Raw genomic sequence first — 72,089 nt, 5'->3', positions numbered from 1 at the left:
CTTGTGTTAGTGTTGAAAAACCACTTTTCGCACTTGTGTTGGTGAAGGATACCACCTTTGCACTTGTATTAGTGTGGAAAAAACACTTTTTGCACTTGTGATAGTGTTGAAAAACCACTTTTCGCACTTGTGTTAGTGTTGAAAAACCACTTTTCGCACTTGTGTTAGTGTTGAAAAACCACTTTTTGCACTTGTGATAGTGTTGAAAAACCACTTTTCGCACTTGTGTTAGTGTTGAAAAACCACTTTTCGCACTTGTGTTGGTGCAGGAAACCACTTTTGCACTTGTATTAGTGTGGAAAAAACACTTTTTGCACTTGTGATAGTGTTGAAAAACCACTTTTCGCACTTGTGTTAGTGTTGAAAAACCACTTTTCGCACTTGTGTTGGTGCATGAAACCACTTTTGCACTTGTATTAGTGTGGAAAAACCACTTTTCGCACTTGTGTTAGTGTTGAAAAACCACTTTGCGCACTTGTGTTAGTGTTGAAAAACCACTTTTCGCACTTGTGTTGGTGCATGAAACCACTTTTGCACTTGTATTAGTGTGGAAAAACCAATTTTCGCACTTGTGTTAGTGTTGAAAAACCACTTTTCGCACTTGTGTTGGTGAAGGATACCACCTTTGCACTTGTATTAGTGTGGAAAAAACACTTTTTGCACTTGTGATAGTGTTGAAAAACCACTTTTCGCACTTGTGTTAGTGTTGAAAAACCACTTTTCGCACTTGTGTTAGTGTTGAAAAACCACTTTTCGCACTTGTGTTGGTGCAGGAAACCACTTTTGCACTTGTATTAGTGTGGAAAAACACTTTTTGCACTTATGATAGTGTTGAAAAACCACTTTTCGCACTTGTGTTAGTGTTGAAAAACCACTTTTCGCATTTGTGTTGGTGCAGGAAACCACTTTTGCACTTGTATTAGTGTGGAAAAACCACTTTTCGCACTTGTGTTAGTGTTGAAAAACCACTTTTTGCACTTGTTTTGGTGCAGGAAACCACTTTTGCACTTGTGATAGTGTTGAAAAACCACTTTTCACACTTGTGTTAGTGTTGAAAAACCACTTTTTGCACTTGTGTTAGTGTTGAAAAACCACTTTTCGCACTTGTGTTGGTGCAGGAAACCACTTTTGCACTTGTATTAGTGTGGAAAAAACACTTTTTGCACTTGCATTAGTGTGGAAAAAACACTTTTTGCACTTGTGTTAGTGTTGAAAAACCACTTTTGGCACTTGTGTTAGTGTTGAAAAACCACTTTTCGCACTTGTGTTGGTGCAGGAAACCACTTTTGCATTTGTATTAGTGTGGAAAAAACACTTTTCGCGCTCGTGTTAGTGTTGAAAAACCACTTTTCGCACTTGTGTTAGTGTGGATAAAACACTTTTCGCACTTGTATTAGTGTGGAAAAACCACTTTTCGCACTTGTGTTAGTGTTGAAAAACCACTTTTCGCACTTGTGTTAGTGTTGAAAAACCACTTTTCGCACTTGTGTTAGTGTTGAAAAACCACTTTTCGCACTTGTGTTGGTGCAGGAAACCACTTTTGCACTTGTATTAGTGTGGAAAAACCACTTTTCGCACTTGTGTTAGTGTTGAAAAACCACTTTTCGCACTTGTGTTAGTGTTGAAAAACCACTTTTCGCACTTGTGTTGGTGCAGGAAACCACTTTTGCACTTGTATTAGTGTGGAAAAACCACTTTTCGCACTTGTGTTAGTGTTGAAAAACCACTTTTCGCACTTGTGTTGGTGAAGGATACCACCTTTGCACTTGTATTAGTGTGGAAAAAACACTTTTTGCACTTGTGATAGTGTTGAAAAACCACTTTTCGCACTTGTGTTAGTGTTGAAAAACCACTTTTCGCACTTGTGTTAGTGTTGAAAAACCACTTTTCGCACTTGTGTTGGTGCAGGAAACCACTTTTGCACTTGTATTAGTGTGGAAAAACACTTTTTGCACTTATGATAGTGTTGAAAAACCACTTTTCGCACTTGTGTTAGTGTTGAAAAACCACTTTTCGCATTTGTGTTGGTGCAGGAAACCACTTTTGCACTTGTATTAGTGTGGAAAAACCACTTTTCGCACTTGTGTTAGTGTTGAAAAACCACTTTTCGCACTTGTTTTGGTGCAGGAAACCACTTTTGCACTTGTGATAGTGTTGAAAAACCACTTTTCACACTTGTGTTAGTGTTGAAAAACCACTTTTTGCACTTGTGTTAGTGTTGAAAAACCACTTTTCGCACTTGTGTTGGTGCAGGAAACCACTTTTGCACTTGTATTAGTGTGGAAAAAACACTTTTTGCACTTGCATTAGTGTGGAAAAAACACTTTTTGCACTTGTGTTAGTGTTGAAAAACCACTTTTGGCACTTGTGTTAGTGTTGAAAAACCACTTTTCGCACTTGTGTTGGTGCAGGAAACCACTTTTGCATTTGTATTAGTGTGGAAAAAACACTTTTCGCGCTCGTGTTAGTGTTGAAAAACCACTTTTCGCACTTGTGTTAGTGTGGATAAAACACTTTTCGCACTTGTATTAGTGTGGAAAAACCACTTTTCGCACTTGTGTTAGTGTTGAAAAACCACTTTTCGCACTTGTGTTAGTGTTGAAAAACCACTTTTCGCACTTGTGTTGGTGCAGGAAACCACTTTTGCACTTGTATTAGTGTGGAAAAACCACTTTTCACACTTGTGTTAGTGTTGAAAAACCACTTTTCGCACTTGTGTTAGTGTTGAAAAACCACTTTTCGCACTTGTATTCGTGTTGAAAACCACTTTTCGCACTTGTGTTGGTGCAGGAAACCACTTTTGCACTTGTAATAGTGTGGAAAAAACACTTTTTGCACTTGTGATAGTGTTGAAAAACCACTTTTCACACTTGTGTTAGTGTTGAAAAACCACTTTTCGCACTTGTGTTGGTGCAGGAAACCACTTTTGTACTTGTATTAGTGTGGAAAAAACACTTTTTGCACTTGTGATAGTGTTGAAAAACCACTTTTCGCACTTGTGTTAGTGTTGAAAAACCACATTTCGCACTTGTGTTGGTGCAGGAAACCACTTTTGCGCTTGTATTAGTGTGGAAAAACCACTTTTTGCACTTGTGTTAGTGTTGAAAAACCACTTTTCGCACTTGTGTTAGTGTTGAAAAACCACTTTTCGCACTTGTGTTGGTGCAGGAAACCACTTTTGCACTTGTATTAGTGTGGAAAAACACTTTTTGCACTTATGATAGTGTTGAAAAACCACTTTTCGCACTTGTGTTAGTGTTGAAAAACCACTTTTCGCACATGTGTTGGTGCAGGAAACCACTTTTGCACTTGTATTAGTGTGGAAAAAACACTTTTCGCACTTGTGTTAGTGTTGAAAAACCACTTTTCGCACTTGTGTTGGTGCAGGAAACCACTTTTGCACTTGTATTAGTGTGGAAAAACACTTTTTGCACTTGCATTAATGTGGAAAAAACACTTTTCGCACTTGTGTTGGTGCAGGAAAACCACTTTTGCACTTGTATTAGTGTGGAAAAACACTTTTTGCACTTGCATTAGTGTGGAAAAAACACTTTTTGCACTTGTGTTAGTGTTGAAAAAACACTTTTTGCACTTGTGTTAGTGTTGAAAAACCACTTTTCGCACTTGTGTTGGTGAAGGATACCACCTTTGCACTTGTATTAGTGTGGAAAAAACACTTTTTGCACTTGTGATAGTGTTGAAAAACCACTTTTCGCACTTGTGTTAGTGTTGAAAAACCACTTTTCGCACTTGTGTTAGTGTTGAAAAACCACTTTTCGCACTTGTGTTGGTGCAGGAAACCACTTTTGCACTTGTATTAGTGTGGAAAAACACTTTTTGCACTTATGATAGTGTTGAAAAACCACTTTTCGCACTTGTGTTAGTGTTGAAAAACCACTTTTCGCATTTGTGTTGGTGCAGGAAACCACTTTTGCACTTGTATTAGTGTGGAAAAACCACTTTTCGCACTTGTGTTAGTGTTGAAAAACCACTTTTCGCACTTGTTTTGGTGCAGGAAACCACTTTTGCACTTGTGATAGTGTTGAAAAACCACTTTTCACACTTGTGTTAGTGTTGAAAAACCACTTTTTGCACTTGTGTTAGTGTTGAAAAACCACTTTTCGCACTTGTGTTGGTGCAGGAAACCACTTTTGCACTTGTATTAGTGTGGAAAAAACACTTTTTGCACTTGCATTAGTGTGGAAAAAACACTTTTTGCACTTGTGTTAGTGTTGAAAAACCACTTTTGGCACTTGTGTTAGTGTTGAAAAACCACTTTTCGCACTTGTGTTGGTGCAGGAAACCACTTTTGCATTTGTATTAGTGTGGAAAAACCACTTTTCGCACTTGTGTTAGTGTTGAAAAACCACTTTTTGCACTTGTGTTAGTGCTGAAAAACCACTTTTCGCACTTGTGTTGGTGCAGGAAACCACTTTTGCACTTGTATTAGTGTGGAAAAAACACTTTTTGCACTTGCATTAGTGTGGAAAAAACACTTTTTGCACTTGTGTTAGTGTTGAAAAACCACTTTTCGCACTTGTGTTAGTGTTGAAAAACCACTTTTCGCACTTGTGTTGGTGCAGGAAACCACTTTTGCACTTGTATTAGTGTGGAAAAAACACTTTTCGCACTTGTGATAGTGTTGAAAAACCATTTTTCGCACTTGTGTTAGTGTGGATAAAACACTTTTTGCACTTGTAGTAGTGTGGAAAAACCACTTTTCGCACTTGTGTTAGTGTTGAAAAACCACTTTTCGCACTTGTGTTAGTGTTGAAAAACCACTTTTCGCACTTGTGTTAGTGTTGAAAAAACACTTTTTTCATGTTCTGTATCTGATCTCGCGAGATCTTGGAGACGGCGGCAGGGATTTTCGAAGCTCCACACGGTCTCCACGTTTTTCGAAGTTAAGTCTGTTCACAATTGTATTTTGTCGAAACTGTATTTATCTTTCGGTGTGTGAAGTTATTGTGTGCAACTTTGGTTGTTTCTCGGTGTTTATCTTTCATAAATTGATCGTCTGTTTGCCGTGTCGTGTCTTGAGGCCTTGTACAGTGTGCACTGTACAACCTTGAGGCTTTGTTTTTCTCTCAGCGGTCCGTCGTTTGTGATCCAATAACTTTCGTTCTCTGTATTCCCAGTCTTTTCACCCATAGCCTACTTCCTTGTGTAAATCTCAACTCAAAAAAAAAAAAAAAAAAAAAAAAAAAAAACATTTTCCTTCTCTGTTCTCATTCGTTTATTCATTCTTATTCGTTCGTTCGTTCTTCGACCACGTGTTTCTCCCCCATTTCCCCAGATAGTTTTCACTCATTAACCTTCAATGTTTACACTTTCCCCTCAAGTTATGTATTCCGTCATATTTTATAACACCTTTTTCTTCTTCTTCTTTAAAAGGCTGCTTTCGACCTGCTCACCAAATCAATTCATCCCAAAAAAAATATCCATCTCCTATAGTGCCTTTTTTCTACATTCCCTAAACTCTCCTGCACTCCATCCTCCATCCAGCATCCTTAAACGTATTTTTAACTCGAAGGTCACAAGAAACTCATTTTGCAATAAATGTTCGTTTCCCATAAATCGTACACTTTCAAAAATCCAATCTCACCCCTCCCCTCCAAATCTTCCCCATAACCCCTCCCCTCCAAATCTTCCCCATCACCCCTCCCCTCCAAATCTTCCCCATCACCCATCCCTTTCAAATCTCCCCCCTTGCCCCCTCCCTCCTAAACTACCCCCTCACCCCTCCCCGCCAAGACGCCCCCTCGCCCCTCCCCTCCTAGACTCCTGCCTCACCCCTCCCCTCCAAATCTCCCCCATATCCCATCCCTTTCAAATCCCTCCCCTTGCCCCTTCCCTCCCAAACTCCCCCCTCACCCCTCCCCTTCAAATCTCCCCACCCTCATTGCTTCTCAATTTCCCCCCTCTCACTCCCCCTCCTCAAAGCGTCCTCCCCGCTTCTTCCCCCTTCAAACTCTCACCTCCATCTCCCCCAACCTTCTGCCTCGCTCTTCCCCCTCCTCAAATAACACCTCATTGTGGCTCACCCAATCACCATCAAACCTTTTGTCCGCCCCATCCTTCCCTTTCTCCGAGCTATTCTGAAATCTCTGACACACCTTCAACAGCTCTCCCTACCTCTTCCACCTCTTCCACATCTTACCCTACCCCTCCTCCCCCCTGTTCTGTATCTGATGCTCCCCCTTCCTCTTCATTAACGGTATGGACCTCAAACATCCGGGGCCTTCGTTCAAACTTAACTGATCTCTCCATACAGGTTGCTTCTGTCAAACCAGACGTGATCTGCTTAACAGAAACTTTCCTCCTTTATGATGTCTCTGATTCCATAGTATCTCTCCCGGGCTACTCCCTCCTCCGGTATGATAGACCTGAGCCTCGTCCTGGAGGCGGGGTTGCTATCTTTATCAAAAACTATCTTCCTCACTCGCCCTGCACTGCACTCTCTCCACCTCACCCCCAGGAATACCTCTGGCTACGGCTTCCCCTTCGCTCCCACCTCTTGTTCATATGTGTGTTGTACCGTCCACCAAACAGTGATGACTCAATCTACATCTCGCTGTCTGATGATATGGACCAACTTCTATCTACTCATCCCAACTCTCTCTTCCTCATATGTGGTGATTTCAACTGTCATCATGCCAGTTGGCTGGGTGTGGGTACCTCTCTCACCAGCCATGGCTCCTCAGCAAAGGACTTCTGCGACTCACTGGGACTGACACAATCTGTCAATTTCCCGACCCGGATCTCAATCAACGGAACATCTTCTCTTCTGGACTTGGTTATGACTAACTTCCCTGAAAATGTCTGCTGCTCTTCTTCTGCTCCGATCGGATCATCTGATCATGTCCTTGTTAAAGTGGACATCACTCTGACCATCCTCAGGGAGCCTGCTCAGCGTCGACGAGTCTGGCATTTCACTCAGGCCAACTGGCACGGTCTTCAAGCAGCCATCAATCATCTGGACTGGTCTCCCATCTCTACCACCTCTGACATCAACTCATCCTGGGAATTCTTCCAAAGTAAATTGCTCTCTCTCATGCACAGATTTATCCCATCTCGTCTTCAGTTGTCATACCCTTCCTCCCGTCCATGGTACACGGAATCTTGTGGTGAGGCTGTTGCCCAGAAACAACTTGCCTTCGTCTCCTGGAAAGCAAATCCAACGGAAGGAAATCTCATTTCCTTTCACAAAGCCCGAAACAAGTGTGTGTCCACCCTCAGGAGAGCCAGGAAACAATATCTCTCCGTTCTCAAGACCGAACTCTCTTATCTGTCTCCCTCTTCCAAATCCTGGTGGCGTCTGGTCAAATCCGTTTCTGGTGTTTGTTCCCCCTCCATCCCCTCCCTTACCTCAAACGGCTACACAGCTGACTCCGCACGTGAAAAAGCTGAATGCCTCAACTCTGTGTTTGCCTCTAAATCTTGTGTCCCAAACCCATCCCTCTCTGTACCCACCATACCCAGTCGTACCCTGCTGCTCCTGGACTCCGTGTCCTTTCCTCCTGACAAGGTGGAAAAGTTTCTGTCAACCCTCGACTCTGATTCTGCAACTGGACCCGACGGCATCAGCCCACGGGTCCTAAAATCCTGCTCTGCTGCTCTATCTCACCCTCTCTCTGTTCTCTTCACCCTCTCTTTTGCTCAAGGTCAACTGCCATCTGCTTGGAAATCAGCCAACATCACCGCTTTGCACAAAAAAGGTGCAAAAACAGATCCTAGCAACTACAGACCAATCAGCCTTCTCCCAATTATCAGCAAAGTCATGGAATCCATCATTGCTTCGGATATGAAATCTTTCCTCTTCTCCAATGGCTTGATCTCTGATCATCAATTTGGTTTCAGACCAGGTCACTCTACTCTGGACATGCTGCTTCTGCTGTCTCAACAATGGATGGAGGTCCTCAATGCCAAACAGGAAATTAGAGCTGTCTCCCTCGACATATCACGTGCCTTCGACACGGTCTGGCACCCCGCTCTGCTCACCAAACTCTCCTCCTTTGGTATCCATGGAAATCTCCACGCATGGCTGGCGGACTTCCTCTCTAGTCGTCGTCAACGTGTGGCCCTGAATGGGTTTCTCTCATCTCCTCTTCCTGTTCAGGCTGGAGTTCCCCAAGGCAGTGTTCTGGGCCCCGTGCTTTTTCTGGTCTTCATCAATGATCTCTCTGACTCTCTCGAAAATCCTCTCTATCTCTTTGCTGATGACTCCACTCTCTGCCGCTCCATTCCTCTTCCCTCAGATCGGCAGTCTGCTGCCTCCTCACTCTCTGAAGACCTGGACAAAATCACAGACTGGTCAAACAAGTGGAACATGTCTTTCAATCCTGACAAATCTCACACTCTTACTATGTCTCTCCGAAAAGATCGACTGGACAACCCTCCCATCTACTTTCTCAACAATCCTCTCCAAGAAGTTCTGTCGCTCAAGATTTTGGGTCTCACTATCTGCCATGATCTTTCTTGGGAAAACCACATTTCCAAGCTGGCCTCCAAAGCCAGTCGCCGACTGGGCATCCTCCGTCGTGCGAAGTCCTTCCTCGGCACACCTGAGCTCCTCACCACATACAAGGCTTTCATCCGCAGCTCAATGGAATACTGTTCTCCCCTATGGGCCGGTGCTCCTGCCTCACACCTAGCTCGGCTTCACGCTGTTGAAACCAAAGCTTTCAGAATTATTGGAATCTCCCGCGATGAAGCTATCTCTGAGGGCCTTTCACTCACTCACCGCAGGCAGGTAGGTGGTCTTTCTGTCTTCTACCGACTCCTCTCCGGCCTTGCACCCCCAGCTCTCTCTGTGCTCTGTCCCCCAAATATTCCTACAGGTCGCACAAGATCTGCCAGCAACCCTCTGATGGTTAAACTGCCGAAATCTCGGCTCTCTGCTCACCTTCACTCTTTCATTCCTCTTTTCTCCCGCCTCTGGAACAAACTCCCTCACTCCCTTCAATCCCACTCCTCCCTCCAGGTCTTTAAAACAGCTGTTCACCACCATCTCTTATCTTCCCCCATCCAAAACCTTGATCTTTTCTACCCCCGCTAATTCACCCCAGATCCACCTTGTTTGAAATTCCAACTTCTTTCCTGGAAGTCCTGGCAGTGTCCATATGTTTTATACCTCTCCCACCGCCCCCTTCCCACGCCCCCCCCCCCCAAGCCCTCGCCCTCTCTCAGATCTCTCGATGTCTCCATGTCTCTCGGTCCCTGCTCTCAAATGTTGTGTTTGTGTCCTTCCCCCTCTCTCCCCATCTTGTCTACCGCTCCCTATGTTATATGTTTTATGTGTCGGTTTGTCTTTCTGTGTGATTAATGTTCGCTCTTTCACGAGCCTCGACCTTGTATACAAAAAAAAAAAAAAAAAAAAAAAAAAAAAAAACACTTTTCGCACTTGTGTTGGTGCAAGAAACCACTTTTGCACTTGTATTAGTGTGGAAAAACCACTTTTCGCACTTGTGTTAGTGTTGTAAAACCACTTTTCGCACTTGTGTTAGTGTTGAAAAACCACTTTTTGCACTTGTGTTAGTGTTGAAAAACCACTTTTCGCACTTGTGTTGGTGCAGGAAACCACTTTTACACTTGTATTAGTGTGGAAAAAACACTTTTTGCACTTGTGATAGTGTTGAAAAACCACTTTTCGCACTTGTGTTAGTGTTGAAAAACCACTTTTCGCACTTGTGTTGGTGCAGGAAACCACTTTTGCACTTGTGTTAGTGTGGAAAAAACACTTTTTGCACTTGTGATAGTGTTGAAAAACCACTTTTCGCACTGTGTTAGTGTTGAAAAACCACATTTCACACTTGTGTTGGTGCAGGAAACCACTTTTGCACTTATATTAGTGTGGAAAAACCACTTTTCGCACTTGTGTTAGTGTTGAAAAACCACTTTTCGCACTTGTGTTAGTGTTGAAAAACCACTTTTCGCACTTGTGTTAGTGTTGAAAAACCAATTTTTGCACTTGTGTTAGTGTTGAAAAACCACTTTTCGCACTTGTGTTAGTGTTGAAAAACCACTTTTCGCACTTGTGTTGGTGCAGGAAACCACTTTTGCACTTGTATTAGTGTGGAAAAACACTTTTTGCACTTGTGATATTGTTGAAAAACCACTTTTCGCACTTGTGTTAGTGTTAAAAAACCACTTTTCGCACTTGTATTGGTGCAGGAAACCACTTTTGCACTTGTATTAGTGTGGAAAAACCACTTTTTGCACTTGTGTTAGTGTTGAAAAACCACTTTTCGCTCTTGTGTTAGTGTTGAAAAACCACTTTTCGCACTTGTGTTGGTGCAGGAAACCACTTTTGCACTTGTATTAGTGTGGAAAAAACACTTTTTGCACTTGTGATAGTGTTGAAAAACCACTTTTCGAACTTGTGTTCGTGTTGAAAAACCACTTTTCGCACTTGTGTTGGTGCAGGAAACCACTTTTGCACTTGTATTAGTGTGGAAAAACCACTTTTCGCACTTGTGTTAGTGTTGAAAAACCACTTTTCGCACTTGTGTTAGTGTTGAAAAACCACGTTTCGCACTTGTGTTAGTGTTGAAAAACCACTTTTCGCACTTGTGTTGGTGCAGGAAACCACTTTTGCACTTGTATTAGTGTGGAAAAAACACTTTTTGCACTTGTGATAGTGTTGAAAAACCACTTATCGCACTTGTGTTAGTGTTGAAAAACCACTTTTCGCACTTGTGTTGGTGCAGGAAACCACTTTTGCACTTGTATTAGTGTGGAAAAACCACTTTTTGCACTTGTGTTAGTGTTGAAAAACCACTTTTCGCACTTGTGTTAGTGTTGAAAAGCCACTTTTCGCACTTGTGTTGGTGCAGGAAAGCACTTTTGCACTTGTATTAGTGTGGAAAAAACACTTTTTGCACTTGTGATAGTGTTGAAAAACCACTCCTCGCACTTGTGTTGGTGCAGGAAACCACTTTTGCACTTGTATTAGTGTGGAAAAAACACTTTTTGCACTTGTGATAGTGTTGAAAAACCACTTTTCGCACTTGTGTTAGTGTTGAAAAACCACTTTTCGCACTTGTGTTGGTGCAGGAAACCACTTTTGCACTTGTATTAGTGTGGAAAAACCACTTTTCGCACTTGTATTAGTGTTGAAAAACCACTTTTCGCACTTGTGTTGGTGCAGGAAACCACTTTTGCACTTGCATTAGTGTGGAAAAAACACTTTTTGCACTTGTGATAGTGTTGAAAAACCACTTTTCGCACTTGTGTTAGTGTTGAAAAACCACTTTTCGCACTTGTGTTGGTGCAGGAAACCACTTTTGCACTTGTATTAGTGTGGAAAAACCACTTTTCGCACTTGTATTAGTGTTGAAAAACCACTTTTCGCACTTGTGTTAGTGTTGAAAAACCACTTTTCGCACTTGTGTTGGTGCAGGAAACCATTTTTGCACTTGTATTAGTGTGGAAAAAACACTTTTTGCACTTGTGATAGTGTTGAAAAACCACTTTTCGCACTTGTGTTAGTGTTGAAAAACCACTTTTCGCACTTGTGTTGGTGCAGGAAACCACTTTTGCACTTGTATTAGTGTGGAAAAAACACTTTTTGCACTTGTGATAGTGTTGAAAAACCACTTTTCGCACTTGTGTTAGTGTTGAAAAACCAATTTTCGCACTTGTATTGGTGCATGAAACCACTTTTGCACTTGTATTAGTGTGGAAAAACCACTTTTCGCACTTGTGTTAGTGTTGAAAAACCACTTTTTGCACTTGTGTTAGTGTTGAAAAACCACTTTTCGCACTTGTGTTGGTGAAGGATACCACTTTTGCACTTGTATTAGTGTGGAAAAAACACTTTTTGCACTTGTGATAGTGTTGAAAAACCACTTTTCGCACTTGTGTTAGTGTTGAAAAACCACTTTTCGCACTTGTGTTAGTGTTGAAAAACCACTTTTCGCACTTGTGTTGGTTCAGGAAACCACTTTTGCACTTGTATTAGTGTGGAAAAACACTTTTTGCACTTATGATAGTGTTGAGAAACCACTTTTCGCACTTGTGTTAGTGTTGAAAAACCACGTTTCGCACTTGTGTTAGTGTTGAAAAACCACGTTTCGCATTTGTGTTGGTGCAGGAAACCACTTTTGCACTTGTATTAGTGTGGAAAAACCACTTTTCGCACTTGTGTTAGTGTTGAAAAACCACTTTTCGCACTTGTGTTAGTGTTGAAAAACCACTTTTCGCACTTGTGTTGGTGCAGGAAACCACTTTTGCACTTGTATTAGTGTGGAAAAACACTTTTTGCACTTATGATAGTGTTGAAAAACCACTTTTCGCACTTGTGTTAGTGTTGAAAAACCACTTTTCGCATTTGTGTTGGTGCAGGAAACCACTTTTGCACTTGTATAAGTGTGGAAAAACCACTTTTCGCACTTGTGTTAGTGTTGAAAAACCACTTTTCGCACTTGTTTTGGTGCAGGAAACCACTTTTGCACTTGTGATAGTGCTGAAAAACCACTTTACACACTTGTGTTAGTGTTGAAAAACCACTTTTTGCACTTGTGTTAGTGTTGAAAAACCACTTTTCGCACTTGTGTTGGTGCAGGAAACCACTTTTGCACTTGTATTAGTGTGGAAAAAACACTTTTTGCACTTGCATTAGTGTGGAAAAAACACTTTTTGCACTTGTGTTAGTGTTGAAAAACCACTTTTGGCACTTGTGTTAGTGTTGAAAAACCACTTTTCGCACTTGTGTTGGTGCAGGATACCACTTTTGCATTTGTATTAGTGTGGAAAAAACACTTTTCGCGCTTGTGTTAGTGTTGAAAAACCACTTTTCGCACTTGTGTTAGTGTGGATAAAACACTTTTCGCACTTGTATTAGTGTGGAAAAACCACTTTTCGCACTTGTGTTAGTGTTGAAAAACCACTTTTCGCACTTGTGTTAGTGTTGAAAAACCACTTTTCGCACTTGTGTTAGTGTTGAAAAACCACTTTTCGCACTTGTGTTGGTGCAGGAAACCACTTTTGCACTTGTATTAGTGTGGAAAAACCACTTTTCGCACTTGTGTTCGTGTTGAAAACCACTTTTCGCACTTGTGTTGGTGCAGGAAACCACTTTTGCACTTGTATTAGTGTGGAAAAAACACTTTTCGCACTTGTGATAGTGTTGAAAAACCACTTTTCGCACTTGTGTTAGTGTGGATATAACACTTTTCGCACTTGTATTAGTGTGGAAAAACCACTTTTCGCACTTGTGTTAGTGTTGAAAAACCAATTTTCGCACTTGTGTTAGTGTTGAAAAACCACTTTTCGCACTTGTGTTGGTGCAGGAAACCACTTTTGCACTTGTATTAGTGTGGAAAAAACACTTTTTGCACTTGTGATAGTGTTGAAAAACCACTTTTCGCACTTGTGTTAGTGTTGAAAAACCACTTTTCGCACTTGTGTTAGTGTTGAAAAACCAATTTTTGCACTTGTGTTAGTGTTGAAAAACCACTTTTCGCACTTGTGTTGGTGCAGGAAACCACTTTTGCACTTGTATTAGTGTGGAAAGAACACTTTTTGCACTTGTGATAGTGTTGAAAACCACTTTTCGCACTTGTGTTAGTGTTGAAAAACCACTTTTCGCACTTGTGTTGGTGCAGGAAACCACTTTTGCACTTGTGTTCGTGTGGAAAAACCACTTTTCGCACTTGTGTTAGTGTTGAAAAACCACTTTTCGCTCTTGTGTTAGTGTTGAAAAACCACTTTTCGCACTTGTGTTGGTGCAGGAAACCACATTTGCACTTGTATTAGTGTGGAAAAAACACTTTTTGCACTTGCATTAGTGTGGAAAAAACACTTTTGCACTTGTGTTAGTGTTGAAAAACTACTTTTCGCACTTGTGTTAGTGTTGAAAAACCACTTTTCGCACTTGTGTTGGTGCAGGAAACCACTTTTGCACTTGTATTAGTGTGGAAAAAACACTTTTCGCACTTGTGATAGTGTTGAAAAACCACTTTTCGCACTTGTGTTAGTGTGGATAAAACACTTTTCGCACTTGTATTAGTGTGGAAAAACCACTTTTCGCACTTGTATTAGTGTTGAAAAACCACTTTTCGCACTTGTGTTAGTGTTGAAAAACCACTTTTCGCACTTGTGTTGGTGCAGGAAACCACTTTTCGCACTTGTGTTGGTGCAGGAAACCACTTTTGCACTTGTGTTAGTGTTGAAAAACCACTTTTCGCACTTGTGTTAGTGTTGAAAAACCACTTTTCGCACTTGTGTTAGTGTTGAAAAACCACTTTTCGCACTTGTGTTAGTGTTGAAAAAACAATTTTTGCACTTGTGTTAGTGTTGAAAACCCACTTTTTGCACTTGTGTTGGTGCAGGAAACCACTTTTGCACTTGTATTAGTGTGGAAAAAACACTTTTTGCACTTGTGATAGTGTTGAAAAACCACTTTTCGCACATGTGTTAGTGTGGATAAAACACTTTTCGCACTTGTAGTAGTGTGGAAAAACCACTTTTCGCACTTGTGTTAGTGTTGAAAAACCACTTTTCGCACTTGTGTTAGTGTTGAAAAACCACTTTTCGCACTTGTGTTGGTGCAGGAAACCACTTTTGCACTTGTATTAGTGTGGAAAAAACACTTTTTGCACTTGTGATAGTGTTGAAAACCACTTTTCGCACTTGTGTTAGTGTTGAAAAACCACTTTTTGCACTTGTGTTGGTGCAGGAAACCACTTTTGCACTTGTATTAGTGTGGAAAAACCACTTTTCGCACTTGTGTTAGTGTTGAAAAACCACTTTTCGCTCTTGTGTTAGTGTTGAAAAACCACTTTTCGCACTTGTGTTGGTGCAGGAAACCACTTTTACACTTGTAGTAGTGTGGAAAAAACACTTTTTGCACTTGTGATAGTGTTGAAAAACCACTTTTCGAACTTGTGTTAGTGTTGAAAAACCACTTTTCGCACTTGTGTTCGTGTTGAAAAACCACTTTTCGCACTTGTGTTGGTGCAGGAAACCACTTTTGCACTTGTATTAGTGTGGAAAAAACACTTTTCGCACTTGTGATAGTGTTGAAAAACCACTTTTCGCACTTGTGTTAGTGTGGATAAAACACTTTTCGCACTTGTATTAGTGTGGAAAAACCACTTTTCGCACTTGTATTAGTGTTGAAAAACCACTTTTTGCACTTGTGTTAGTGTTGAAAAACCACTTTTCGCACTTGTGTTGGTGCAGGAAACCACTTTTGCACTTGTATTAGTGTGGAAAAACCACTTTTCGCACTTGTGTTAGTGTTGAAAAACCACTTTTCGCACTTGTGTTAGTGTTGAAAAACCACTTTTCGCACTTGTGTTAGTGTTGAAAAACCACTTTTCGCACTTGTGTTAGTGTTGAAAAACCACTTTTCGCACTTTTGTTAGTGTGGATAAAACACTTTTCGCACTTGTATTAGTGTGGAAAAACCAATTTTTGCACTTGTGTTAGTGTTGAAAAACCACTTTTCGCACTTGTGTTAGTGTTGAAAAAACACTTTTCGCACTTGTGATAGTGTTGAAAAACCACTTTTCGCACTTTTGTTAGTGTGGATAAAACACTTTTCGCACTTGTATTAGTGTGGAAAAACCAATTTTTGCACTTGTGTTAGTGTTGAAAAACCACTTTTCGCACTTGTGTTAGTGTTGAAAAACCACTTTTCGCACTTGTGTTCGTGTTGAAAAACCACTTTTCGCACTTGTGTTGGTGCAGGAAACCACTTTTGCACTTGTAATAGTGTGGAAAAAACACTTTTTGCACTTGTGATAGTGTTGAAAAACCACTTTTCGCACTTGTGTTAGTGTTGAAAAACCACTTTTTGCACTTGTGTTGGTGCAGGAAACCACTTTTGCACTTGTATTAGTGTGGAAAAAACACTTTTTGCACTTGTGATAGTGTTGAAAAACCACTTTTCGCACTTGTGTTAGTGTTGAAAAACCACTTTTTGCACTTGTGTTGGTGCAGGAAACCACTTTTGCACTTATATTAGTGTGGGAAAACCACTTTTCGCACTTGTGTTAGTGTTGAAAAACCACTTTTCGCACTTGTGTTAGTGTTGAAAAACCACTTTTCGCACTTGTGTTAGTGTTGAAAAACCAATTTTTGCACTTGTGTTAGTGTTGAAAAACCACTTTTCGCACTTGTGTTAGTGTTGAAAAACCACTTTTCGCACTTGTGTTGGTGCAGGAAACCACTTTTGCACTTGTATTAGAGTGGAAAAACACTTTTTGCACTTGTGATATTGTTGAAAAACCACTTTTCGCACTTGTGTTAGTGTTAAAAAACCACTTTTCGCACTTGTATTGGTGCAGGAAACCACTTTTGCACTTGTAATAGTGTGGAAAAACCACTTTTCGCACTTGTGTTAGTGTTGAAAAACCACTTTTCGCTCTTGTGTTAGTGTTGAAAAACCACTTTTCGCACTTGTGTTGGTGCAGGAAACCACTTTTGCACTTGTATTAGTGTGGAAAAAACACTTTTTGCACTTGTGATAGTGTTGAAAAACCACTTTTCGAACTTGTGTTAGTGTTGAAAAACCACTTTTCGCACTTGTGTTGGTGCAGGAAACCACTTTTGCACTTGTATTAGTGTGGAAAAACCACTTTTCGCACTTGTGTTAGTGTTGAAAAACCACTTTTCGCACTTGTGTTAGTGTTGAAAAACCACGTTTCGCACTTGTGTTAGTGTTGAAAAACCACTTTTCGCACTTGTGTTGGTGCAGGAAACCACTTTTGCACTTGTATTAGTGTGGAAAAACCACTTTTTGCACTTGTGTTAGTGTTGAAAAACCACTTTTCGCACTTGTGTTAGTGTTGAAAAGCCACTTTTCGCACTTGTGTTGGTGCAGGAAAGCACTTTTGCACTTGTATTAGTGTGGAAAAAACACTTTTTGCACTTGTGATAGTGTTGAAAACCACTTTTCGCACTTGTGTTAGTGTTGAAAAACCACTTTTCGCACTTGTGTTGGTGCAGGAAACCACTTTTGCACTTGTATTAGTGTGGAAAACCACTTTTCGCACTTGTGTTAGTGTTGAAAAACCACTTTTCGCTCTTGTGTTAGTGTTGAAAAACCACTTTTTGCACTTGTGTTGGTGCAGGAAACCACTTTTGCACTTGTATTAGGGTGGAAAAAACACTTTTTGCACTTGCATTAGTGTGGAAAAAACACTTTTGCACTTGTGTTAGTGTTGAAAAACTACTTTTCGCACTTGTGTTAGTGTTGAAAAACCACTTTTCGCACTTGTGTTGGTGCAGGAAACCACTTTTGCACTTGTATTAGTGTGGAAAAAACACTTTTCGCACTTGTGATAGTGTTGAAAAACCACTTTTCGCACTTGTGTTAGTGTTGAAAAACCACTTTTCGCACTTGTGTTAGTGTTGAAAAACCAATTTTTGCACTTGTGTTAGTGTTGAAAAACCACTTTTCGCACTTGTGTTGGTGCAGGAAACCACTTTTGCACTTGTATTAGTGTGGAAAAAACACTTTTTGCACTTGTGATAGTGTTGAAAAACCACTTTTCGCACTTGTGTTAGTGTTGAAAAACCACTTTTCGCACTTGTGTTAGTGTTGAAAAACCAATTTTTGCACTTGTGTTAGTGTTGAAAAACCACTTTTCGCACTTGTGTTGGTGCAGGAAACCACTTTTGCACTTGTATTAGTGTGGAAAGAACACTTTTTGCACTTGTGATAGTGTTGAAAACCACTTTTCGCACTTGTGTTAGTGTTGAAAAACCACTTTTCGCACTTGTGTTGGTGCAGGAAACCACTTTTGCACTTGTATTAGTGTGGAAAAACCACTTTTCGCACTTGTGTTAGTGTTGAAAAACCACTTTTCGCACTTGTGTTAGTGTTGAAAAACCACTTTTCACACTTTTGTTAGTGTTGAAAAACGACTTTTCGCACTTGTGTTAGTGTTGAAAAACCAATTTTTGCACTTGTGTTAGTGTTGAAAAACCACTTTTCGCACTTGTGTTGGTGCAGGAAACCACTTTTGCACTTGTATTAGTGTGGAAAAACCACTTTTCGCACTTGTGTTAGTGTTGAAAAACCACTTTTCGCTCTTGTGTTAGTGTTGAAAAACCACTTTTTGCACTTGTGTTGGTGCAGGAAACCACTTTTGCACTTGTATTAGGGTGGAAAAAACACTTTTTGCACTTGCATTAGTGTGGAAAAAACACTTTTGCACTTGTGTTAGTGTTGAAAAACTACTTTTCGCACTTGTGTTAGTGTTGAAAAACCACTTTTCGCACTTGTGTTGGTGCAGGAAACCACTTTTGCACTTGTATTAGTGTGGAAAAAACACTTTTCGCACTTGTGATAGTGTTGAAAAACCACTTTTCGCACTTTTGTTAGTGTGGATAAAACACTTTTCGCACTTGTATTAGTGTGGAAAAACCACTTTTCGCACTTGTATTAGTGTTGAAAAACCACTTTTCGCACTTGTGTTAGTGTTGAAAAACCACTTTTCGCACTTGTGTTGGTGCAGGAAACCACTTTTGCACTTGTATTAGTGTGGAAAAACCACTTTTCGCACTTGTGTTAGTGTTGAAAAACCACTTTTCGCACTTGTGTTAGTGTTGAAAAACCACTTTTCGCACTTGTGTTACTGTTGAAAAACCACTTTTCGCACTTGTGTTAGTGTTGAAAAACCACTTTTCGCACTTGTGTTAGTGTTGAAATACCAATTTTTGCACTTGTGTTAGTGTTGAAAAACCACTTTTCGCACTTGTGTTAGTGTTGAAAAACCACTTTTAGCACTTGTGTTGGTACAGGAAACGACATTTGCACTTGTGATAGTGTTGAAAAACCACTTTTCGCACTTGTGTTAGTGTTGAAAAACCACTTTTTGCACTTGTGTTAGTGCTGAAAAACCACTTTTCGCACTTGTGTTGGTGCAGGAAACCACTTTTGCACTTGTATTAGTGTGGAAAAAACACTTTTTGCACTTGCATTAGTGTGGAAAAAACACTTTTTGCACTTGTGTTAGTGTTGAAAAACCACTTTTCGCACTTGTGTTAGTGTTGAAAAACCACTTTTCGCACTTGTGTTGGTGCAGGAAACCACTTTTGCACTTGTATTAGTGTGGAAAAAACACTTTTCGCACTTGTGATAGTGTTGAAAAACCACTTTTCGCACTTGTGTTAGTGTGGATAAAACACTTTTCGCACTTGTAGTAGTGTGGAAAAACCACTTTTCGCACTTGTGTTAGTGTTGAAAAACCACTTTTCGCACTTGTGTTAGTGTTGAAAAACCACTTTTCGCACTTGTGTTAGTGTTGAAAAAACACTTTTCGCACTTGTGTTGGTGCAAGAAACCACTTTTGCACTTGTATTAGTGTGGAAAAACCACTTTTCGCACTTGTGTTAGTGTTGTAAAACCACTTTTCGCACTTGTGTTAGTGTTGAAAAACCACTTTTTGCACTTGTGTTAGTGTTGAAAAACCACTTTTCGCACTTGTGTTGGTGCAGGAAACCACTTTTACACTTGTATTAGTGTGGAAAAAACACTTTTTGCACTTGTGATAGTGTTGAAAAACCACTTTTCGCACTTGTGTTAGTGTTGAAAAACCACTTTTCGCACTTGTGTTGGTGCAGGAAACCACTTTTGCACTTGTATTAGTGTGGAAAAAACACTTTTTGCACTTGTGATAGTGTTGAAAAACCACTTTTCGCACTGTGTTAGTGTTGAAAAACCACATTTCGCACTTGTGTTGGTGCAGGAAACCACTTTTGCACTTATATTAGTGTGGAAAAACCACTTTTCGCACTTGTGTTAGTGTTGAAAAACCACTTTTCACACTTGTGTTAGTGTTGAAAAACCACTTTTCGCACTTGTGTTAGTGTTGAAAAACCAATTTTTGCACTTGTGTTAGTGTTGAAAAACCACTTTTCGCACTTGTGTTAGTGTTGAAAAACCACTTTTCGCACTTGTGTTGGTGCAGGAAACCACTTTTGCACTTGTATTAGAGTGGAAAAACACTTTTTGCACTTGTGATATTGTTGAAAAACCACTTTGCGCACCTGTGTTAGTGTTAAAAAACCACTTTTCGCACTTGTATTGGTGCAGGAAACCACTTTTGCACTTGTATTAGTGTGGAAAAACCACTTTTCGCACTTGTGTTAGTGTTGAAAAACCACTTTTCGCTCTTGTGTTAGTGTTGAAAAACCACTTTTCGCACTTGTGTTGGTGCAGGAAACCACTTTTGCACTTGTATTAGTGTGGAAAAAACACTTTTTGCACTTGTGATAGTGTTGAAAAACCACTTTTCGAACTTGTGTTAGTGTTGAAAAACCACTTTTCGCACTTGTGTTGGTGCAGGAAACCACTTTTGCACTTGTATTAGTGTGGAAAAACCACTTTTCGCACTTGTGTTAGTGTTGAAAAACCACTTTTCGCACTTGTGTTAGTGTTGAAAAACCACGTTTCGCACTTGTGTTAGTGTTGAAAAACCACTTTTCGCACTTGTGTTGGTGCAGGAAACCACTTTTGCACTTGTATTAGTGTGGAAAAACCACTTTTTGCACTTGTGTTAGTGTTGAAAAACCACTTTTCGCACTTGTGTTAGTGTTGAAAAGCCACTTTTCGCACTTGTGTTGGTGCAGGAAAGCACTTTTGCACTTGTATTAGTGTGGAAAAAACACTTTTTGCACTTGTGATAGTGTTGAAAACCACTTTTCGCACTTGTGTTAGTGTTGAAAAACCACTTTTCGCACTTGTGTTGGTGCAGGAAACCACTTTTGCACTTGTATTAGTGTGGAAAACCACTTTTCGCACTTGTGTTAGTGTTGAAAAACCACTTTTCGCTCTTGTGTTAGTGTTGAAAAACCACTTTTTGCACTTGTGTTGGTGCAGGAAACCACTTTTGCACTTGTATTAGGGTGGAAAAAACACTTTTTGCACTTGCATTAGTGTGGAAAAAACACTTTTGCACTTGTGTTAGTGTTGAAAAACTACTTTTCGCACTTGTGTTAGTGTTGAAAAACCACTTTTCACACTTGTGTTGGTGCAGGAAACCACTTTTGCACTTGTATTAGTGTGGAAAAAACACTTTTCGCACTTGTGATAGTGTTGAAAAACCACTTTTCGCACTTTTGTTAGTGTGGATAAAACACTTTTCGCACTTGTATTAGTGTGGAAAAACCACTTTTCGCACTTGTATTAGTGTTGAAAAACCACTTTTCGCACTTGTGTTAGTGTTGAAAAACCACTTTTCGCACTTGTGTTGGTGCAGGAAACCACTTTTGCACTTGTATTAGTGTGGAAAAACCACTTTTCGCACTTGTGTTAGTGTTGAAAAACCACTTTTCGCACTTGTGTTAGTGTTGAAAAACCACTTTTCTCACTTGTGTTAGTGTTGAAAAACCACTTTTCGCACTTGTGTTAGTGTTGAAAAACCACTTTTCGCACTTGTGTTAGTGTTGAAAAACCAATTTTTGCACTTGTGTTAGTGTTGAAAAACCACTTTTCGCACTTGTGTTAGTGTTGAAAAACCACTTTTAGCACTTGTGTTGGTACAGGAAACGACATTTGCACTTGTGATAGTGTTGAAAAACCACTTTTCGCACTTGTGTTAGTGTTGAAAAACCACTTTTTGCACTTGTGTTAGTGCTGAAAAACCACTTTTCGCACTTGTGTTGGTGCAGGAAACCACTTTTGCACTTGTGATAGTGTTGAAAAACCACTTTTCGCACTTGTGTTAGTGTTGAAAAACCACTTTTCGCACTTGTGTTGGTGCAGGAAACCACTTTTGCACTTGTATTAGTGTGGAAAAACCACTTTTTGCACTTCTGTTAGTGTTGAAAAACCACTTTTCGCACTTGTGTTAGTGTTGAAAAACCACTTTTCGCACTTGCGTTAGTGTTGAAAAACCACTTTTCGCACTTGTGTTGGTGCAGGAAACCACTTTTGCACTTGTATTAGTGTGGAAAAACCACTTTTCGCACTTGTGTTGGTGCAGGAAACCACTTTTGCACTTGTGTTAGTGTTGAAAAACCACTTTTCGCACTTGTATTAGTGTGGAAAACCACTTTTCGCACTTGTATTACTGTGGAAAAACCACTTTTCGCACTTGTGTTAGTGTTGAAAAACCACTTTTCGCACTTGTATTAGTGTGGAAAAAACACTTTTTGCACTTGTAATAGTGTTGAAAAACCACTTTTCGCACTTGTGTTAGTGTTGATAAACCACTTTTCGCACTTGTGTTAGTGTTGAAAAACCACTTTTCGCACTTGTGTTGGTGCAGGAAACCACTTTTGCACTTGTATTAGTGTGGAAAAAACACTTTTCGCACTTGTGTTAGTGTTGAAAAACCACTTTTCGCACTTGTGTTAGTGTTGAAAAACCACTTTTCGCACTTGTGTTGGTGCAGGAAACCACTTTTGCACTTGTGATAGTGTTGAAAAACCACTTTTCACACTTGTGTTAGTGTTGAAAAACCACTTTTCGCACTTGTGTTAGTGTTGAAAAACCACTTTTTGCACTTGTGTTGGTGCAGGAAACCACTTTTTGCACTTGTATTCGTGTGGAAAAACCACTTTTTGCACTAGTGTTAGTGTTGAAAAAGCACTTTTCGCACTTGTGTTAGTGTTGAAAAACGACTTTTCACACTTGTGTTGGTGCAGGAAACCACTTTTGCACTTGTATTGGTGTGGAAAAACCACTTTTCGCACTTGTGTTAGTGTTTAAAAACCACTTTTCGCACTTGTTAGTGTTGAAAAACCACTTTTCGCACTTGTGTTGGTGCAGGAAACCACTTTTGCACTTGTATTAGTGTGGAGAAAACACTTTTCGCACTTGTGTTAGTGTTGAAAAACCACTTTTCGCACTTGTGTTAGTGTTGAAAAACCACTTTTCGCACTTGTGTTAGTGTTGAAAAACCACTTTTCGCACTTATGTTAGTGTTGAAAAACCACTTTTCGCACTTGTGTTAGTGTTGAAAAACCACTTTTCGCACTTGTGTTAGTGTTGAAAAACCACTTTTCGCACTTGTGTTGGTGCAGGAAACCACTTTTGCACTTGTATTAGTGTGGAAAAACCACTTTTCGCACTTGTGTTAGTGTTGAAAAACCACTTTTCGCACTTGTGGTGGTGCAGGAAACCACTTTTGCACTTGCATTAGTGTGGAAAAACACTTTTTGCACTTGTGTTGGTGCAGGAAACCACTTTTGCACTTGTATTAGTGTGGAAAAACCACTTTTCACACTTGTGTTAGTGTTGAAAAACCACTTTTCGCACTTGTGTTAGTGTTGAAAAACCACTTTTCGCACTTGTGTTGGTGCAGGAAACCACTTTTGCACTTGTATTAGTGTGGAAAAAACACTTTTCGCACTTGTGTTAGTGTTGAAAAACCACTTTTCGCACTTGTGTTGGTGCAGGAAACCACTTTTGCACTTGTATTAGTGTGGAAAAACACTTTTTGCACTTGTGATAGTGTTAAAAAACCACTTTTCGCACTTGTGTTGGTGCAGGAAACCACTTTTGCACTTGTATTAGTGTGGAAAAAACACTTTTCGCACTTGTGTTAGTGTTGAAAAACCACTTTTCGCACTTGTGTTGGTGCAGGAAACCACTTTTGCACTTGTATTAGTGTGGAAAAACCACTTTTCGCACTTGTGTTAGTGTTGAAAAAGCACTTTTCGCACTTGTGTTGGTGCAGGAAACCACTTTTGCACTTGTATTGGTGTGGAAAACCACTTTTCGCACTTGTGTTAGTGTTGAAAAACCACTTTTCGCACTTGTGTTAGTGTTGAAAAACCACTTTTCGCACTTGTGTTGGTGCAGGAAACCACTTTTGCACTTGTATTTGTGTGGAAAAAACACTTTTTGCATTTGTGATAGTGTTGAAAAACCACTTTTCGCACTTGTGTTAGTGTTGAAAAACCACTTTTCCCACTTGTGATAGTGTAGAAAAACCACTTTTCGCACTTGTGTTAGTGTTGAAAAACCACTTTTCGCACTTGTGTTGGTGCAGGAAACCACTTTTGCACTTGTATTAGTGTGGAAAAAACACTTTTCGCACTTGTGTTAGTGTTGAAAAACCACTTTTCGCACTTGTGTTGGTGCAGGAAACCACTTTTGCACTTGTATTAGTGTGGAAAAACACTTTTTGCACTTGTGATAGTGTTAAAAAACCACTTTTCGCACTTGTGTTAGTGTTGAAAAACCACTTTTCGCACTTGTGTTGGTGCAGGAAACCACTTTTGCACTTGTATTAGTGTGGAAAAACCACTTTTCGCACTTGTGTTAGTGTTGAAAAACCACTTTTCGCACTTGTGTTAGTGTTGATAAACCACTTTTCGCACTTGTGTTAGTGTTGAAAAACCACTTTTCGCACTTGTGTTGGTGCAGGAAACCACTTTTGCACTTGTATTAGTGTGGAAAAAACACTTTTTGCACTTGTGTTAGTGTTAAAAAACACCTTTCGCACTTGTGTTGGTGCAGGAAACCACTTTTGCACTTGTATTAGTGTGGAAAAACCACTTTTCGCACTTGTGTTGGTGCAGGAAACCACTTTTCGCACTTGTGCTAGTGTTGAAAAACCACTTTTCGCACTTGTGTTAGTGTTGAAAAACCACTTTTCGCACTTGTGTTAGTGTTGATAAACCACTTTTCACACTTGTGTTAGTGTTGAAAAACCACTTTTCACACTTGTGTTGGTGCAGGAAACCACTTTTGCACTTGTATTAGTGTTGAAAAACCACTTTTTGCACTTGTGTTAGTGTTGAAAAACCACTTTTCGCACTTGTGTTAGTGTTGAAAAACCACTTTTCGCACTTGTGTTAGTGTTGAAAAACCACTTTTCGCACTTGTGTTGGTGCAGGAAACCACTTTTGCACTTGTATTAGTGTGGAAAAACCACTTTTCGCACTTGTGTTAGTGTTGAAAAACCACTTTTCGCACTTGTGTTGGTGCAGGAAACCACTTTTGCACTTGTATTAGTGTGGAAAAACCACTTTTCGCACTTGTGTTAGTGTTGAAAAACCACTTTTCGCACTTGTGTTAGTGTTGAAAAACCACTTTTCGCACTTGTGGTGGTGCAGGAAACCACTTTTGCACTTGTATTATTGTGGAAAACCACTTTTCGCACTTGTGTTAGTGTTGAAAAACCACTTTTCGCACTTGTGTTAGTGTTGAAAAACCACTTTTCGCACTTGTGTTAGTGTTGAAAAACCACTTTTCGCACTTGTGTTAGTGTTGAAAAACCACTTTTCGCACTTGTGTTAGTGTTGAAAAACCACTTTTCGCACTTGTGTTGGTGCGGAAACCACTTTTGCACTTGTATTAGTGTGGAAAAACACTTTTTGCACTTGTGTTGGTGCAGGAAACCACTTTTGCACTTGTATTAGTGTGGAAAAAACACTTTTTGCACTTGTGTTACTGTTGAAAAACCACTTTTTGCACTTGTGTTAGTGTTGAAAAACCACTTTTCGCACTTGTGTTAGTGTTGAAAAACCACTTTTCGCGCTTGTGTTGGTACAGGAAACCACTTTTGCACTTGTATTAGTGTGGAAAAACCACTTTTCGCACTTGTGTTAGTGTTGAAAAACCACTTTTCGCACTTGTGTTAGTGTTGAAAAACCACTTTTCGCACTTGTGTTAGTGTTGAAAAACCACTTTTCGCACTTGTGTTGGTGCAGGAAACCACTTTTGCAGTTGTATTAGTGTGGAAAAACCACTTTTCGCACTTGTGTTAGTGTTGAAAAACCACTTTTCGCACTTGTGTTAGTGTTGAAAAACCACTTTTCGCACTTGTGTTGGTGCAGGAAACCACTTTTCGCACTTGTGTTGGTGCAGGAAACCACTTTTGCAGTTGTATTAGTGTGGAAAAACCACTTTTCGCACTTGTGTTAGTGTTGAAAAACCACTTTTCGCACTTGTGTTAGTGTTGAAAAACCACTTTTCGCACTTGTGTTGGTGCAGGAAACCACTTTTCGCACTTGTGTTGGTGCAGGAAACCACTTTTGCAGTTGTATTAGTGTGGAAAAACCACTTTTCGCACTTGTGTTAGTGTTGAAAAACCACTTTTCGCACTTGTGTTAGTGTTGAAAAACCACTTTTCGCACTTGTGTTGGTGCAGGAAACCACTTTTGCACTTGTATTAGTGTGGAAAAACCACTTTTTGCACTTCTGTTAGTGTTGAAAAACCACTTTTCGCACTTGTGTTAGTGTTGAAAAACCACTTTTCGCACTTGCGTTAGTGTTGAAAAACCACTTTTCGCACTTGTGTTGGTGCAGGAAACCACTTTTGCACTTGTATTAGTGTGGAAAAACCACTTTTCGCACTTGTGTTGGTGCAGGAAACCACTTTTGCACTTGTGTTAGTGTTGAAAAACCACTTTTCGCACTTGTATTAGTGTGGAAAAACCACTTTTCGCACTTGTATTAGTGTGGAAAAACCACTTTTCGCACTTGTGTTAGTGTTGAAAAACCACTTTTCGCACTTGTATTAGTGTGGAAAAAACACTTTTTGCACTTGTGATAGTGTTGAAAAACCACTTTTCGCACTTGTGTTAGTGTTGATAAACCACTTTTCGCACTTGTGTTAGTGTTGAAAAACCACTTTTCGCACTTGTGTTGGTGCAGGAAACCACTTTTGCACTTGTATTAGTGTGGAAAAAACACTTTTCGCACTTGTGTTAGTGTTGAAAAACCACTTTTCGCACTTGTGTTAGTGTTGAAAAACCACTTTTCACACTTGTGTTGGTGCAGGAAACCACTTTTGCACTTGTGATAGTGTTGAAAAACCACTTTTCGCACTTGTGTTAGTGTTGAAAAACCACTTTTCGCACTTGTGTTAGTGTTGAAAAACCACTTTTTGCACTTGTGTTGGTGCAGGAAACCACTTTTTGCACTTGTATTCGTGTGGAAAAACCACTTTTTGCACTAGTGTTAGTGTTGAAAAAGCACTTTTCGCACTTGTGTTAGTGTTGAAAAATGACTTTTCGCACTTGTGTTGGTGCAGGAAACCACTTTTGCACTTGTATTGGTGTGGAAAAACCACTTTTCGCACTTGTGTTAGTGTTGAAAAACCACTTTTCGCACTTGTTAGTGTTGAAAAACCACTTTTCGCACTTGTGTTGGTGCAGGAAACCACTTTTGCACTTGTATTAGTGTGGAGAAAACACTTTTCGCACTTGTGTTAGTGTTGAAAAACCACTTTTCGCACTTGTGTTAGTGTTGAAAAACCACTTTTCGCACTTGTGTTAGTGTTGAAAAACCACTTTTCGCACTTGTGTTAGTGTTGAAAAACCACTTTTCGCACTTGTGTTAGTGTTGAAAAACCACTTTTCGCACTTGTGTTGGTGCAGGAAACCACTTTTGCACTTGTATTAGTGTGGAAAAACCACTTTTCGCACTTGTGTTAGTGTTGAAAAACCACTTTTCGCAATTGTGGTGGTGCAGGAAACCACTTTTGCACTTGCATTAGTGTGGAAAAACACTTTTTGCACTTGTGTTGGTGCAGGAAACCACTTTTGCACTTGTATTAGTGTGGAAAAACCACTTTTCACACTTGTGTTAGTGTTGAAAAACCACTTTTCGCACTTGTGTTAGTGTTGAAAAACCACTTTTCGCACTTGTGTTGGTGCAGGAAACCACTTTTGCACTTGTATTAGTGTGGAAAAAACACTTTTCGCACTTGTGTTAGTGTTGAAAAACCACTTTTCGCACTTGTGTTGGTGCAGGAAACCACTTTTGCACTTGTATTAGTGTGGAAAAACACTTTTTGCACTTGTGATAGTGTTAAAAAACTACTTTTCGCACTTGTGTTGGTGCAGGAAACCACTTTTGCACTTGTATTAGTGTGGAAAAAACACTTTTCGCACTTGTGTTAGTGTTGAAAAACCACTTTTCGCACTTGTGTTGGTGCAGGAAACCACTTTTGCACTTGTATTAGTGTGGAAAAACCAATTTTCGCACTTGTGTTAGTGTTGAAAAAGCACTTTTCGCACTTGTGTTGGTGCAGGAAACCACTTTTGCACTTGTATTGGTGTGGAAAACCACTTTTCGCACTTGTGTTGGTGTTGAAAAACCACTTTTCGCACTTGTGTTAGTGTTGAAAAACCACTTTTCGCACTTGTGTTGGTGCAGGAAACCACTTTTGCACTTGTATTAGTGTGGAAAAACCACTTTTCCCACTTGTATTAGTGTGGTAAAACCACTTTTCGCACTTGTGTTAGTGTTGAAAAACCACTTTTTGCACTTGTGTTGGTGCAGGAAACCACTTTTCGCACTTGTGTTAGTGTTGAAAAACCACTTTTCGCACTTGTGTTGGTGCAGGAAACCACTTTTGCACTTGTATTAGTGTGGAAAAACCACTTTTCGCACTTGTGTTAGTGTTGAAAAAGCACTTTTCGCACTTGTGTTAGTGTTGAAAAACCACTTTTCGCACCTGTGTTAGTGTTGAAAAACCAATTTTCGACTTGTTTTGGTGCAGGAAACCACTTTTGCACTTGTATTAGTGTGGAAAAAACACTTTTTGCACTTGTGATAGTGTTGAAAAACCACTTTTCGCACTTGTATTAGTTTGGAAAAACCACTTTTCGCACTTGTGTTAGTGTTGAAAAACCACTTTTCGCACTGGTGTTAGTGTTGAAAAACCACTTTTCGCACTTGTGTTGGTGCAATAAACCACTTTTGCACTTGTATTAGTGTGGAAAAAACACTTTTTGCAATTGTGATTGTGTTGAAAAACCACTTTTCGCACTTGTGTTAGTGTTGAAAAACCACTTTTCACACTTGTGTTAGTGTTGAAAAACCACTTATCGCACTTGTGTTAGTGTTGAAAAACCACTTTTCGCACTTGTGTTGGTGCAGGAAACCACTTTTGCACTTGTATTGGTGTGGAAAAACCACTTTTCGCACTTGTGTTAGTGTTGAAAAACCACTTTTCGCACTTGTTAGTGTTGAAAAACCACTTTTCGCACTTGTGTTGGTGCAGGAAACCACTTTTGCACTTGTATTAGTGTGGAGAAAACACTTTTCGCACTTGTGTTAGTGTTGAAAAACCACTTTTCGCACTTGTGTTAGTGTTGAAAAACCACTTTTCGCACTTGTGTTAGTGTTGAAAAACCACTTTTCGCACTTGTGTTAGTGTTGAAAAACCACTTTTCGCACTTGTGTTAGTGTTGAAAAAACACTTTTCGCACTTGTGTTGGTGCAGGAAACCACTTTTGCACTTGTATTAGTGTGGAAAAACCACTTTTCGCATTTGTGTTAGTGTTGAAAAACCACTTTTCGCAATTGTGGTGGTGCAGGAAACCACTTTTGCACTTGCATTAGTGTGGAAAAACACTTTTTGCACTTGTGTTGGTGCAGGAAACCACTTTTGCACTTGTATTAGTGTGGAAAAACCACTTTTCACACTTGTGTTAGTGTTGAAAAACCACTTTTCGCACTTGTGTTAGTGTTGAAAAACCACTTTTCGCACTTGTGTTGGTGCAGGAAACCACTTTTGCACTTGTATTAGTGTGGAAAAACACTTTTTGCACTTGTGATAGTGTTAAAAAACCACTTTTCGCACTTGTGTTGGTGCAGGAAACCACTTTTGCACTTGTATTAGTGTGGAAAAAACACTTTTCGCACTTGTGTTAGTGTTGAAAAACCACTTTTCGCACTTGTGTTGGTGCAGGAAACCACTTTTGCACTTGTATTAGTGTGGAAAAACCAATTTTCGCACTTGTGTTAGTGTTGAAAAAGCACTTTTCGCACTTGTGTTGGTGCAGGAAACCACTTTTGCACTTGTATTGGTGTGGAAAACCACTTTTCGCACTTGTGTTGGTGTTGAAAAACCACTTTTCGCACTTGTGTTAGTGTTGAAAAACCACTTTTCGCACTTGTGTTGGTGCAGGAAACCACTTTTGCACTTGTATTAGTGTGGAAAAACCACTTTTCGCACTTGTGTTGGTGTTGAAAAACCACTTTTTGCACTTGTGTTAGTGTTGAAAAACCACTTTTCGCACTTGTGTTGGTGCAGGAAACCACTTTTGCACTTGTATTAGTGTGGAAAAAACCACTTTTCCCACTTGTATTAGTGTGGTAAAACCACTTTTCGCACTTGTGTTAGTGTTGAAAAACCACTTTTCGCACCTGTGTTGGTGCAGGAAACCACTTTTCGCACTTGTGTTAGTGTTGAAAAACCACTTTTCGCACTTGTGTTGGTGCAGGAAACCACTTTTGCACTTGTATTAGTGTGGAAAAACCACTTTTCGCACTTGTGTTAGTGTTGAAAAAGCACTTTTCGCACTTGTGTTAGTGTTGAAAAACCACTTTTCGCACCTGTGTTAGTGTTGAAAAACCAATTTTCGACTTGTTTTGGTGCAGGAAACCACTTTTGCACTTGTGATAGTGCTGAAAAACCACTTTTCCCACTTGTATTAGTGTTGAAAAACCACTTTTTGCACTTGTGTTAGTGTTGAAAAACCACTTTTCGCACTTGTGTTGGTGCAGGAAACCACTTTTGCACTTGTATTAGTGTGGAAAAAACACTTTTTGCACTTGCATTAGTGTGGAAAAAACACTTTTTGCACTTGTGTTAGTGTTGAAAAACCACTTTTGGCACTTGTGTTAGTGTTGAAAAACCACTTTTCGCACTTGTGTTGGTGCAGGATACCACTTTTGCATTTGTATTAGTGTGGAAAAAACACTTTTCGCGCTTGTGTTAGTGTTGAAAAACCACTTTTCGCACTTGTGTTAGTGTGGATAAAACACTTTTCGCACTTGTATTAGTGTGGAAAAACCACTTTTCGCACTTGTGTTAGTGTTGAAAAACCACTTTTCGCACTTGTGTTAGTGTTGAAAAACCACTTTTCGCACTTGTGTTAGTGTTGAAAAACCACTTTTCGCACTTGTGTTGGTGCAGGAAACCACTTTTGCACTTGTATTAGTGTGGAAAAACCACTTTTCGCACTTGTGTTAGTGTTGAAAAACCACTTTTCGCACTTGTGTTAGTGTTGAAAAACCACTTTTCGCAGTTGTGTTCGTGTTGAAAACCACTTTTCGCACTTGTGTTGGTGCAGGAAACCACTTTTGCACTTGTATTAGTGTGGAAAAAACACTTTTCGCACTTGTGATAGTGTTGAAAAACCACTTTTCGCACTTGTGTTAGTGTGGATATAACACTTTTCGCACTTGTATTAGTGTGGAAAAACCACTTTTCGCACTTGTGTTAGTGTTGAAAAACCAATTTTCGCACTTGTGTTAGTGTTGAAAAACCACTTTTCGCACTTGTGTTGGTGCAGGAAACCACTTTTGCACTTGTATTAGTGTGGAAAAAACACTTTTTGCACTTGTGATAGTGTTGAAAAACCACTTTTCGCACTTGTGTTAGTGTTGAAAAACCACTTTTCGCACTTGTGTTAGTGTTGAAAAACCAATTTTTGCACTTGTGTTAGTGTTGAAAAACCACTTTTCGCACTTGTGTTGGTGCAGGAAACCACTTTTGCACTTGTATTAGTGTGGAAAGAACACTTTTTGCACTTGTGATAGTGTTGAAAACCACTTTTCGCACTTGTGTTAGTGTTGAAAAACCACTTTTCGCACTTGTGTTGGTGCAGGAAACCACTTTTGCACTTGTGTTCGTGTGGAAAAACCACTTTTCGCACTTGTGTTAGTGTTGAAAAACCACTTTTCGCTCTTGTGTTAGTGTTGAAAAACCACTTTTCGCACTTGTGTTGGTGCAGGAAACCACATTTGCACTTGTATTAGTGTGGAAAAAACACTTTTTGCACTTGCATTAGTGTGGAAAAAACACTTTTGCACTTGTGTTAGTGTTGAAAAACTACTTTTCGCACTTGTGTTAGTGTTGAAAAACCACTTTTCGCACTTGTGTTGGTGCAGGAAACCACTTTTGCACTTGTATTAGTGTGGAAAAAACACTTTTCGCACTTGTGATAGTGTTGAAAAACCACTTTTCGCACTTGTGTTAGTGTGGATAAAACACTTTTCGCACTTGTATTAGTGTGGAAAAACCACTTTTCGCACTTGTATTAGTGTTGAAAAACCACTTTTCGCACTTGTGTTAGTGTTGAAAAACCACTTTTCGCACTTGTGTTGGTGCAGGAAACCACTTTTCGCACTTGTGTTGGTGCAGGAAACCACTTTTGCACTTGTGTTAGTGTTGAAAAACCACTTTTCGCACTTGTGTTAGTGTTGAAAAACCACTTTTCGCACTTGTGTTAGTGTTGAAAAACCACTTTTCGCACTTGTGTTAGTGTTGAAAAAACAATTTTTGCACTTGTGTTAGTGTTGAAAAACCACTTTTCGCACTTGTGTTAGTGTTGAAAACCCACTTTTTGCACTTGTGTTGGTGCAGGAAACCACTTTTGCACTTGTATTAGTGTGGAAAAAACACTTTTTGCACTTGTGATAGTGTTGAAAAACCACTTTTCGCACATGTGTTAGTGTGGATAAAACACTTTTCGCACTTGTAGTAGTGTGGAAAAACCACTTTTCGCACTTGTGTTAGTGTTGAAAAACCACTTTTCGCACTTGTGTTAGTGTTGAAAAACCACTTTTCGCACTTGTGTTGGTGCAGGAAACCACTTTTGCACTTGTATTAGTGTGGAAAAAACACTTTTTGCACTTGTGATAGTGTTGAAAACCACTTTTCGCACTTGTGTTAGTGTTGAAAAACCACTTTTTGCACTTGTGTTGGTGCAGGAAACCACTTTTGCACTTGTATTAGTGTGGAAAAACCACTTTTCGCACTTGTGTTAGTGTTGAAAAACCACTTTTCGCTCTTGTGTTAGTGTTGAAAAACCACTTTTCGCACTTGTGTTGGTGCAGGAAACCACTTTTACACTTGTAGTAGTGTGGAAAAAACACTTTTTGCACTTGTGATAGTGTTGAAAAACCACTTTTCGAACTTGTGTTAGTGTTGAAAAACCACTTTTCGCACTTGTGTTCGTGTTGAAAAACCACTTTTCGCACTTGTGTTGGTGCAGGAAACCACTTTTGCACTTGTATTAGTGTGGAAAAAACACTTTTCGCACTTGTGATAGTGTTGAAAAACCACTTTTCGCACTTGTGTTAGTGTGGATAAAACACTTTTCGCACTTGTATTAGTGTGGAAAAACCACTTTTCGCACTTGTATTAGTGTTGAAAAACCACTTTTTGCACTTGTGTTAGTGTTGAAAAACCACTTTTCGCACTTGTGTTGGTGCAGGAAACCACTTTTGCACTTGTATTAGTGTGGAAAAACCACTTTTCGCACTTGTGTTAGTGTTGAAAAACCACTTTTCGCACTTGTGTTAGTGTTGAAAAACCACTTTTCGCACTTGTGTTAGTGTTGAAAAACCACTTTTCGCACTTGTGTTAGTGTTGAAAAACCACTTTTCGCACTTTTGTTAGTGTGGATAAAACACTTTTCGCACTTGTATTAGTGTGGAAAAACCAATTTTTGCACTTGTGTTAGTGTTGAAAAACCACTTTTCGCACTTGTGTTAGTGTTGAAAAAACACTTTTCGCACTTGTGATAGTGTTGAAAAACCACTTTTCGCACTTTTGTTAGTGTGGATAAAACACTTTTCGCACTTGTATTAGTGTGGAAAAACCAATTTTTGCACTTGTGTTAGTGTTGAAAAACCACTTTTCGCACTTGTGTTAGTGTTGAAAAACCACTTTTCGCACTTGTGTTCGTGTTGAAAAACCACTTTTCGCACTTGTGTTGGTGCAGGAAACCACTTTTGCACTTGTAATAGTGTGGAAAAAACACTTTTTGCACTTGTGATAGTGTTGAAAAACCACTTTTCGCACTTGTGTTAGTGTTGAAAAACCACTTTTTGCACTTGTGTTGGTGCAGGAAACCACTTTTGCACTTGTATTAGTGTGGAAAAAACACTTTTTGCACTTGTGATAGTGTTGAAAAACCACTTTTCGCACTTGTGTTAGTGTTGAAAAACCACTTTTTGCACTTGTGTTGGTGCAGGAAACCACTTTTGCACTTATATTAGTGTGGGAAAACCACTTTTCGCACTTGTGTTAGTGTTGAAAAACCACTTTTCGCACTTGTGTTAGTGTTGAAAAACCACTTTTCGCACTTGTGTTAGTGTTGAAAAACCAATTTTTGCACTTGTGTTAGTGTTGAAAAACCACTTTTCGCACTTGTGTTAGTGTTGAAAAACCACTTTTCGCACTTGTGTTGGTGCAGGAAACCACTTTTGCACTTGTATTAGAGTGGAAAAACACTTTTTGCACTTGTGATATTGTTGAAAAACCACTTTTCGCACTTGTGTTAGTGTTAAAAAACCACTTTTCGCACTTGTATTGGTGCAGGAAACCACTTTTGCACTTGTAATAGTGTGGAAAAACCACTTTTCGCACTTGTGTTAGTGTTGAAAAACCACTTTTCGCTCTTGTGTTAGTGTTGAAAAACCACTTTTCGCACTTGTGTTGGTGCAGGAAACCACTTTTGCACTTGTATTAGTGTGGAAAAAACACTTTTTGCACTTGTGATAGTGTTGAAAAACCACTTTTCGAACTTGTGTTAGTGTTGAAAAACCACTTTTCGCACTTGTGTTGGTGCAGGAAACCACTTTTGCACTTGTATTAGTGTGGAAAAACCACTTTTCGCACTTGTGTTAGTGTTGAAAAACCACTTTTCGCACTTGTGTTAGTGTTGAAAAACCACGTTTCGCACTTGTGTTAGTGTTGAAAAACCACTTTTCGCACTTGTGTTGGTGCAGGAAACCACTTTTGCACTTGTATTAGTGTGGAAAAACCACTTTTTGCACTTGTGTTAGTGTTGAAAAACCACTTTTCGCACTTGTGTTAGTGTTGAAAAGCCACTTTTCGCACTTGTGTTGGTGCAGGAAAGCACTTTTGCACTTGTATTAGTGTGGAAAAAACACTTTTTGCACTTGTGATAGTGTTGAAAACCACTTTTCGCACTTGTGTTAGTGTTGAAAAACCACTTTTCGCACTTGTGTTGGTGCAGGAAACCACTTTTGCACTTGTATTAGTGTGGAAAACCACTTTTCGCACTTGTGTTAGTGTTGAAAAACCACTTTTCGCTCTTGTGTTAGTGTTGAAAAACCACTTTTTGCACTTGTGTTGGTGCAGGAAACCACTTTTGCACTTGTATTAGGGTGGAAAAAACACTTTTTGCACTTGCATTAGTGTGGAAAAAACACTTTTGCACTTGTGTTAGTGTTGAAAAACTACTTTTCGCACTTGTGTTAGTGTTGAAAAACCACTTTTCGCACTTGTGTTGGTGCAGGAAACCACTTTTGCACTTGTATTAGTGTGGAAAAAACACTTTTCGCACTTGTGATAGTGTTGAAAAACCACTTTTCGCACTTGTGTTAGTGTTGAAAAACCACTTTTCGCACTTGTGTTAGTGTTGAAAAACCAATTTTTGCACTTGTGTTAGTGTTGAAAAACCACTTTTCGCACTTGTGTTGGTGCAGGAAACCACTTTTGCACTTGTATTAGTGTGGAAAAAACACTTTTTGCACTTGTGATAGTGTTGAAAAACCACTTTTCGCACTTGTGTTAGTGTTGAAAAACCACTTTTCGCACTTGTGTTAGTGTTGAAAAACCAATTTTTGCACTTGTGTTAGTGTTGAAAAACCACTTTTCGCACTTGTGTTGGTGCAGGAAACCACTTTTGCACTTGTATTAGTGTGGAAAGAACACTTTTTGCACTTGTGATAGTGTTGAAAACCACTTTTCGCACTTGTGTTAGTGTTGAAAAACCACTTTTCGCACTTGTGTTGGTGCAGGAAACCACTTTTGCACTTGTATTAGTGTGGAAAAACCACTTTTCGCACTTGTGTTAGTGTTGAAAAACCACTTTTCGCACTTGTGTTAGTGTTGAAAAACCACTTTTCACACTTTTGTTAGTGTTGAAAAACGACTTTTCGCACTTGTGTTAGTGTTGAAAAACCAATTTTTGCACTTGTGTTAGTGTTGAAAAACCACTTTTCGCACTTGTGTTGGTGCAGGAAACCACTTTTGCACTTGTATTAGTGTGGAAAAACCACTTTTCGCACTTGTGTTAGTGTTGAAAAACCACTTTTCGCTCTTGTGTTAGTGTTGAAAAACCACTTTTTGCACTTGTGTTGGTGCAGGAAACCACTTTTGCACTTGTATTAGGGTGGAAAAAACACTTTTTGCACTTGCATTAGTGTGGAAAAAACACTTTTGCACTTGTGTTAGTGTTGAAAAACTACTTTTCGCACTTGTGTTAGTGTTGAAAAACCACTTTTCGCACTTGTGTTGGTGCAGGAAACCACTTTTGCACTTGTATTAGTGTGGAAAAAACACTTTTCGCACTTGTGATAGTGTTGAAAAACCACTTTTCGCACTTTTGTTAGTGTGGATAAAACACTTTTCGCACTTGTATTAGTGTGGAAAAACCACTTTTCGCACTTGTATTAGTGTTGAAAAACCACTTTTCGCACTTGTGTTAGTGTTGAAAAACCACTTTTCGCACTTGTGTTGGTGCAGGAAACCACTTTTGCACTTGTATTAGTGTGGAAAAACCACTTTTCGCACTTGTGTTAGTGTTGAAAAACCACTTTTCGCACTTGTGTTAGTGTTGAAAAACCACTTTTCGCACTTGTGTTACTGTTGAAAAACCACTTTTCGCACTTGTGTTAGTGTTGAAAAACCACTTTTCGCACTTGTGTTAGTGTTGAAATACCAATTTTTGCACTTGTGTTAGTGTTGAAAAACCACTTTTCGCACTTGTGTTAGTGTTGAAAAACCACTTTTAGCACTTGTGTTGGTACAGGAAACGACATTTGCACTTGTGATAGTGTTGAAAAACCACTTTTCGCACTTGTGTTAGTGTTGAAAAACCACTTTTTGCACTTGTGTTAGTGCTGAAAAACCACTTTTCGCACTTGTGTTGGTGCAGGAAACCACTTTTGCACTTGTATTAGTGTGGAAAAAACACTTTTTGCACTTGCATTAGTGTGGAAAAAACACTTTTTGCACTTGTGTTAGTGTTGAAAAACCACTTTTCGCACTTGTGTTAGTGTTGAAAAACCACTTTTCGCACTTGTGTTGGTGCAGGAAACCACTTTTGCACTTGTATTAGTGTGGAAAAAACACTTTTCGCACTTGTGATAGTGTTGAAAAACCACTTTTCGCACTTGTGTTAGTGTGGATAAAACACTTTTCGCACTTGTAGTAGTGTGGAAAAACCACTTTTCGCACTTGTGTTAGTGTTGAAAAACCACTTTTCGCACTTGTGTTAGTGTTGAAAAACCACTTTTCGCACTTGTGTTAGTGTTGAAAAAACACTTTTCGCACTTGTGTTGGTGCAAGAAACCACTTTTGCACTTGTATTAGTGTGGAAAAACCACTTTTCGCATTTGTGTTAGTGTTGTAAAACCACTTTTCGCACTTGTGTTAGTGTTGAAAAACCACTTTTTGCACTTGTGTTAGTGTTGAAAAACCACTTTTCGCACTTGTGTTGGTGCAGGAAACCACTTTTACACTTGTATTAGTGTGGAAAAAACACTTTTTGCACTTGTGATAGTGTTGAAAAACCACTTTTCGCACTTGTGTTAGTGTTGAAAAACCACTTTTCGCACTTGTGTTGGTGCAGGAAACCACTTTTGCACTTGTATTAGTGTGGAAAAAACACTTTTTGCACTTGTGATAGTGTTGAAAAACCACTTTTCGCACTGTGTTAGTGTTGAAAAACCACATTTCGCACTTGTGTTGGTGCAGGAAACCACTTTTGCACTTATATTAGTGTGGAAAAACCACTTTTCGCACTTGTGTTAGTGTTGAAAAACCACTTTTCACACTTGTGTTAGTGTTGAAAAACCACTTTTCGCACTTGTGTTAGTGTTGAAAAACCAATTTTTGCACTTGTGTTAGTGTTGAAAAACCACTTTTCGCACTTGTGTTAGTGTTGAAAAACCACTTTTCGCACTTGTGTTGGTGCAGGAAACCACTTTTGCACTTGTATTAGAGTGGAAAAACACTTTTTGCACTTGTGATATTGTTGAAAAACCACTTTGCGCACCTGTGTTAGTGTTAAAAAACCACTTTTCGCACTTGTATTGGTGCAGGAAACCACTTTTGCACTTGTATTAGTGTGGAAAAACCACTTTTCGCACTTGTGTTAGTGTTGAAAAACCACTTTTCGCTCTTGTGTTAGTGTTGAAAAACCACTTTTCGCACTTGTGTTGGTGCAGGAAACCACTTTTGCACTTGTATTAGTGTGGAAAAAACACTTTTTGCACTTGTGATAGTGTTGAAAAACCACTTTTCGAACTTGTGTTAGTGTTGAAAAACCACTTTTCGCACTTGTGTTGGTGCAGGAAACCACTTTTGCACTTGTATTAGTGTGGAAAAACCACTTTTCGCACTTGTGTTAGTGTTGAAAAACCACTTTTCGCACTTGTGTTAGTGTTGAAAAACCACGTTTCGCACTTGTGTTAGTGTTGAAAAACCACTTTTCGCACTTGTGTTGGTGCAGGAAACCACTTTTGCACTTGTATTAGTGTGGAAAAACCACTTTTTGCACTTGTGTTAGTGTTGAAAAACCACTTTTCGCACTTGTGTTAGTGTTGAAAAGCCACTTTTCGCACTTGTGTTGGTGCAGGAAAGCACTTTTGCACTTGTATTAGTGTGGAAAAAACACTTTTTGCACTTGTGATAGTGTTGAAAACCACTTTTCGCACTTGTGTTAGTGTTGAAAAACCACTTTTCGCACTTGTGTTGGTGCAGGAAACCACTTTTGCACTTGTATTAGTGTGGAAAACCACTTTTCGCACTTGTGTTAGTGTTGAAAAACCACTTTTCGCTCTTGTGTTAGTGTTGAAAAACCACTTTTTGCACTTGTGTTGGTGCAGGAAACCACTTTTGCACTTGTATTAGGGTGGAAAAAACACTTTTTGCACTTGCATTAGTGTGGAAAAAACACTTTTGCACTTGTGTTAGTGTTGAAAAACTACTTTTCGCACTTGTGTTAGTGTTGAAAAACCACTTTTCACACTTGTGTTGGTGCAGGAAACCACTTTTGCACTTGTATTAGTGTGGAAAAAACACTTTTCGCACTTGTGATAGTGTTGAAAAACCACTTTTCGCACTTTTGTTAGTGTGGATAAAACACTTTTCGCACTTGTATTAGTGTGGAAAAACCACTTTTCGCACTTGTATTAGTGTTGAAAAACCACTTTTCGCACTTGTGTTAGTGTTGAAAAACCACTTTTCGCACTTGTGTTGGTGCAGGAAACCACTTTTGCACTTGTATTAGTGTGGAAAAACCACTTTTCGCACTTGTGTTAGTGTTGAAAAACCACTTTTCGCACTTGTGTTAGTGTTGAAAAACCACTTTTCTCACTTGTGTTAGTGTTGAAAAACCACTTTTCGCACTTGTGTTAGTGTTGAAAAACCACTTTTCGCACTTGTGTTAGTGTTGAAAAACCAATTTTTGCACTTGTGTTAGTGTTGAAAAACCACTTTTCGCACTTGTGTTAGTGTTGAAAAACCACTTTTAGCACTTGTGTTGGTACAGGAAACGACATTTGCACTTGTGATAGTGTTGAAAAACCACTTTTCGCACTTGTGTTAGTGTTGAAAAACCACTTTTTGCACTTGTGTTAGTGCTGAAAAACCACTTTTCGCACTTGTGTTGGTGCAGGAAACCACTTTTGCACTTGTGATAGTGTTGAAAAACCACTTTTCGCACTTGTGTTAGTGTTGAAAAACCACTTTTCGCACTTGTGTTGGTGCAGGAAACCACTTTTGCACTTGTATTAGTGTGGAAAAACCACTTTTTGCACTTCTGTTAGTGTTGAAAAACCACTTTTCGCACTTGTGTTAGTGTTGAAAAACCACTTTTCGCACTTGCGTTAGTGTTGAAAAACCACTTTTCGCACTTGTGTTGGTGCAGGAAACCACTTTTGCACTTGTATTAGTGTGGAAAAACCACTTTTCGCACTTGTGTTGGTGCAGGAAACCACTTTTGCACTTGTGTTAGTGTTGAAAAACCACTTTTCGCACTTGTATTAGTGTGGAAAACCACTTTTCGCACTTGTATTACTGTGGAAAAACCACTTTTCGCACTTGTGTTAGTGTTGAAAAACCACTTTTCGCACTTGTATTAGTGTGGAAAAAACACTTTTTGCACTTGTAATAGTGTTGAAAAACCACTTTTCGCACTTGTGTTAGTGTTGATAAACCACTTTTCGCACTTGTGTTAGTGTTGAAAAACCACTTTTCGCACTTGTGTTGGTGCAGGAAACCACTTTTGCACTTGTATTAGTGTGGAAAAAACACTTTTCGCACTTGTGTTAGTGTTGAAAAACCACTTTTCGCACTTGTGTTAGTGTTGAAAAACCACTTTTCGCACTTGTGTTGGTGCAGGAAACCACTTTTGCACTTGTGATAGTGTTGAAAAACCACTTTTCACACTTGTGTTAGTGTTGAAAAACCACTTTTCGCACTTGTGTTAGTGTTGAAAAACCACTTTTTGCACTTGTGTTGGTGCAGGAAACCACTTTTTGCACTTGTATTCGTGTGGAAAAACCACTTTTTGCACTAGTGTTAGTGTTGAAAAAGCACTTTTCGCACTTGTGTTAGTGTTGAAAAACGACTTTTCACACTTGTGTTGGTGCAGGAAACCACTTTTGCACTTGTATTGGTGTGGAAAAACCACTTTTCGCACTTGTGTTAGTGTTTAAAAACCACTTTTCGCACTTGTTAGTGTTGAAAAACCACTTTTCGCACTTGTGTTGGTGCAGGAAACCACTTTTGCACTTGTATTAGTGTGGAGAAAACACTTTTCGCACTTGTGTTAGTGTTGAAAAACCACTTTTCGCACTTGTGTTAGTGTTGAAAAACCACTTTTCGCACTTGTGTTAGTGTTGAAAAACCACTTTTCGCACTTATGTTAGTGTTGAAAAACCACTTTTCGCACTTGTGTTAGTGTTGAAAAACCACTTTTCGCACTTGTGTTAGTGTTGAAAAACCACTTTTCGCACTTGTGTTGGTGCAGGAAACCACTTTTGCACTTGTATTAGTGTGGAAAAACCACTTTTCGCACTTGTGTTAGTGTTGAAAAACCACTTTTCGCACTTGTGGTGGTGCAGGAAACCACTTTTGCACTTGCATTAGTGTGGAAAAACACTTTTTGCACTTGTGTTGGTGCAGGAAACCACTTTTGCACTTGTATTAGTGTGGAAAAACCACTTTTCACACTTGTGTTAGTGTTGAAAAACCACTTTTCGCACTTGTGTTAGTGTTGAAAAACCACTTTTCGCACTTGTGTTGGTGCAGGAAACCACTTTTGCACTTGTATTAGTGTGGAAAAAACACTTTTCGCACTTGTGTTAGTGTTGAAAAACCACTTTTCGCACTTGTGTTGGTGCAGGAAACCACTTTTGCACTTGTATTAGTGTGGAAAAACACTTTTTGCACTTGTGATAGTGTTAAAAAACCACTTTTCGCACTTGTGTTGGTGCAGGAAACCACTTTTGCACTTGTATTAGTGTGGAAAAAACACTTTTCGCACTTGTGTTAGTGTTGAAAAACCACTTTTCGCACTTGTGTTGGTGCAGGAAACCACTTTTGCACTTGTATTAGTGTGGAAAAACCACTTTTCGCACTTGTGTTAGTGTTGAAAAAGCACTTTTCGCACTTGTGTTGGTGCAGGAAACCACTTTTGCACTTGTATTGGTGTGGAAAACCACTTTTCGCACTTGTGTTAGTGTTGAAAAACCACTTTTCGCACTTGTGTTAGTGTTGAAAAACCACTTTTCGCACTTGTGTTGGTGCAGGAAACCACTTTTGCACTTGTATTTGTGTGGAAAAAACACTTTTTGCATTTGTGATAGTGTTGAAAAACCACTTTTCGCACTTGTGTTAGTGTTGAAAAACCACTTTTCCCACTTGTGATAGTGTAGAAAAACCACTTTTCGCACTTGTGTTAGTGTTGAAAAACCACTTTTCGCACTTGTGTTGGTGCAGGAAACCACTTTTGCACTTGTATTAGTGTGGAAAAAACACTTTTCGCACTTGTGTTAGTGTTGAAAAACCACTTTTCGCACTTGTGTTGGTGCAGGAAACCACTTTTGCACTTGTATTAGTGTGGAAAAACACTTTTTGCACTTGTGATAGTGTTAAAAAACCACTTTTCGCACTTGTGTTAGTGTTGAAAAACCACTTTTCGCACTTGTGTTGGTGCAGGAAACCACTTTTGCACTTGTATTAGTGTGGAAAAACCACTTTTCGCACTTGTGTTAGTGTTGAAAAACCACTTTTCGCACTTGTGTTAGTGTTGATAAACCACTTTTCGCACTTGTGTTAGTGTTGAAAAACCACTTTTCGCACTTGTGTTGGTGCAGGAAACCACTTTTGCACTTGTATTAGTGTGGAAAAAACACTTTTTGCACTTGTGTTAGTGTTAAAAAACACCTTTCGCACTTGTGTTGGTGCAGGAAACCACTTTTGCACTTGTATTAGTGTGGAAAAACCACTTTTCGCACTTGTGTTGGTGCAGGAAACCACTTTTCGCACTTGTGCTAGTGTTGAAAAACCACTTTTCGCACTTGTGTTAGTGTTGAAAAACCACTTTTCGCACTTGTGTTAGTGTTGATAAACCACTTTTCACACTTGTGTTAGTGTTGAAAAACCACTTTTCACACTTGTGTTGGTGCAGGAAACCACTTTTGCACTTGTATTAGTGTTGAAAAACCACTTTTTGCACTTGTGTTAGTGTTGAAAAACCACTTTTCGCACTTGTGTTAGTGTTGAAAAACCACTTTTCGCACTTGTGTTAGTGTTGAAAAACCACTTTTCGCACTTGTGTTGGTGCAGGAAACCACTTTTGCACTTGTATTAGTGTGGAAAAACCACTTTTCGCACTTGTGTTAGTGTTGAAAAACCACTTTTCGCACTTGTGTTGGTGCAGGAAACCACTTTTGCACTTGTATTAGTGTGGAAAAACCACTTTTCGCACTTGTGTTAGTGTTGAAAAACCACTTTTCGCACTTGTGTTAGTGTTGAAAAACCACTTTTCGCACTTGTGGTGGTGCAGGAAACCACTTTTGCACTTGTATTATTGTGGAAAACCACTTTTCGCACTTGTGTTAGTGTTGAAAAACCACTTTTCGCACTTGTGTTAGTGTTGAAAAACCACTTTTCGCACTTGTGTTAGTGTTGAAAAACCACTTTTCGCACTTGTGTTAGTGTTGAAAAACCACTTTTCGCACTTGTGTTAGTGTTGAAAAACCACTTTTCGCACTTGTGTTGGTGCGGAAACCACTTTTGCACTTGTATTAGTGTGGAAAAACACTTTTTGCACTTGTGTTGGTGCAGGAAACCACTTTTGCACTTGTATTAGTGTGGAAAAAACACTTTTTGCACTTGTGTTACTGTTGAAAAACCACTTTTTGCACTTGTGTTAGTGTTGAAAAACCACTTTTCGCACTTGTGTTAGTGTTGAAAAACCACTTTTCGCGCTTGTGTTGGTACAGGAAACCACTTTTGCACTTGTATTAGTGTGGAAAAACCACTTTTCGCACTTGTGTTAGTGTTGAAAAACCACTTTTCGCACTTGTGTTAGTGTTGAAAAACCACTTTTCGCACTTGTGTTAGTGTTGAAAAACCACTTTTCGCACTTGTGTTGGTGCAGGAAACCACTTTTGCAGTTGTATTAGTGTGGAAAAACCACTTTTCGCACTTGTGTTAGTGTTGAAAAACCACTTTTCGCACTTGTGTTAGTGTTGAAAAACCACTTTTCGCACTTGTGTTGGTGCAGGAAACCACTTTTCGCACTTGTGTTGGTGCAGGAAACCACTTTTGCAGTTGTATTAGTGTGGAAAAACCACTTTTCGCACTTGTGTTAGTGTTGAAAAACCACTTTTCGCACTTGTGTTAGTGTTGAAAAACCACTTTTCGCACTTGTGTTGGTGCAGGAAACCACTTTTCGCACTTGTGTTGGTGCAGGAAACCACTTTTGCAGTTGTATTAGTGTGGAAAAACCACTTTTCGCACTTGTGTTAGTGTTGAAAAACCACTTTTCGCACTTGTGTTAGTGTTGAAAAACCACTTTTCGCACTTGTGTTGGTGCAGGAAACCACTTTTGCACTTGTATTAGTGTGGAAAAACCACTTTTTGCACTTCTGTTAGTGTTGAAAAACCACTTTTCGCACTTGTGTTAGTGTTGAAAAACCACTTTTCGCACTTGCGTTAGTGTTGAAAAACCACTTTTCGCACTTGTGTTGGTGCAGGAAACCACTTTTGCACTTGTATTAGTGTGGAAAAACCACTTTTCGCACTTGTGTTGGTGCAGGAAACCACTTTTGCACTTGTGTTAGTGTTGAAAAACCACTTTTCGCACTTGTATTAGTGTGGAAAAACCACTTTTCGCACTTGTATTAGTGTGGAAAAACCACTTTTCGCACTTGTGTTAGTGTTGAAAAACCACTTTTCGCACTTGTATTAGTGTGGAAAAAACACTTTTTGCACTTGTGATAGTGTTGAAAAACCACTTTTCGCACTTGTGTTAGTGTTGATAAACCACTTTTCGCACTTGTGTTAGTGTTGAAAAACCACTTTTCGCACTTGTGTTGGTGCAGGAAACCACTTTTGCACTTGTATTAGTGTGGAAAAAACACTTTTCGCACTTGTGTTAGTGTTGAAAAACCACTTTTCGCACTTGTGTTAGTGTTGAAAAACCACTTTTCACACTTGTGTTGGTGCAGGAAACCACTTTTGCACTTGTGATAGTGTTGAAAAACCACTTTTCGCACTTGTGTTAGTGTTGAAAAACCACTTTTCGCACTTGTGTTAGTGTTGAAAAACCACTTTTTGCACTTGTGTTGGTGCAGGAAACCACTTTTTGCACTTGTATTCGTGTGGAAAAACCACTTTTTGCACTAGTGTTAGTGTTGAAAAAGCACTTTTCGCACTTGTGTTAGTGTTGAAAAATGACTTTTCGCACTTGTGTTGGTGCAGGAAACCACTTTTGCACTTGTATTGGTGTGGAAAAACCACTTTTCGCACTTGTGTTAGTGTTGAAAAACCACTTTTCGCACTTGTTAGTGTTGAAAAACCACTTTTCGCACTTGTGTTGGTGCAGGAAACCACTTTTGCACTTGTATTAGTGTGGAGAAAACACTTTTCGCACTTGTGTTAGTGTTGAAAAACCACTTTTCGCACTTGTGTTAGTGTTGAAAAACCACTTTTCGCACTTGTGTTAGTGTTGAAAAACCACTTTTCGCACTTGTGTTAGTGTTGAAAAACCACTTTTCGCACTTGTGTTAGTGTTGAAAAACCACTTTTCGCACTTGTGTTGGTGCAGGAAACCACTTTTGCACTTGTATTAGTGTGGAAAAACCACTTTTCGCACTTGTGTTAGTGTTGAAAAACCACTTTTCGCAATTGTGGTGGTGCAGGAAACCACTTTTGCACTTGCATTAGTGTGGAAAAACACTTTTTGCACTTGTGTTGGTGCAGGAAACCACTTTTGCACTTGTATTAGTGTGGAAAAACCACTTTTCACACTTGTGTTAGTGTTGAAAAACCACTTTTCGCACTTGTGTTAGTGTTGAAAAACCACTTTTCGCACTTGTGTTGGTGCAGGAAACCACTTTTGCACTTGTATTAGTGTGGAAAAAACACTTTTCGCACTTGTGTTAGTGTTGAAAAACCACTTTTCGCACTTGTGTTGGTGCAGGAAACCACTTTTGCACTTGTATTAGTGTGGAAAAACACTTTTTGCACTTGTGATAGTGTTAAAAAACTACTTTTCGCACTTGTGTTGGTGCAGGAAACCACTTTTGCACTTGTATTAGTGTGGAAAAAACACTTTTCGCACTTGTGTTAGTGTTGAAAAACCACTTTTCGCACTTGTGTTGGTGCAGGAAACCACTTTTGCACTTGTATTAGTGTGGAAAAACCAATTTTCGCACTTGTGTTAGTGTTGAAAAAGCACTTTTCGCACTTGTGTTGGTGCAGGAAACCACTTTTGCACTTGTATTGGTGTGGAAAACCACTTTTCGCACTTGTGTTGGTGTTGAAAAACCACTTTTCGCACTTGTGTTAGTGTTGAAAAACCACTTTTCGCACTTGTGTTGGTGCAGGAAACCACTTTTGCACTTGTATTAGTGTGGAAAAAACACTTTTCGCACTTGTGTTAGTGTTGAAAAACCACTTTTCGCACTTGTGTTGGTGCAGGAAACCACTTTTGCACTTGTATTAGTGTGGAAAAACACTTTTTGCACTTGTGATAGTGTTAAAAAACCACTTTTCGCACTTGTGTTGGTGCAGGAAACCACTTTTGCACTTGTATTAGTGTGGAAAAAACACTTTTCGCACTTGTGTTAGTGTTGAAAAACCACTTTTCGCACTTGTGTTGGTGCAGGAAACCACTTTTGCACTTGTATTAGTGTGGAAAAACCACTTTTCGCACTTGTGTTAGTGTTGAAAAAGCACTTTTCGCACTTGTGTTGGTGCAGGAAACCACTTTTGCACTTGTATTGGTGTGGAAAACCACTTTTCGCACTTGTGTTAGTGTTGAAAAACCACTTTTCGCACTTGTGTTAGTGTTGAAAAACCACTTTTCGCACTTGTGTTGGTGCAGGAAACCACTTTTGCACTTGTATTTGTGTGGAAAAAACACTTTTTGCATTTGTGATAGTGTTGAAAAACCACTTTTCGCACTTGTGTTAGTGTTGAAAAACCACTTTTCCCACTTGTGATAGTGTAGAAAAACCACTTTTCGCACTTGTGTTAGTGTTGAAAAACCACTTTTCGCACTTGTGTTGGTGCAGGAAACCACTTTTGCACTTGTATTAGTGTGGAAAAAACACTTTTCGCACTTGTGTTAGTGTTGAAAAACCACTTTTCGCACTTGTGTTGGTGCAGGAAACCACTTTTGCACTTGTATTAGTGTGGAAAAACACTTTTTGCACTTGTGATAGTGTTAAAAAACCACTTTTCGCACTTGTGTTAGTGTTGAAAAACCACTTTTCGCACTTGTGTTGGTGCAGGAAACCACTTTTGCACTTGTATTAGTGTGGAAAAACCACTTTTCGCACTTGTGTTAGTGTTGAAAAACCACTTTTCGCACTTGTGTTAGTGTTGATAAACCACTTTTCGCACTTGTGTTAGTGTTGAAAAACCACTTTTCGCACTTGTGTTGGTGCAGGAAACCACTTTTGCACTTGTATTAGTGTGGAAAAAACACTTTTTGCACTTGTGTTAGTGTTAAAAAACACCTTTCGCACTTGTGTTGGTGCAGGAAACCACTTTTGCACTTGTATTAGTGTGGAAAAACCACTTTTCGCACTTGTGTTGGTGCAGGAAACCACTTTTCGCACTTGTGCTAGTGTTGAAAAACCACTTTTCGCACTTGTGTTAGTGTTGAAAAACCACTTTTCGCACTTGTGTTAGTGTTGATAAACCACTTTTCACACTTGTGTTAGTGTTGAAAAACCACTTTTCACACTTGTGTTGGTGCAGGAAACCACTTTTGCACTTGTATTAGTGTTGAAAAACCACTTTTTGCACTTGTGTTAGTGTTGAAAAACCACTTTTCGCACTTGTGTTAGTGTTGAAAAACCACTTTTCGCACTTGTGTTAGTGTTGAAAAACCACTTTTCGCACTTGTGTTGGTGCAGGAAACCACTTTTGCACTTGTATTAGTGTGGAAAAACCACTTTTCGCACTTGTGTTAGTGTTGAAAAACCACTTTTCGCACTTGTGTTGGTGCAGGAAACCACTTTTGCACTTGTATTAGTGTGGAAAAACCACTTTTCGCACTTGTGTTAGTGTTGAAAAACCACTTTTCGCACTTGTGTTAGTGTTGAAAAACCACTTTTCGCACTTGTGGTGGTGCAGGAAACCACTTTTGCACTTGTATTATTGTGGAAAACCACTTTTCGCACTTGTGTTAGTGTTGAAAAACCACTTTTCGCACTTGTGTTAGTGTTGAAAAACCACTTTTCGCACTTGTGTTAGTGTTGAAAAACCACTTTTCGCACTTGTGTTAGTGTTGAAAAACCACTTTTCGCACTTGTGTTAGTGTTGAAAAACCACTTTTCGCACTTGTGTTGGTGCGGAAACCACTTTTGCACTTGTATTAGTGTGGAAAAACACTTTTTGCACTTGTGTTGGTGCAGGAAACCACTTTTGCACTTGTATTAGTGTGGAAAAAACACTTTTTGCACTTGTGTTACTGTTGAAAAACCACTTTTTGCACTTGTGTTAGTGTTGAAAAACCACTTTTCGCACTTGTGTTAGTGTTGAAAAACCACTTTTCGCGCTTGTGTTGGTACAGGAAACCACTTTTGCACTTGTATTAGTGTGGAAAAACCACTTTTCGCACTTGTGTTAGTGTTGAAAAACCACTTTTCGCACTTGTGTTAGTGTTGAAAAACCACTTTTCGCACTTGTGTTAGTGTTGAAAAACCACTTTTCGCACTTGTGTTGGTGCAGGAAACCACTTTTGCAGTTGTATTAGTGTGGAAAAACCACTTTTCGCACTTGTGTTAGTGTTGAAAAACCACTTTTCGCACTTGTGTTAGTGTTGAAAAACCACTTTTCGCACTTGTGTTGGTGCAGGAAACCACTTTTCGCACTTGTGTTGGTGCAGGAAACCACTTTTGCAGTTGTATTAGTGTGGAAAAACCACTTTTCGCACTTGTGTTAGTGTTGAAAAACCACTTTTCGCACTTGTGTTAGTGTTGAAAAACCACTTTTCGCACTTGTGTTGGTGCAGGAAACCACTTTTCGCACTTGTGTTGGTGCAGGAAACCACTTTTGCAGTTGTATTAGTGTGGAAAAACCACTTTTCGCACTTGTGTTAGTGTTGAAAAACCACTTTTCGCACTTGTGTTAGTGTTGAAAAACCACTTTTCGCACTTGTGTTGGTGCAGGAAACCACTTTTGCACTTGTATTAGTGTGGAAAAACCACTTTTTGCACTTCTGTTAGTGTTGAAAAACCACTTTTCGCACTTGTGTTAGTGTTGAAAAACCACTTTTCGCACTTGCGTTAGTGTTGAAAAACCACTTTTCGCACTTGTGTTGGTGCAGGAAACCACTTTTGCACTTGTATTAGTGTGGAAAAACCACTTTTCGCACTTGTGTTGGTGCAGGAAACCACTTTTGCACTTGTGTTAGTGTTGAAAAACCACTTTTCGCACTTGTATTAGTGTGGAAAAACCACTTTTCGCACTTGTATTAGTGTGGAAAAACCACTTTTCGCACTTGTGTTAGTGTTGAAAAACCACTTTTCGCACTTGTATTAGTGTGGAAAAAACACTTTTTGCACTTGTGATAGTGTTGAAAAACCACTTTTCGCACTTGTGTTAGTGTTGATAAACCACTTTTCGCACTTGTGTTAGTGTTGAAAAACCACTTTTCGCACTTGTGTTGGTGCAGGAAACCACTTTTGCACTTGTATTAGTGTGGAAAAAACACTTTTCGCACTTGTGTTAGTGTTGAAAAACCACTTTTCGCACTTGTGTTAGTGTTGAAAAACCACTTTTCACACTTGTGTTGGTGCAGGAAACCACTTTTGCACTTGTGATAGTGTTGAAAAACCACTTTTCGCACTTGTGTTAGTGTTGAAAAACCACTTTTCGCACTTGTGTTAGTGTTGAAAAACCACTTTTTGCACTTGTGTTGGTGCAGGAAACCACTTTTTGCACTTGTATTCGTGTGGAAAAACCACTTTTTGCACTAGTGTTAGTGTTGAAAAAGCACTTTTCGCACTTGTGTTAGTGTTGAAAAATGACTTTTCGCACTTGTGTTGGTGCAGGAAACCACTTTTGCACTTGTATTGGTGTGGAAAAACCACTTTTCGCACTTGTGTTAGTGTTGAAAAACCACTTTTCGCACTTGTTAGTGTTGAAAAACCACTTTTCGCACTTGTGTTGGTGCAGGAAACCACTTTTGCACTTGTAGTAGTGTGGAGAAAACACTTTTCGCACTTGTGTTAGTGTTGAAAAACCACTTTTCGCACTTGTGTTAGTGTTGAAAAACCACTTTTCGCACTTGTGTTAGTGTTGAAAAACCACTTTTCGCACTTGTGTTAGTGTTGAAAAACCACTTTTCGCACTTGTGTTAGTGTTGAAAAACCACTTTTCGCACTTGTGTTGGTGCAGGAAACCACTTTTGCACTTGTATTAGTGTGGAAAAACCACTTTTCGCACTTGTGTTAGTGTTGAAAAACCACTTTTCGCAATTGTGGTGGTGCAGGAAACCACTTTTGCACTTGCATTAGTGTGGAAAAACACTTTTTGCACTTGTGTTGGTGCAGGAAACCACTTTTGCACTTGTATTAGTGTGGAAAAACCACTTTTCACACTTGTGTTAGTGTTGAAAAACCACTTTTCGCACTTGTGTTAGTGTTGAAAAACCACTTTTCGCACTTGTGTTGGTGCAGGAAACCACTTTTGCACTTGTATTAGTGTGGAAAAAACACTTTTCGCACTTGTGTTAGTGTTGAAAAACCACTTTTCGCACTTGTGTTGGTGCAGGAAACCACTTTTGCACTTGTATTAGTGTGGAAAAACACTTTTTGCACTTGTGATAGTGTTAAAAAACTACTTTTCGCACTTGTGTTGGTGCAGGAAACCACTTTTGCACTTGTATTAGTGTGGAAAAAACACTTTTCGCACTTGTGTTAGTGTTGAAAAACCACTTTTCGCACTTGTGTTGGTGCAGGAAACCACTTTTGCACTTGTATTAGTGTGGAAAAACCAATTTTCGCACTTGTGTTAGTGTTGAAAAAGCACTTTTCGCACTTGTGTTGGTGCAGGAAACCACTTTTGCACTTGTATTGGTGTGGAAAACCACTTTTCGCACTTGTGTTGGTGTTGAAAAACCACTTTTCGCACTTGTGTTAGTGTTGAAAAACCACTTTTCGCACTTGTGTTGGTGCAGGAAACCACTTTTGCACTTGTATTAGTGTGGAAAAACCACTTTTCCCACTTGTATTAGTGTGGTAAAACCACTTTTCGCACTTGTGTTAGTGTTGAAAAACCACTTTTTGCACTTGTGTTGGTGCAGGAAACCACTTTTCGCACTTGTGTTAGTGTTGAAAAACCACTTTTCGCACTTGTGTTGGTGCAGGAAACCACTTTTGCACTTGTATTAGTGTGGAAAAACCACTTTTCGCACTTGTGTTAGTGTTGAAAAAGCACTTTTCGCACTTGTGTTAGTGTTGAAAAACCACTTTTCGCACCTGTGTTAGTGTTGAAAAACCAATTTTCGACTTGTTTTGGTGCAGGAAACCACTTTTGCACTTGTATTAGTGTGGAAAAAACACTTTTTGCACTTGTGATAGTGTTGAAAAACCACTTTTCGCACTTGTATTAGTTTGGAAAAACCACTTTTCGCACTTGTGTTAGTGTTGAAAAACCACTTTTCGCACTGGTGTTAGTGTTGAAAAACCACTTTTCGCACTTGTGTTGGTGCAATAAACCACTTTTGCACTTGTATTAGTGTGGAAAAAACACTTTTTGCAATTGTGATTGTGTTGAAAAACCACTTTTCGCACTTGTGTTAGTGTTGAAAAACCACTTTTCACACTTGTGTTAGTGTTGAAAAACCACTTATCGCACTTGTGTTAGTGTTGAAAAACCACTTTTCGCACTTGTGTTGGTGCAGGAAACCACTTTTGCACTTGTATTGGTGTGGAAAAACCACTTTTCGCACTTGTGTTAGTGTTGAAAAACCACTTTTCGCACTTGTTAGTGTTGAAAAACCACTTTTCGCACTTGTGTTGGTGCAGGAAACCACTTTTGCACTTGTATTAGTGTGGAGAAAACACTTTTCGCACTTGTGTTAGTGTTGAAAAACCACTTTTCGCACTTGTGTTAGTGTTGAAAAACCACTTTTCGCACTTGTGTTAGTGTTGAAAAACCACTTTTCGCACTTGTGTTAGTGTTGAAAAACCACTTTTCGCACTTGTGTTAGTGTTGAAAAAACACTTTTCGCACTTGTGTTGGTGCAGGAAACCACTTTTGCACTTGTATTAGTGTGGAAAAACCACTTTTCGCATTTGTGTTAGTGTTGAAAAACCACTTTTCGCAATTGTGGTGGTGCAGGAAACCACTTTTGCACTTGCATTAGTGTGGAAAAACACTTTTTGCACTTGTGTTGGTGCAGGAAACCACTTTTGCACTTGTATTAGTGTGGAAAAACCACTTTTCACACTTGTGTTAGTGTTGAAAAACCACTTTTCGCACTTGTGTTAGTGTTGAAAAACCACTTTTCGCACTTGTGTTGGTGCAGGAAACCACTTTTGCACTTGTATTAGTGTGGAAAAACACTTTTTGCACTTGTGATAGTGTTAAAAAACCACTTTTCGCACTTGTGTTGGTGCAGGAAACCACTTTTGCACTTGTATTAGTGTGGAAAAAACACTTTTCGCACTTGTGTTAGTGTTGAAAAACCACTTTTCGCACTTGTGTTGGTGCAGGAAACCACTTTTGCACTTGTATTAGTGTGGAAAAACCAATTTTCGCACTTGTGTTAGTGTTGAAAAAGCACTTTTCGCACTTGTGTTGGTGCAGGAAACCACTTTTGCACTTGTATTGGTGTGGAAAACCACTTTTCGCACTTGTGTTGGTGTTGAAAAACCACTTTTCGCACTTGTGTTAGTGTTGAAAAACCACTTTTCGCACTTGTGTTGGTGCAGGAAACCACTTTTGCACTTGTATTAGTGTGGAAAAACCACTTTTCGCACTTGTGTTGGTGTTGAAAAACCACTTTTTGCACTTGTGTTAGTGTTGAAAAACCACTTTTCGCACTTGTGTTGGTGCAGGAAACCACTTTTGCACTTGTATTAGTGTGGAAAAAACCACTTTTCCCACTTGTATTAGTGTGGTAAAACCACTTTTCGCACTTGTGTTAGTGTTGAAAAACCACTTTTCGCACCTGTGTTGGTGCAGGAAACCACTTTTCGCACTTGTGTTAGTGTTGAAAAACCACTTTTCGCACTTGTGTTGGTGCAGGAAACCACTTTTGCACTTGTATTAGTGTGGAAAAACCACTTTTCGCACTTGTGTTAGTGTTGAAAAAGCACTTTTCGCACTTGTGTTAGTGTTGAAAAACCACTTTTCGCACCTGTGTTAGTGTTGAAAAACCAATTTTCGACTTGTTTTGGTGCAGTAAACCACTTTTGCACTTGTATTAGTGTGGAAAAAACACTTTTTGCACTTGTGATAGTGTTGAAAAACCACTTTTCGCACTTGTATTAGTTTGGAAAAACCACTTTTCGCACTTGTGTTAGTGTTGAAAAACCACTTTTCGCACTGGTGTTAGTGTTGAAAAACCACTTTTCGCACTTGTGTTGGTGCAATAAACCACTTTTGCACTTGTATTAGTGTGGAAAAAACACTTTTTGCAATTGTGATAGTGTTGAAAAACCACTTTTCGCACTTGTGTTAGTGTTGAAAAACCACTTTTCACACTTGTGTTAGTGTTGAAAAACCACTTTTCTCACTTGTGTTAGTGTTGAAAAACCACTTTTCGCACTTGTGTTGGTGCAGGAAACCACTTTTGCACTTGTATTAGTGTGGAAAAAACACTTTTTGCACTTGTGATAGTGTTGATAACCACTTTTCGCACTTGTGTTAGTGTTGAAAAGACACTTTTCGCACTTGTGTTGGTGCAGGAAACCACTTTTGCAATTGTGATAGTGTTGAAAAACCACTTTTCGCACTTGTGTTAGTGTTGAAAAACCACTTTTCACACTTGTGTTAGTGTTGAAAAACCACTTATCACACTTGTGTTAGTGTTGAAAAACCACTTTTCGCACTTGTGTTGGTGCAGGAAACCACTTTTGCACTTGTATTGGTGTGGAAAAACCACTTTTCGCACTTGTGTTAGTGTTGAAAAACCACTTTTCGCACTTGTTAGTGTTGAAAAACCACTTTTCGCACTTGTGTTGGTGCAGGAAACCACTTTTGCACTTGTATTAGTGTGGAGAAAACACTTTTCGCACTTGTGTTAGTGTTGAAAAACCACTTTTCGCACTTGTGTTAGTGTTGAAAAACCACTTTTCGCACTTGTGTTAGTGTTGAAAAACCACTTTTCGCACTTGTGTTAGTGTTGAAAAACCACTTTTCGCACTTGTGTTAGTGTTGAAAAAACACTTTTCGCACTTGTGTTGGTGCAGGAAACCACTTTTGCACTTGTATTAGTGTGGAAAAACCACTTTTCGCACTTGTGTTAGTGTTGAAAAACCACTTTTCGCAATTGTGGTGGTGCAGGAAACCACTTTTGCACTTGCATTAGTGTGGAAAAACACTTTTTGCACTTGTGTTGGTGCAGGAAACCACTTTTGCACTTGTATTAGTGTGGAAAAACCACTTTTCACACTTGTGTTAGTGTTGAAAAACCACTTTTCGCACTTGTGTTAGTGTTGAAAAACCACTTTTCGCACTTGTGTTGGTGCAGGAAACCACTTTTGCACTTGTATTAGTGTGGAAAAAACACTTTTCGCACTTGTGTTAGTGTTGAAAAACCACTTTTCGCACTTGTGTTGGTGCAGGAAACCACTTTTGCACTTGTATTAGTGTGGAAAAACACTTTTTGCACTTGTGATAGTGTTAAAAAACCACTTTTCGCACTTGTGTTGGTGCAGGAAACCACTTTTGCACTTGTATTAGTGTGGAAAAAACACTTTTCGCACTTGTGTTAGTGTTGAAAAACCACTTTTCGCACTTGTGTTGGTGCAGGAAACCACTTTTGCACTTGTATTAGTGTGGAAAAACCAATTTTCGCACTTGTGTTAGTGTTGAAAAAGCACTTTTCGCACTTGTGTTGGTGCAGGAAACCACTTTTGCACTTGTATTGGTGTGGAAAACCACTTTTAGCACTTGTGTTGGTGTTGAAAAACCACTTTTCGCACTTGTGTTAGTGTTGAAAAACCACTTTTCGCACTTGTGTTGGTGCAGGAAACCACTTTTGCACTTGTATTAGTGTGGAAAAACCACTTTTCGCACTTGTGTTGGTGTTGAAAAACCACTTTTCGCACTTGTGTTAGTGTTGAAAAACCACTTTTCGCACTTGTGTTGGTGCAGGAAACCACTTTTGCACTTGTATTAGTGTGGAAAAAACCACTTTTCCCACTTGTATTAGTGTGGTAAAACCACTTTTCGCACTTGTGTTAGTGTTGAAAAACCACTTTTCGCACTTGTGTTGGTGCAGGAAACCACTTTTCGCACTTGTGTTAGTGTTGAAAAACCACTTTTCGCACTTGTGTTGGTGCAGGAAACCACTTTTGCACTTGTATTAGTGTGGAAAAACCACTTTTCGCACTTGTGTTAGTGTTGAAAAAGCACTTTTCGCACTTGTGTTAGTGTTGAAAAACCACTTTTCGCACCTGTGTTAGTGTTGAAAAACCAATTTTCGACTTGTTTTGGTGCAGTAAACCACTTTTGCACTTGTATTAGTGTGGAAAAAACACTTTTTGCACTTGTGATAGTGTTGAAAAACCACTTTTCGCACTTGTATTAGTTTGGAAAAACCACTTTTCGCACTTGTGTTAGTGTTGAAAAACCACTTTTCGCACTGGTGTTAGTGTTGAAAAACCACTTTTCGCACTTGTGTTGGTGCAATAAACCACTTTTGCACTTGTATTAGTGTGGAAAAAACACTTTTTGCAATTGTGATAGTGTTGAAAAACCACTTTTCGCACTTGTGTTAGTGTTGAAAAACCACTTTTCACACTTGTGTTATTGTTGAAAAACCACTTTTCTCACTTGTGTTAGTGTTGAAAAACAACTTTTCGCACTTGTGTTGGTGCAGGAAACCACTTTTGCACTTGTATTAGTGTGGAAAAAACACTTTTTGCACTTGTGATAGTGTTGATAACCACTTTTCGCACTTGTGTTAGTGTTGAAAAGACACTTTTCGCACTTGTGTTGGTGCAGGAAACCACTTTTGCACTTGTATTAGTGTGGAAAAACCACTTTTCGCACTTGTGTTAGTGTTGAAAAACCACTTTTCGCACTTGTATTAGTGTGGAAAAACCACTTTTCGCACTTGTGTTAGTGTTGAAAAACCACTTTTCGCGCTTATGTTAGTGTTGAAAAACCACTTTTCGCATTTGTGTTGGTGCAGAAAACCACCTTTGCACTTGTATTAGTGTGGAAAAACCACTTTTCGCACTTGTGTTAGTGTTGAAAAACCACTTTTCGCAATTGTGTTAGTGTTGAAAAACCACTTTTTGCACTTGTGTTAGTGTTGAAAAACCACTTTTCGCACTTGTGTTGGTGCAGGAAACCACTTTTGCACTTGTATTAGTGTGGAAAAACCACTTTTCGCACTTGTGTTAGTGTTGAAAAACCACTTTTCGCACTTGTGTTAGTGTTGAAAAACCACTTTTCGCACTTGTGTTGGTGCAGGAAACCACTTTTGCACTTGTATTAGTGTGGAAAAAACACTTTTTGCACTTGTGATAGTGTTGAAAAACCACTTTTCGCACTTGTGTTAGTGTTGAAAAACCACTTTTCGCACTTGTGTTGGTGCAGGAAACCACTTTTGCACTTGTATTAGTGTGGAAAAACCACTTTTCGCATTTGTGTTAGTGTTGAAAAACCACTTTTCGCACTTGTGTTAGTGTTGAAAAACCACTTTTCGCACTTGTGTTAGTGTTGAAAAACCACTTTTCGCACTTGTGTTGGTGCAGGAAACCACTTTTGCACTTGTATTAGTGTGGAAAAAACACTTTTCGCACTTGTGTTAGTGTGGCAAAACCACTTTTCGCACTTTTGTTCGTGTTGAAAAACCACTTTTCGCACTTGTGTTAGTGTTGAAAAACCACTTTTCGCACTTGTGTTGGTGCAGGAAACCACTTTTGCACTTGTATTAGTGTGGAAAAAACACTTTTTGCACTTGTGATAGTGTTGAAAAACCACTTTTCGCACTGGTGTTAGTGTTGAAAAACCACTTTTCGCACTTGTGTTGGTGCAGCAAACCACTTTTGCACTTGTATTAGTGTGGAAAAAACACTTTTTGCACTTGTGATAGTGTTGAAAAACCACTTTTCGCACTTGTGTTAGTGTTGAAAAACCACTTTTCGCACTTGTGTTAATGTTGAAAAACCACTTTTCGCACCTGTGTTGGTGCAGGAAACCACTTTTGCACTTGTATTAGTGTGGAAAAAACACTTTTTGCACTTGTGATAGTGTTGAAAAACCACTATTCGCACTTGTGTTGGTGCAGGAAACCTGTTTTGCATTTGTATTAGTGTGGAAAAAACACTTTTCGCACTTGTGTTAGTGTTGAAAAACCACTTTTCGCACTTGTGTTAGTGCAGGAAACCACTTTTGCACTTGTATTAGTGTGGAAAAAACACTTTTTGCACTTGTGATAGTGTTGAAAAACCACTTTTCGCACTTGTGTTAGTGTTGAAAAACCACTTTTCGCACTTGTGTTGGTGCAGGAAACCACTTTTGCACTTGTATTAGTGTGGAAAAACCACTTTTCGCACTTGTGTTAGTGTTGAAAAACCACTTTTCGCACTTGTGTTAGTGTTGAAAAACCACTTTTCGCACTTGTGTTGGTGCAGGAAACCACTTTTGCACTTGTATTAGTGTGGAAAAAACACTTTTCGCACGTGTGTTAGTGTTGAAAAACCACTTTTCGCACTTATGTTAGTGTTGAAAAACCACTTTTCGCACTTGTGTTGGTGCAGGAAACCACCTTTGCACTTGTATTAGTGTGGAAAAACCACTTTTCGCACTTGTGTTAGTGTTGAAAAACCACTTTTCGCAATTGTGTTAGTGTTGAAAAACCACTTTTTGCACTTGTGTTAGTGTTGAAAAACCACTTTTCGCACTTGTGTTGGTGCAGGAAACCACTTTTGCACTTGTATTAGTGTGGAAAAACCACTTTTCGCACTTGTGTTAGTGTTGAAAAACCACTTTTCGCACTTGTGTTAGTGTTGAAAAACCACTTTTCGCACTTGTGTTGGTGCAGGAAACCACTTTTGCACTTGTATTAGTGTGGAAAAAACACTTTTTGCACTTGTGATAGTGTTGAAAAACCACTTTTCGCACTTGTGTTAGTGTTGAAAAACCACTTTTCGCACTTGTGTTGGTGCAGGAAACCACTTTTGCACTTGTATTAGTGTGGAAAAACCACTTTTCGCACTTGTGTTAGTGTTGAAAAACCACTTTTCGCACTTGTGTTAGTGTTGAAAAACCACTTTTCGCACTTGTGTTAGTGTTGAAAAACCACTTTTCGCACTTGTGTTGGTGCAGGAAACCACTTTTGCACTTGTATTAGTGTGGAAAAACCACTTTTCGCACTTGTGTTAGTGTTGAAAAACCACTTTTCGCAATTGTGTTAGTGTTGAAAAACCACTTTTTGCACTTGTGTTAGTGTTGAAAAACCACTTTTCGCACTTGTGTTGGTGCAGGAAACCACTTTTGCACTTGTATTAGTGTGGAAAAACCACTTTTCGCACTTGTGTTAGTGTTGAAAAACCACTTTTCGCACTTGTGTTAGTGTTGAAAAACCACTTTTCGCACTTGTGTTGGTGCAGGAAACCACTTTTGCACTTGTATTAGTGTGGAAAAAACACTTTTTGCACTTGTGATAGTGTTGAAAAACCACTTTTCGCACTTGTGTTAGTGTTGAAAAACCACTTTTCGCACTTGTGTTGGTGCAGGAAACCACTTTTGCACTTGTATTAGTGTGGAAAAACCACTTTTCGCATTTGTGTTAGTGTTGAAAAACCACTTTTCGCACTTGTGTTAGTGTTGAAAAACCACTTTTCGCACTTGTGTTAGTGTTGAAAAACCACTTTTCGCACTTGTGTTGGTGCAGGAAACCACTTTTGCACTTGTATTAGTGTGGAAAAAACACTTTTCGCACTTGTGTTAGTGTGGCAAAACCACTTTTCGCACTTTTGTTCGTGTTGAAAAACCACTTTTCGCACTTGTGTTAGTGTTGAAAAACCACTTTTCGCACTTGTGTTGGTGCAGGAAACCACTTTTGCACTTGTATTAGTGTGGAAAAAACACTTTTTGCACTTGTGATAGTGTTGAAAAACCACTTTTCGCACTGGTGTTAGTGTTGAAAAACCACTTTTCGCACTTGTGTTGGTGCAGCAAACCACTTTTGCACTTGTATTAGTGTGGAAAAAACACTTTTTGCACTTGTGATAGTGTTGAAAAACCACTTTTCGCACTTGTGTTAGTGTTGAAAAACCACTTTTCGCACTTGTGTTAATGTTGAAAAACCACTTTTCGCACCTGTGTTGGTGCAGGAAACCACTTTTGCACTTGTATTAGTGTGGAAAAAACACTTTTTGCACTTGTGATAGTGTTGAAAAACCACTATTCGCACTTGTGTTGGTGCAGGAAACCTGTTTTGCATTTGTATTAGTGTGGAAAAAACACTTTTCGCACTTGTGTTAGTGTTGAAAAACCACTTTTCGCACTTGTGTTAGTGCAGGAAACCACTTTTGCACTTGTATTAGTGTGGAAAAAACACTTTTTGCACTTGTGATAGTGTTGAAAAACCACTTTTCGCACTTGTGTTAGTGTTGAAAAACCACTTTTCGCACTTGTGTTGGTGCAGGAAACCACTTTTGCACTTGTATTAGTGTGGAAAAACCACTTTTCGCACTTGTGTTAGTGTTGAAAAACCACTTTTCGCACTTGTGTTAGTGTTGAAAAACCACTTTTCGCACTTGTGTTGGTGCAGGAAACCACTTTTGCACTTGTATTAGTGTGGAAAAAACACTTTTCGCACGTGTGTTAGTGTTGAAAAACCACTTTTCGCACTTATGTTAGTGTTGAAAAACCACTTTTCGCACTTGTGTTGGTGCAGGAAACCACCTTTGCACTTGTATTAGTGTGGAAAAACCACTTTTCGCACTTGTGTTAGTGTTGAAAAACCACTTTTCGCAATTGTGTTAGTGTTGAAAAACCACTTTTTGCACTTGTGTTAGTGTTGAAAAACCACTTTTCGCACTTGTGTTGGTGCAGGAAACCACTTTTGCACTTGTATTAGTGTGGAAAAACCACTTTTCGCACTTGTGTTAGTGTTGAAAAACCACTTTTCGCACTTGTGTTAGTGTTGAAAAACCACTTTTCGCACTTGTGTTGGTGCAGGAAACCACTTTTGCACTTGTATTAGTGTGGAAAAAACACTTTTTGCACTTGTGATAGTGTTGAAAAACCACTTTTCGCACTTGTGTTAGTGTTGAAAAACCACTTTTCGCACTTGTGTTGGTGCAGGAAACCACTTTTGCACTTGTATTAGTGTGGAAAAACCACTTTTCGCACTTGTGTTAGTGTTGAAAAACCACTTTTCGCACTTGTGTTAGTGTTGAAAAACCACTTTTCGCACTTGTGTTAGTGTTGAAAAACCACTTTTCGCACTTGTGTTGGTGCAGGAAACCACTTTTGCACTTGTATTAGTGTGGAAAAAACACTTTTCGCACTTGTGTTAGTGTGGCAAAACCACTTTTCGCACTTTTGTTCGTGTTGAAAACCCACTTTTGCACTTGTATTAGTGTGGAAAAAACACTTTTTGCACTTGTGATAGTGTTGAAAAACCACTTTTCGCACTGGTGTTAGTGTTGAAAAACCACTTTTCGCACTTGTGTTGGTGCAGAAAACCACTTTTGCACTTGTATTAGTGTGGAAAAAACACTTTTTGCACTTGTGATAGTGTTGAAAAACCACTTTTCGCACTTGTGTTAGTGTTGAAAAACCACTTTTCGCACTTGTGTTAATGTTGAAAAACCACTTTTCGCACTTGTGTTGGTGCAGGAAACCACTTTTGCACTTGTATTAGTGTGGAAAAAACACTTTTTGCACTTGTGATAGTGTTGAAAAACCACTATTCGCACTTGTGTTGGTGCAGGAAACCTGTTTTGCATTTGTATTAGTGTGGAAAAAACACTTTTCGCACTTGTGTTAGTGTTGAAAAACCACTTTTCGCACTTGTGTTAGTGCAGGAAACCACTTTTGCACTTGTATTAGTGTGGAAAAAACACTTTTTGCACTTGTGATAGTGTTGAAAAACCACTTTTCGCACTTGTGTTAGTGTTGAAAAACCACTTTTCGCACTTGTGTTGGTGCAGGAAACCACTTTTGCACTTGTATTAGTGTGGAAAAACCACTTTTCGCACTTGTGTTAGTGTTGAAAAACCACTTTTCGCACTTGTGTTGGTGCAGGAAACCACTTATGCACTTGTATTAGTGTGGAAAAACCACTTTTCGCACTTGTGTTGGTGCAGGAAACCACTTATGCACTTGTATTAGTGTGGAAAAAACACTTTTCGCACGTGTGTTAGTGTTGAAAAACCACTTTTCGCACTTGTGTTAGTATTGAAAAACCACTTTTCGCACTTGTGTTAGTGTTGAAAAACCACTTTTCGCACTTGTGTTGGTGCAGGAAACCACTTTTCCACTTGTATTAGTGTGGAAAAAACACTTTTCGCACTTGTGTTAGTGTTGAAAAACCACTTTTCGCACTTGTGTTAGTGTTGAAAAACCACTTTTCGCACTTTTATTGGTGCAGGAAACCACTTTTGCACTTGTATTAGTGTGGAAAAAACACTTTTCGCACTTGTGTTAGTGTTGAAAAACCACTTTTCGCACTTGTGTTAGTGTTGAAAAACCACTTTTCGCACTTGTGTTAGTGCAGGAAATCACTTTTGCACTTGTATTAGTGTGGAAAAAATACTTTTTGCACTTGTGATAGTGTTGAAAAACCACTTTTCGCACTTGTGTTAGTGTTGAAAAACCACTTTTCGCACTTGTGTTGGTGCAGGAAACCACTTTTGCACTTGTATTAGTGTGGAAAAACCACTTTTCGCACTTGTGTTAGTGTTGAAAAACCACTTTTCGCACTTGTGTTAGTGTTGAAAAACCACTTTTCGCACTTGTGTTGGTGCAGGAAACCACTTTTGCACTTGTATTAGTGTGGAAAAAACACTTTTCGCACGTGTGTTAGTGTTGAAAAACCACTTTTCGCACTTGTGTTAGTGTTGAAAAACCACTTTTTGCACTTGTATAAGTGTTGAAAAACCACTTTTCGCACTTGTGTTGGTGCAGGAAACCACTTTTGCACTTGTATTAGTGTGGAAAAAACACTTTTCGCACTTGTGTTAGTGTTGAAAAACCACTTTTCGCACTTGTGTTAGTGTTGAAAAACCACTTTTCGCACTTGTATTGGTGCAGGAAACAACTTTTCCACTTGTATTAGTGTGGAAAAAACACTTTTTGCACTTGTGATAGTGTTGAAAAACCACTTTTCGCACTTGTGTTAGTGTTAAAAAAACCACTTTTCGCACTTGTGTTGGTGCAGGAAACCACTTTTGCACTTGTATTAGTGTGGAAAAAACACTTTTTGCACTTGTGATAGTGTTGAAAAACCACTTTTCGCACTTGTGTTAGTGTTGAAAAATCACTTTTCGCACTTGTGTTTGTGCAGGAAACCACTTTTGCACTTGTATTAGTGTGGAAAAACCACTTTTCGCACTTGTTTTAGTGTTGAAAAACCACTTTTCGCACTTGTATTAGTGTGAAAAAACCACTTTTCGCACTTGTGTTAGTATTGAAAAACCACTTTTCGCACCTGTGTTAGTGTTGAAAAACCACTTTTCGCACTTGTGTTAGTGTTGAAAAGACACTTTTCGCACTTGTGTTGGTGCAGGAAACCACTTTTGCACTTGTATTAGTGTGGAAAAAGCACTTTTCGCACTTGTGTTAGTGTTGAAAAACCACTTTTCGCACTTGTATTAGTGTGGAAAAACCACTTTTCGCACTTGTGTTAGTGTTGAAAAACCACTTTTCGCACTTATGTTAGTGTTGAAAAACCACTTTTCGCACTTGTGTTGGTGCAGGAAACCACCTTTGCACTTGTATTAGTGTGGAAAAAACACTTTTTTGCACTTGTGATAGTGTTGAAAAACCACTTTTCGCACTTGTGTTAGTGTTGAAAAACCACTTTTCGCACTTGTGTTAGTGTTGAAAAACCACTTTTTGCACTTGTGTTAGTGTTGAAAAACCACTTTTCGCACTTGTGTTGGTGCAGGAAACCACTTTTGCACTTGTATTAGTGTGGAAAAAACACTTTTTGCACTTGTGATAGTGTTGAAAAACCACTTTTCGCACTTGTGTTAGTGTTGAAAAACCACTTTTCGCACTTGTGTTAATGTTGAAAAACCACTTTTCGCACTTGTGTTGGTGCAGGAAACCACTTTTGCACTTGTATTAGTGTGGAAAAAACACTTTTTGCACTTGTGATAGTGTTGAAAAACCACTTTTCGCACTTGTGTTAGTGTTGAAAAACCACTTTTCGCACTTGTGTTGGTGCAGGAAACCACTTTTGCACTTGTATTAGTGTGGAAAAACCACTTTTCGCACTTGTGTTAGTGTTGAAAAACCACTTTTCGCACTTGTGTTAGTGTTGAAAAACCACTTTTCGCACTTGTGTTGGTGCAGGAAACCACTTTTGCACTTGTCTTAGAGTGGAAAAAACACTTTTCGCACGTGTGTTAGTGTTGAAAAACCACTTTTCGCACTTGTGTTAGTGTTGAAAAACCACTTTTTGCACTTGTGTTAGTGTTGAAAAACCACTTTTCGCACTTGTGTTGGTGCAGGAAACCACTTTTGCACTTGTATTAGTGTGGAAAAAACACTTTTCGCACTTGTGTTAGTGTTGAAAAACCACTTTTCGCACTTGTGTTGGTACAGGAAACCACTTTTGCACTTGTATTAGTGTGGAAAAAACACTTTTTGCACTTGTGATAGTGTTGAAAAACCACTTTTCGCACTTGTGTTAGTGTTGAAAAATCACTTTTCGCACTTGTGTTTGTGCAGGAAACCACTTTTGCACTTGTATTAGTGTGGAAAAACCACTTTTCGCACTTGTTTTAGTGTTGAAAAACCACTTTTCGCACTTGTATTAGTGTGAAAAAACCACTTTTCGCACTTGTGTTAGTGTTGAAAAACCACTTTTCGCACCTGTGTTAGTGTTGAAAAACCAATTTTCGACTTGTTTTGGTGCAGGAAACCACTTTTGCACTTGTATTAGTGTGGAAAAACCACTTTTCGCACTTGTTTTAGTGTTGAAAAACCACTTTTCGCACTTGTATTAGTGTGAAAAAACCACTTTTCGCACTTGTGTTAGTATTGAAAAACCACTTTTCGCACCTGTGTTAGTGTTGAAAAACCACTTTTCGCACTTGTGTTAGTGTTGAAAAGACACTTTTCGCACTTGTGTTGGTGCAGGAAACCACTTTTGCACTTGTATTAGTGTGGAAAAAGCACTTTTCGCACTTGTGTTAGTGTTGAAAAACCACTTTTCGCACTTGTATTAGTGTGGAAAAACCACTTTTCGCACTTGTGTTAGTGTTGAAAAACCACTTTTCGCACTTATGTTAGTGTTGAAAAACCACTTTTCGCACTTGTGTTGGTGCAGGAAACCACCTTTGCACTTGTATTAGTGTGGAAAAAACACTTTTTTGCACTTGTGATAGTGTTGAAAAACCACTTTTCGCACTTGTGTTAGTGTTGAAAAACCACTTTTCGCACTTGTGTTAGTGTTGAAAAACCACTTTTTGCACTTGTGTTAGTGTTGAAAAACCACTTTTCGCACTTGTGTTGGTGCAGGAAACCACTTTTGCACTTGTATTAGTGTGGAAAAAACACTTTTTGCACTTGTGATAGTGTTGAAAAACCACTTTTCGCACTTGTGTTAGTGTTGAAAAACCACTTTTCGCACTTGTGTTAATGTTGAAAAACCACTTTTCGCACTTGTGTTGGTGCAGGAAACCACTTTTGCACTTGTATTAGTGTGGAAAAAACACTTTTTGCACTTGTGATAGTGTTGAAAAACCACTTTTCGCACTTGTGTTAGTGTTGAAAAACCACTTTTCGCACTTGTGTTGGTGCAGGAAACCACTTTTGCACTTGTATTAGTGTGGAAAAACCACTTTTCGCACTTGTGTTAGTGTTGAAAAACCACTTTTCGCACTTGTGTTAGTGTTGAAAAACCACTTTTCGCACTTGTGTTGGTGCAGGAAACCACTTTTGCACTTGTCTTAGTGTGGAAAAAACACTTTTCGCACGTGTGTTAGTGTTGAAAAACCACTTTTCGCACTTGTGTTAGTGTTGAAAAACCACTTTTTGCACTTGTGTTAGTGTTGAAAAACCACTTTTCGCACTTGTGTTGGTGCAGGAAACCACTTTTGCACTTGTATTAGTGTGGAAAAAACACTTTTCGCACTTGTGTTAGTGTTGAAAAACCACTTTTCGCACTTGTGTTGGTACAGGAAACCACTTTTGCACTTGTATTAGTGTGGAAAAAACACTTTTTGCACTTGTGATAGTGTTGAAAAACCACTTTTCGCACTTGTGTTAGTGTTGAAAAATCACTTTTCGCACTTGTGTTTGTGCAGGAAACCACTTTTGCACTTGTATTAGTGTGGAAAAACCACTTTTCGCACTTGTTTTAGTGTTGAAAAACCACTTTTCGCACTTGTATTAGTGTGAAAAAACCACTTTTCGCACTTGTGTTAGTGTTGAAAAACCACTTTTCGCACCTGTGTTAGTGTTGAAAAACCAATTTTCGACTTGTTTTGGTGCAGGAAACCACTTTTGCACTTGTATTAGTGTGGAAAAACCACTTTTCGCACTTGTTTTAGTGTTGAAAAACCACTTTTCGCACTTGTATTAGTGTGAAAAAACCACTTTTCGCACTTGTGTTAGTATTGAAAAACCACTTTTCGCACCTGTGTTAGTGTTGAAAAACCACTTTTCGCACTTGTGTTAGTGTTGAAAAGACACTTTTCGCACTTGTGTTGGTGCAGGAAACCACTTTTGCACTTGTATTAGTGTGGAAAAAGCACTTTTCGCACTTGTGTTAGTGTTGAAAAACCACTTTTCGCACTTGTATTAGTGTGGAAAAACCACTTTTCGCACTTGTGTTAGTGTTGAAAAACCACTTTTCGCACTTATGTTAGTGTTGAAAAACCACTTTTCGCACTTGTGTTGGTGCAGGAAACCACCTTTGCACTTGTATTAGTGTGGAAAAAACACTTTTTTGCACTTGTGATAGTGTTGAAAAACCACTTTTCGCACTTGTGTTAGTGTTGAAAAACCACTTTTCGCACTTGTGTTAGTGTTGAAAAACCACTCTTTTCGCACTTGGGTTAGTGTTGAAAAACCACTTTTCGCACTTGTGTTGGTGCAGGAAACCACTTTTGCACTTGTATTAGTGTGGAAAAAACACTTTTTGCAATTGTGATATTGTTGAAAAACCGCTTTTCGCACTTGTGTTAGTGTTGAAAAACCACTTTTCGCACTGTGTTGGTGCAGGAAACCACTTTTGCACTTGTATTAGTGTGGAAAAACCACTTTTGCACTTGTATTAGTGTGGAAAAAACACTTTTTGCACTTGTGATAGTGTTGAAAAACCACTTTTCGCACTTGTGTTAGTGTTGAAAAACCACTTTTCGCACTTGTGTTGGTGCAGGAAACCACTTTTGCACTTGTATTAGTGTGGAAAAACCACTTTTCGCACTTGTGTTAGTGTTGAAAAACCACTTTTCGCACTTGTGTTAGTGTTGAAAAACCACTTTTCGCACTTGTGTTGGTGCAGGAAACCACTTTTGCACTTGTCTTAGTGTGGAAAAAACACTTTTCGCACGTGTGTTAGTGTTGAAAAACCACTTTTCGCACTTGTGTTAGTGTTGAAAAACCACTTTTTGCACTTGTGTTAGTGTTGAAAAACCACTTTTCGCACTTGTGTTGGTGCAGGAAACCACTTTTGCACTTGTATTAGTGTGGAAAAAACACTTTTCGCACTTGTGTTAGTGTTGAAAAACCACTTTTCGCACTTGTGTTGGTACAGGAAACCACTTTTGCACTTGTATTAGTGTGGAAAAAACACTTTTTGCACTTGTGATAGTGTTGAAAAACCACTTTTCGCACTTGTGTTAGTGTTGAAAAATCACTTTTCGCACTTGTGTTTGTGCAGGAAACCACTTTTGCACTTGTATTAGTGTGGAAAAACCACTTTTCGCACTTGTTTTAGTGTTGAAAAACCACTTTTCGCACTTGTATTAGTGTGAAAAAACCACTTTTCGCACTTGTGTTAGTGTTGAAAAACCACTTTTCGCACCTGTGTTAGTGTTGAAAAACCAATTTTCGACTTGTTTTGGTGCAGGAAACCACTTTTGCACTTGTATTAGTGTGGAAAAAACACTTTTTGCACTTGTGATAGTGTTGAAAAACCACTTTTCGCACTTGTATTAGTTTGGAAAAACCACTTTTCGCACTTGTGTTAGTGTTGAAAAACCACTTTTCGCACTGGTGTTAGTGTTGAAAAACCACTTTTCGCACTTGTGTTGGTGCAATAAACCACTTTTGCACTTGTATTAGTGTGGAAAAAACACTTTTTGCAATTGTGATAGTGTTGAAAAACCACTTTTCGCACTTGTGTTAGTGTTGAAAAACCACTTTTCACACTTGTGTTAGTGTTGAAAAACCACTTTTCGCACTTGTGTTAGTGTTGAAAAACCACTTTTCGCACTTGTGTTGGTGCAGGAAACCACTTTTGCACTTGTATTAGTGTGGAAAAAACACTTTTTGCACTTGTGATAGTGTTGATAACCACTTTTCGCACTTGTGTTAGTGTTGAAAAGACACTTTTCACACTTGTGTTGGTGCAGGAAACCACTTTTGCACTTGTATTAGTGTGGAAAAACCACTTTTCGCACTTCTGTTAGTGTTGAAAAACCACTTTTCGCACTTGTATTAGTGTGGAAAAACCACTTTTCGCACTTGTGTTAGTGTTGAAAAACCACTTTTCGCACTTATGTTAGTGTTGAAAAACCATTTTTCGCATTTGTGTTGGTGCAGAAAACCACCTTTGCACTTGTATTAGTGTGGAAAAACCACTTTTCGCACTTGTGTTAGTGTTGAAAAACCACTTTTCGCAATTGTGTTAGTGTTGAAAAACCACTTTTTGCACTTGTGTTAGTGTTGAAAAACCACTTTTCGCACTTGTGTTGGTGCAGGAAACCACTTTTGCACTTGTATTAGTGTGGAAAAACCACTTTTCGCACTTGTGTTAGTGTTGAAAAACCACTTTTCGCACTTGTGTTAGTGTTGAAAAACCACTTTTCGCACTTGTGTTGGTGCAGGAAACCACTTTTGCACTTGTATTAGTGTGGAAAAAACACTTTTTGCACTTGTGATAGTGTTGAAAAACCACTTTTCGCACTTGTGTTAGTGTTGAAAAACCACTTTTCGCACTTGTGTTGGTGCAGGAAACCACTTTTGCACTTGTATTAGTGTGGAAAAACCACTTTTCGCACTTGTGTTAGTGTTGAAAAACCACTTTTCGCACTTGTGTTAGTGTTGAAAAACCACTTTTCGCACTTGTGTTAGTGTTGAAAAACCACTTTTCGCACTTGTGTTGGTGCAGGAAACCACTTTTGCACTTGTATTAGTGTGGAAAAAACACTTTTCGCACTTGTGTTAGTGTGGCAAAACCACTTTTCGCACTTTTGTTCGTGTTGAAAAACCACTTTTCGCACTTGTGTTAATGTTGAAAAACCACTTTTCGCACCTGTGTTGGTGCAGGAAACCACTTTTGCACTTGTATTAGTGTGGAAAAAACACTTTTTGCACTTGTGATAGTGTTGAAAAACCACTATTCGCACTTGTGTTGGTGCAGGAAACCTGTTTTGCATTTGTATTAGTGTGGAAAAAACACTTTTCGCACTTGTGTTAGTGTTGAAAAACCACTTTTCGCACTTGTGTTAGTGCAGGAAACCACTTTTGCACTTGTATTAGTGTGGAAAAAACACTTTTTGCACTTGTGATAGTGTTGAAAAACCACTTTTCGCACTTGTGTTAGTGTTGAAAAACCACTTTTCGCACTTGTGTTGGTGCAGGAAACCACTTTTGCACTTGTATTAGTGTGGAAAAACCACTTTTCGCACTTGTGTTAGTGTTGAAAAACCACTTTTCGCACTTGTGTTAGTGTTGAAAAACCACTTTTCGCACTTGTGTTGGTGCAGGAAATCACTTTTGCACTTGTATTAGTGTGGAAAAAACACTTTTCGCACGTGTGTTAGTGTTGAAAAACCACTTTTCGCACTTATGTTACTGTTGAAAAACCACTTTTCGCACTTGTGTTGGTGCAGGAAACCACCTTTGCACTTGTATTAGTGTGGAAAAACCACTTTTCGCACTTGTGTTAGTGTTGAAAAACCACTTTTCGCAATTGTGTTAGTGTTGAAAAACCACTTTTTGCACTTGTGTTAGTGTTGAAAAACCACTTTTCGCACTTGTGTTGGTGCAGGAAACCACTTTTGCACTTGTATTAGTGTGGAAAAACCACTTTTCGCACTTGTGTTAGTGTTGAAAAACCACTTTTCGCACTTGTGTTAGTGTTGAAAAACCACTTTTCGCACTTGTGTTGGTGCAGGAAACCACTTTTGCACTTGTATTAGTGTGGAAAAAACACTTTTTGCACTTGTGATAGTGTTGAAAAACCACTTTTCGCACTTGTGTTAGTGTTGAAAAACCACTTTTCGCACTTGTGTTGGTGCAGGAAACCACTTTTGCACTTGTATTAGTGTGGAAAAACCACTTTTCGCACTTGTGTTAGTGTTGAAAAACCACTTTTCGCACTTGTGTTAGTGTTGAAAAACCACTTTTCGCCCTTGTGTTAGTGTTGAAAAACCACTTTTCGCACTTGTGTTGGTGCAGGAAACCACTTTTGCACTTGTATTAGTGTGGAAAAAACACTTTTCGCACTTGTGTTAGTGTGGCAAAACCACTTTTCGCACTTTTGTTCGTGTTGAAAAACCACTTTTCGCACTTGTGTTAGTGTTGAAAAACCACTTTTCGCACTTGTGTTGGTGCAGGAAACCACTTTTGCACTTGTATTAGTGTGGAAAAAACACTTTTTGCACTTGTGATAGTGTTGAAAAACCACTTTTCGCACTGGTGTTAGTGTTGAAAAACCACTTTTCGCACTTGTGTTGGTGCAGCAAACCACTTTTGCACTTGTATTAGTGTGGAAAAAACACTTTTTGCACTTGTGATAGTGTTGAAAAACCACTTTTCGCACTTGTGTTAGTGTTGAAAAACCACTTTTCGCACTTGTGTTAATGTTGAAAACCCACTTTTCGCACTTGTGTTGGTGCAGGAAACCACTTTTGCACTTGTATTAGTGTGGAAAAAACACTTTTTGCACTTGTGATAGTGTTGAAAAACCACTATTCGCACTTGTGTTGGTGCAGGAAACCTGTTTTGCATTTGTATTAGTGTGGAAAAAACACTTTTCGCACTTGTGTTAGTGTTGAAAAACCACTTTTCGCACTTGTGTTGGTGCAGGAAACCACTTTTGCACTTGTATTAGTGTGGAAAAACCACTTTTCGCACTTGTGTTAGTGTTGAAAAACCACTTTTCGCACTTGTGTTAGTGTTGAAAAACCACTTTTCGCACTTGTGTTGGTGCAGGAAACCACTTTTGCACTTGTATTAGTGTGGAAAAAACACTTTTCGCACGTGTGTTAGTGTTGAAAAACCACTTTTCGCACTTGTGTTAGTATTGAAAAACCACTTTTCGCACTTGTGTTAGTGTTGAAAAACCACTTTTCGCACTTGTGTTGGTGCAGGAAACCACTTTTCCACTTGTATTAGTGTGGAAAAAACACTTTTCGCACTTGTGTTAGTGTTGAAAAACCACTTTTCGCACTTGTGTTAGTGTTGAAAAACCACTTTTCGCACTTGTATTGGTGCAGGAAACCACTTTTGCACTTGTATTAGTGTGGAAAAAACACTTTTCGCACTTGTGTTAGTGTTGAAAAACCACTTTTCGCACTTGTGTTAGTGTTGAAAAACCACTTTTCGCACTTGTGTTAGTGCAGGAAATCACTTTTGCACTTGTATTAGTGTGGAAAAAACACTTTTTGCACTTGTGATAGTGTTGAAAAACCACTTTTCGCACTTGTGTTAGTGTTGAAAACCACTTTTCGCACTTGTGTTGGTGCAGGAAACCACTTTTGCACTTGTATTAGTGTGGAAAAACCACTTTTCGCACTTGTGTTAGTGTTGAAAAACCACTTTTCGCACTTGTGTTAGTGTTGAAAAACCACTTTTCGCACTTGTGTTGGTGCAGGAAACCACTTTTGCACTTGTATTAGTGTGGAAAAAACACTTTTCGCACGTGTGTTAGTGTTGAAAAACCACTTTTCGCACTTGTGTTAGTGTTGAAAAACCACTTTTTGCACTTGTGTTAGTGTTGAAAAACCACTTTTCGCACTTGTGTTGGTGCAGGAAACCACTTTTGCACTTGTATTAGTGTGGAAAAAACACTTTTCGCACTTGTGTTAGTGTTGAAAAACCACTTTTCGCACTTGTGTTAGTGTTGAAAAACCACTTTTCGCACTTGTATTGGTGCAGGAAACAACTTTTCCACTTGTATTAGTGTGGAAAAAACACTTTTTGCACTTGTGATAGTGTTGAAAAACCACTTTTCGCACTTGTGTTAGTGTTAAAAAAACCACTTTTCGCACTTGTGTTGGTACAGGAAACCACTTTTGCACTTGTATTAGTGTGGAAAAAACACTTTTTGCACTTGTGATAGTGTTGAAAAACCACTTTTCGCACTTGTGTTAGTGTTGAAAAATCACTTTTCGCACTTGTGTTTGTGCAGGAAACCACTTTTGCACTTGTATTAGTGTGGAAAAACCACTTTTCGCACTTGTTTTAGTGTTGAAAAAACCACTTTTCGCACTTGTGTTGGTGCAGGAAACCACTTTTCGCACTTGTGTTAGTGTTGAAAAACCACTTTTCGCACTTGTGTTGGTGCAGGAAACCACTTTTGCACTTGTATTAGTGTGGAAAAACCACTTTTCGCACTTGTGTTAGTGTTGAAAAAGCACTTTTCGCACTTGTGTTAGTGTTGAAAAACCACTTTTCGCACCTGTGTTAGTGTTGAAAAACCAATTTTCGACTTGTTTTGGTGCAGGAAACCACTTTTGCACTTGTATTAGTGTGGAAAAAACACTTTTTGCACTTGTGATAGTGTTGAAAAACCACTTTTCGCACTTGTATTAGTTTGGAAAAACCACTTTTCGCACTTGTGTTAGTGTTGAAAAACCACTTTTCGCACTGGTGTTAGTGTTG

This window comes from Myxine glutinosa, chromosome 10 (assembly GCF_964187855.1).
Source record: "Myxine glutinosa chromosome 10, kmMyxGlut1.1, whole genome shotgun sequence".
Classification (NCBI taxonomy): Eukaryota; Metazoa; Chordata; class Myxini; order Myxiniformes; family Myxinidae; genus Myxine; species Myxine glutinosa.
Note: the sequence above shows the minus strand (reverse complement) of the source record.